At 41.2% G+C, this 60,948-nt stretch overlaps 1 long non-coding RNA gene across 4 annotated transcripts; it reads left to right on the top strand.

Moving 5' to 3' along the window:
• Positions 1 to 672: 672 nt before the first annotated feature.
• LOC123330776 lies at positions 673 to 33,467 on the top strand. Of its 4 annotated transcripts, none has more exons than XR_006546904.2 (4): positions 673 to 1,474; positions 3,170 to 3,407; positions 10,884 to 10,956; positions 32,917 to 33,467. It is a non-coding gene; the product is annotated as an uncharacterized LOC123330776 (long non-coding RNA). The 4 variants fall into 4 exon arrangements; XR_006546905.2 differs by lacking the exon at positions 673 to 1,474 and adding an exon at positions 1,498 to 3,034; XR_006546903.2 differs by lacking the exon at positions 673 to 1,474 and adding an exon at positions 1,500 to 2,888.
• Positions 33,468 to 60,948: the final 27,481 nt, after the last annotated feature.

The following is a 60,948-nucleotide window of genomic DNA, read 5'->3' as shown; positions in this document are numbered from 1 at the left end:
AACCTTTGTACATCGTATGGAGAGGGGTGGGGGCGGTGAAGGCTAAGATTCACGACTTATTGACAGATATTTGTTAAACTTGGATTTTATATCACTGAACGTAAACAGAAACAGACTCACAGACATAGGAAACAAATGTGGTTACCAAAGGCAAAGGGGAGAGGAGGAGGAATAAATTAGGAATATGGAACTAACAGATGCAAACTACTGTGTATACATAAGGAACAACGATAGAGCACAAATCGTTATACACTCAGTGTCTCATAATAGGGACTTCCTAGGTGGCTCAGTGGGAAGTAATTCTCACAGGTGGTTTCAATCCCTGAGTTGGGATCTCCTGGAGGAGGAAATGGCCACCCAATCCAGTATTCTTGCCTGGGAAACCCCATGGACAGAGGAGCCTGGAGGGTTACAGTCCATAGGGTTACAAAGAATCAGACATGTCTGAGCTACTGATTTCTTTTTTAATCTTGTAATGATCTGTAAAGAAACAAAATCTACAAAAGTACTGAATCACTATGCTCTACACCTGAAACTAACACAAGATTGTAAACCAACTATACTTTAATAACAACTTATTTATTTTAGTATTTTTTCAGGTTTCATGTTTAGGATGTAAACAGGATTGTACATGAGGGCAAAGATTACAGATAGATTTTCTTCATCTCACTTGACCCGAGGTTGAGCACATGTGCTACCAGCACAGAGCGGGTGCTGAGAGCCGCAGGGGAAGGTAGAGTAGGTAACGGAGTGACTACTGATTACCCCAGATCCATTGTAGGTAGTCAACCTAGAGCAGTGGTTCTAAACTTACAATGCACTGTAGAATTTTCTGGGTGCTTTAAAAATACAGATGCTTGGTGTATCGCTGACCCTGCTCAGAGTGGCAATTGTCTTGCTGTTCATAGTGTTGGTTGAATCCAGGGTAGGCAAGGTGCGAGCTGAGAGGCTGGAAGAAGACTTGAGGAGCCATAGGGACTGCAGACACGTTTTTTCTCTCCTGGCTGGCCTGGCAGCCTTAACACAGCCTCTCTCCTGGCTGATGCAGCAGCCACAGCATAAACATAACATAGCCATAACAGAGCCATAACATAGCCACACATGACATAGTCATGGGGTCACTCCAATGTAGCCCCAGTGCAGCATCAGGCAGGGCTTTCATGATAACGTTCATACAGGGGTACTGCACAGATCCTAGCCCACAACCAAGCGAGCATCTCGTGATGCACGTGTGAGGTGCTAGAAATTATCTCAGCTGTTACATAGTCATTATTTACAAAATGTGGAGCAGGAGAGCCTGAACACACCATCTTGGCTCATTTGCTCTCTCCCTACACTTGGGTTCCACCCAAACAAATTGAATCAAAGCCTCTGGCCTTGTCACTGATGTTTATTGTGAGCCTTCCCAGAAATCCCAGCTTAAATCGCATATCTGGTGCAAGGACCATGGCTCTGAATATTGGTTGTCTGAAAGGTGAGTTTGTTCTCATTGGAAATGGAAAACCACCTGGTAATCCTTATTTGTTTAGAAACAATGGTAGTATCGGAGCTTAAAGTGAGGGATTCAAAGAAGAAGTAAAAATGTACGGGAAGTGCCAGGCTTGAGTTCTTAACCTGAGATCCCTGAAATCATAGGGGTTCTTGTAAACCCGTGAAATTGTGTGCCAAGTTTGGAGTATATGTGGGTCTCTATGTTTAGGGGTTGGGGTGTTAGTCACTCAGTCATGTCTGACTCTTTGCAAACCCATGGACTGTAGCCCACCAGGCTTCTCTGTCCGTGGGATGTTCTGGGCAAGAATACTGGAGTGGGAGGCCATTCCCTTTTCCAGGGGGTCTTCCACATCCAGGGATTGAACCTGTATCTCTTATGTCTCCTGCATTGTCAGGCAGATTCTTTTCCACTAATGCCACTGGTGATGGAGAGAGAGGGGTAAAGATTCATCCCTTAGAGAGGATTCTCAAAAGAAGCCACAGAGGGAAAAGGCACTTTCATGAAATTCATACATACACGAAGATGCACAGTGTTAGAGAAAATGTGGGAGGGTCCTGAGTACTTCCCCAAAATGTCACTTCTGCTTCTTTCACATGCTCTGATTCTTTCAGTCACCAGTTCCTTGTTCTCAGGGGACTGCTGTGGCTCCCATCTGCTGTCCTGCCCTAGAGAAAGTCATCTTTCCTTGGAGCACCTTAGCACAGCTGAGTGGGTTCCATCTCAAACTACAAATGATGAAGTAGAGCAGGCAAGATGAGCCAACAGCGAAGACTGTTGATAAGATACTTCCTAACACACAAGGGTCACAGGAGGCGTCTTCTAATTCTTCCCATGCTCCTGCTCCAGATGTCAGTTCCACTTTCCAGAGATCTTAATATTTGACTTCCTCCTGACCTTCCACCTCCTCTTGGCTGGGACAGTCTTAGCTCTGGCTACCGGCAACCTTGTCATGAGCCAAAAGTCTCTGGCAGACCACTTAGAGATTCCCGTCTCGTTTCTGAAATAAGGGACGTCTTCACGCCTTCAGCAACCCGTGATTTCCGTCTGTTTTCATAGGGAGGATGGCAAATAGGTTTGAATTCACATGCTAAACCCCACCAATTGGTAAAAGCATCCTCACAAAACTTCTTAAACTGAAACACGTGTGGGTATTCTGTGAGCATCTTGCTAAAATGCTGATGCTGATTCCCTCTGAGACCCCCTGTGAGTAGCAGGCTGTGGGAGAGTTCTGTTGCGAATGATTCATCGGCTGGGATCCTTTGGCCACGTCTGTCCAAGGGTCAAGGACAGGGTGGCAGAGCCCTGAGGTGCCCTGAATTTGCCAGATGAGATAACAGCTCTTGCACAGCCCTGCTCCTGCCTGGATGCTTTGTGGCTGCCACAGACGTCCTGCTCAGTGAGCTCCAGTTTTCCTTTTCCTTGTTTACTTGTTATTCCTTCCCTTAGCACAGAGAGGAGGATCTTTATTGTCCCTACAACCCAGGAGCAGCTCACATTACAGCCCTGCCATCAGTGTGCTTCAGATCTGGCCTTGGCAGCCCTGTAAGAACTGGCTCTCTTTTGCCGATTGGATGGGTCTGGAGAGTTTCTGCTGCCCCAGCCAGCACCGTGTGACCAGAACCCCAGGTGTTCCCGAGTTTCAGTCAGACCCTTGCAGCTGTCTTGTTTCTTGCCGAGGTTGAGGCATCCACTCCGATTCTCTGCTGAGTCTGGAGCCCAGCCCTTCTGAGGGTTGGCTCTGCTTCAGATACAGCTAATCCAACCCAGATGGAGTGTGAAGGTGAGATCCTGACAGCATCTAGGGATGGAACTTGGACTCTGAGCTGCAGCATTTCGCCCTGGCTCCCTGGATGTTGCCCTTAGGGGCTGGTGCCAATCCAGCCTGGGCCAGCATTAGCTCTGCTACTGCGACTTGGTGAGTCAGATGTTGTTGGGACTTGCTGTTCCAGTCCTGGAAGCTGCTGGCATGCTAAATGATTATTATTAATAGTAGTGGTATTAGTATTAATAATAATGATATAAGCACTAACAATTAGCATTTATTGATTGCTTCCTATGTTGCAAGCTGTAGACTAAGTGTATTGCACGTATTTTTTCATATAATTCTCCGAAGAACTCCATGAGATAGTTTCTCTTTTTGGCACAATCTTTGTAATAGAGAAACTGAGGCCCAGGGGGTCAAGGAACTTACCCCAAATCACTCAGATAATGAGAGGTGGAGCGAAGACTGGAACTCACAGTTTTCCTTCAGTTTTAAAGCCTGTGCTCCTAATCACTAGGGCACACTGTCTCCACTGCCCAGTGCCCAAGCCATCCCTGATTGACAGCTGCTGTGAAACTTCAGCAGTGAAAAACCACTAATGAGTTTCCTTTAGAAGCTGCTGAATGTCAGAGGGAGAGATGTTTGGGGGAGGCATCTGATTCTGCAACATTTGTGCTCTGGAACTCTGCATAAGCAAAGTTCTTAAAGGTTCGTGGGCACACTATTTGCATATAAATGACTACTCATAGTTTAAATATCCGGGAAGGGAGTTGATACCTTCTGTCATTCCCGATTATTTAACAAATTAATAAGGAAGCATGACCAGCTGAAAGTGGAAATCATTTCAGGCTGGGAGTGACTATAAAGCTATACTGCAGTAGATGGGCGGAGACAGCGGCCGGAAGCAGCCATATGTCAACGGGAAGCAGGAGGTGCAATGCCATCGCCTTCACAGCCTGAATATGAGTATTCGGTCCAAGTGCCAGAAAGTTTGACCTCTCCTGCTCTGTGATTTCCCTGGCAGACAGTCACACTGCCGCATGGAAATGCTGCCAGACAGTGCAGTCAGCCCTTGCCAGATACACCATTTCTTTACTGATACACAATCCATCAGGCTTTCTTCTTTTTTTTTGGCTGTGCCATGCAGCATGTGGGATCTTAGTTCCTTGACCAAGGATCGAACCCACACCTCCTGCACTGGACTGCCGGGGAAGTCCCCAGAAAACACCATTTTAGGGTAGTTTCTATACCATTAATTATGATTGCTTTGCATTTTTATTACAATTGTCCTTAAGGATGTTTAAAGAGTTTTCAAAGACATTTTTTAAATGCCAGTGATCATCTGAAGGATCTCCTGGTGCTTTGTTTGTGGCATCTCTTGGCCCCTAACTTTGGAAGAAATACCGGAGCTCATATAGTCCTGAGCTGAGTGCTGCCAAGGTTACTGGGTTCCTTGGCTGGGTTTCTTGATGGTAAACAGAAACTGACTCCAATTAACTTGGGCAGGGAAGAATGGGCATTTATAAGAAAGCATCTACTAGTTTACAGAAGGGATGACTAAGAACCGGACGGGAAAGGAAGTAGGAGAGCTCTGGAAATCTAGGCGTCAAGAACGAGTGCTCTGCCTTTAGAAACTGCTCAGTGTCAAGAGGAAACCATTCATCTTTCCTCTTGAGTCATACAGTCCTGGGGTGGAGAGCACTCGACAAACGTGCTGCAGTCAAGAGCTCACTCCTGGGACCAAGGCAGGGAAACACCTTGGCTGACAGACAATGCTGTTTGGGTAGCTTGACTGGCAGTACAGCCCCAATTATTACCCTCCCTCTATCCATGCCCTTGTAATGACTTCACAGCTTTTCCCTCAATGGGGAGGTATTGTTTCTTCACCTTAAACCTTGGCTGGCCTGCTTTAGCTGTGTTGATGATGTTTTGGGCTTCCCTGGTGGCTCAGCAGAAAAGAATCTGCCTGCCACTGCAGGAGAGGCAGGTTTGATCCCTGGGTTCGGAAGATGCCCTGGAGAAGGAAGTGGCAACCCACTCCAGTGTTCTCGCCTGGAGAATCCCATGGACAGAGGAGACTGGCGGGCTACAGTCCACGGGGTTGAAAAGAGCCGGATACGACTGAGCTACTAACACAACAGCCATAGGTGACATCTCTGGGGGTGGGCCACAGTGGGCTCATAAGCTTCTGCTCTCTCTCTTTCAGGAAGCTTCAAGTCTTGAGAACAAGTGCCCGCCAACGTGGTGGGGCATGAGAGGCTGTGTGCCGTGCAGAGGGGCCGTCCCAGCTGAGTCATCCTAGCCAGTGTGTTCCTTAATTCCGCTGTGCCTCAGACAGCTCCCCAGCCTCAGCAGTTCAAGGCGGCAGTCCACGTTTATTACCTCACACGGCCTCTGAAGGTCAGGAGCCCACGTGCCACTTAAATGGGGGGGTTCAGGCTGGGGGTCTCTCACAAGGTTTGGACAAGATTTTGGCCGGCCCTGTAGTCATCTGAGGCCAGAACTTTCTCTTCTGATAAGTTGCTCTTACAGGCCAAGTGGCCCTCTCACTTGGCTGGTCAGTCGGCATTACTTGTTTACTAGACAACTTCCTTGCTCCTCACGGGGGCCTCTCTCCCCCTCTAGGCTGCTTGTGTGTCCTAATAACAAGCCCATGCCCCTCCCCAGAGCAGACCATCCAGGAGAACAAGCTGGAAGCAGCAATGTCTTTTGTGACCTCAGAAATCCCACACCATCACTCTGCCGCACTCAATTAGAAATGAGTCTCTATGTTTGGCCAGTATTCAAGGGTAGGAGAATTACGCTCCATGGTTCAGAAGAAAGAATGTGAAAGAATTTTCAGACGCATCTTGAAACCAGCACAAAAAGCCAGCCTCTAGTCACCTGTCCAGCTGACCGAAGAGGCATGGGCCCCTGGGATCAGCCAGACCAGCCCACATCAGCAGAAGGTCCCAGAAGACCACATAAACTTAAAAAAAAAAATGTGTGTTTTAAGCCACAAACATTTATAGTATACAGTTTGCGATATGTGTGTGTGTGTGTTAGTCTCTCAGTTGTGTCCGACTATGCAACCCCATGGACTAGAGAACTGGTCCAGCTCTTCTGTCCATGGAATTCTCCAGGCAAGAATACTGAATGGGCTGGCATTCCCTTCAGGGGATCTTCTTGACCCAGGCATTGAACCCGGGTCTCCAGCATCGCAGGCAGATACTTTACTGTTTGAGCTGCCAGGGAAGCCTCACAGTTTGTTATGTAGCAATCATTAATATACTTATTAATACCGCATGCAGTGAATGGCTTCCCCAATGGCTCAGCAGGTAAAGAAATCCCCTGCAGTGCAGGAGACACACAGAGAAAGAAATGCCAACCCACTCCAGTATTCTTGCCTGAAAAATTGCAGAGACAGAGGAGCCTGGAGGGCTGCAGTCCATGGGGTCGCACAGAGTCAGGCATGACTGAGTGACTGAGCACACGCAATGACAGAGGGCTAGCTCTCCAAAGAAATGTCAGACTTAGATCTACTGACATACCTGTCTTCAAGGAATGTGCAGTTCTGTGAAGGAATGACACAGGCAGGCTTCATAAAGCGAAAGGACCACAGTAGAAGCATTGCAGGGCCCAGAGTTCTGTCAGACTAAACTCCTACTGCAGATGCTAAGTGATACTGCTTTTAAACTTATTTTATGAAAGTAGAGTTGATTTACAATGTTATGTTAATTTCCGCTGTGCTGTAAAGTGAGTCATATATGTATGTATGTGTGTGTGTATATATATATATATATATATATATATATATATATATATATATGAAAAGTGAAGCTGGAAGTGAAAGTCAGTCAATCAAGTCTGACTCTTTGCAACCCCATGGACTATACAGTCCATGGACTTCTCCAGGCCAGAATACTGGAGTGGGTAGCCATTCCCTTCTCCAGGGGATCTTCCCAACCCAGGGATCGAACCCAGGTCTCCTGCATTGCAAACAGATTCTTTACCAGTTGAGCCACTAGGGAAGCCCTATATATATGTGTGTACACACACACACACACACACACACACACACACGTATCTCACTCTCACTCACTCAGTCAATTATCTCCAACTCTTTGCAACCCCATGGACTATAGTCCACAAGGCTTCTCTTTTCATGGTATTATCCAGGCAAGCATACTGGTATGGGTTGCCATTTCCTCTTCCAGGGGATCTTCCGGATTCAGGGATTAAACCCGAATTTCCTATGTCTCCTGTTTTGGCAGGTGGATTCTTTACCACTGCACCACCTTGGAAGCCATATTCTTTTAAAAAATGGTTTATCACAGGATATTGTGTATAGTTGCCTGTGCTATACAGTAAGTCCTTGTTTATCCACTCCATATATAATAGTTTGCATCTGCTAATCCCGAACTCCTAATCCAGCCCTCCCCCGCATCCCCCTTGGCAACCACAAATCTGTTCCCTGTACCTGTGCGTCTGTCTCTGTTTCATAGATAAATTCATTTGTGTCATATTTTGGATTCCACATATAAGTGGTATCATATGGTGGTTGCCTGTCTCTTTCTGACTTACTTCACTTAGTATGGTCATCTCTAAGTCCATCCATGTGGTTGCAAATGACATTATTTCATTTTTAATGATTGAAAACTATACAAAAAAGATCTTCATGACCCAGATAACCATAGTGGTGTGATCATTCACTTAAAGCCAGACATCCTGGAATATGAAGTCAAGTGGGCCTTAGGAAGCATCACTACAAACAAAGCTAGTGGAGGTTATGGAATTCCAGTTGAGCTATTTCAAATCCTGGAAGATGATGCTGTGAAAGTGCTGCACTCAATATGCCAGTAAATTTGGAAAACTCAGCAGTGGCCACAGGACTAGAAAAGGTCAGTTTTTGTTGCAATCCCAAAGAAAGGCAATGCCAAAGAATGTTCAAACTACCTCACAATTGCACTTACCTCACATGCGAGCAAAGTAATGCTCAAAATTCTCTAAGCTGGGCTTCAACAGTACATGAACTGAGAACTTCCAGATGTTCAAGCTGGATTTAGACAAGGCAGAGAGATCAAATCATCAACATCCACTGGATCATAGAAAAAGCAAGAAAATTCCAGAAAAACATCTACTTCTTTATTGATTACACCAAAGCCTTTGACTGTGTGGATCACAAAAAACTGTAGAAAATTCTTCAAGGGATGGGAATACCAAACCACCTTATCTGCCTCATAAGAAATCTAAATGCAAGTCAAGAAGCAATAGTTAGAACTGGACATGGAAAAACAGACTGGTTCAAATTGGGAAAGGAGTACGTCAAGGCTGTATATTGTCACCCTGCTTATTTGACGTATATGCAGAGTACATCATGCAAAATGCTGGACTGGATGAAATACAAGCTGGAATCAAGATTCAGGGAGAAATATCAATAACCTCAGATATGCAGATGACACCATCCTTATGACAGAAAGAGAAGAGGAACTGAAGAGCCTCTTGACAAAAGTGAAAGAGAAGAGTGAAAAAGCTGGGTTAAAACTCAACATTCAGAAAACTAAGATCATGGCATCTGGTCCCATAACTTCATGGCAAATAGATGGAGAAACAATGGAAACAGTGAGAGACTTCATTTTCTTGGGCTCCCAAATCACTGCAGATGGTGACTGCAGCCATGAAATTAAAAGATGCTTGCTCCTTGGAAGAAAAGCTATGACCAACCTAGAAAGCGTATTAAAAAGCAGAGATATTACTTTGCTGGCAAAGGTCCATATTGTCAAAGCTATGGATTTTCCAGTAGTCACGTATGGATGTAAGAGTTGGACTATAAAGAAATCTGTGCACCAAAGAATTGATGCTTTTGGACTGTGATGTTGGAGAAGACTCTTGAGAGTCCCTTGGACTGCAAAGAGATCACACCAGCCAATCCTGAAGGAAATCAGACCTGAATATTCACTGGAAGGACTGATGCTGAAGCTGAAACTCCAGTACTTTGGCCACCTGATGCACAGAACTGACTCATTGGAAAAGACCCTGATGCTGGGAAAGATTAAAGGCAGAAGGAGAAGGGGACAACAGAGGATGAGATGGTTTGATGACATCATCAACTCGATGGACATGAGTTTAAGCAAACTCCAGGTGTTGGTGATGCATAGGGAGTCTGTGGGGTCACAGAGAGTCAGACATGACTCAGTGACTGAACTGAACTGAGTATTCAATTGTGTGTGTGTGTATGTGGATAACATCTTTATCCATTTATCTATTGATGGACATTTAGGTTGTTTCCATGTTTTGGCTTAACTGTGAATAGTGCTACTATGAACATTGGGGTTCATGTATCTTTTTGAATTGTAGTTCTGTCTTGGTGTATGCTCAGGAGTCGGGTTATTGGGTCATACAGCAACTCTATATTTAGTTTTTTGAGGATCCTCTATACTATTCTCCCGAATATTCATTGGAAGGACTGATGCTGAAGCTGAAATTCCAAAACTTTGGCCACCTGATATGCAGAGCAAACTAATTGGAAAAGACCCTCATGCTGGGAAAGATTGAAGGCAAAAGGAGAAGGGGGCACAGAGGATGAGATGATTATACAGCATCACTGATTCAATAGACATGAATGTGAACAAATTCCAGGAGATAGTGAAGCACAGGGGAGCCTGGCATGCTGCAGTCCAGGGGATCACAAAAAGCTGGACATGACTTAGAGACTGAACAACAACAGAATTCTCCACAGTGACTGGACCAATTTACATTCCCACCAACAATGCAGGAGGATTCCCTAGTCTCACATCCTCTCCCGCATTCTTTATTTATAGATTTTTTAAATGATGATCATTTTGATTTGTGCAAGGTGGTACCTCACTGAGGTTTGATTTGCATTTGTCTAATAAGCAGTCATGTTGAGCATCTTTTCATGTGCCTGTTGCTCATCTGTATGTCTTGTGATTGACTCTTAATTAAAAGACTGGTCAACCCTGGAGGGACATTAGCCTCAGCCTTTCCTAAGAGATGCCATCTAAGCAGGGTTAAAAGCTTCATAGGAATTGTTGAAGTACTGAATATTAAATACTGAACTATTCAGAGGGCTTGAATATGCAAAGCCTTAATGGTGTGAAGCAAGACGGCATAGTTTAGAAACCAGAAGTAGTTCAGAATTCCTAGAACCTGAGGTATAAGGGGACACTGGTGGAAATGCAATATAACAGGTAGAAAAGGGGCTGCCCATCAAAACCTTCACATGGACATGAGATCATCCATCTTACTGTTCCCGGAACAGTCCTGGAGGAGGACAGTCCTACTGATTCTGTTAGTATGGTGCCCTTTCAATATCAAGTCAATCCTGGTTTGGATGATAAATTATATGGTCAACACACCCCTATGTTGGTATAAGAAGAACCAGTTTTCACAGTTCAATCAGTAATGGCACTTTTCGCTCTATGATGAAATAATGGGGGAAAAAAACGTAATAAATTGGAGAGAAAACTAAGAATCAAGAAAGTTATTTTTGATGAGTGATTAGAAAGGCAAGACTTTCCAAAAAGTCTTCTTAATCCTGTTTTTCAAAAGATGATATTTATTCCTACAGCTTCCTATTAGAAGTGCAAACTTACTGTTTAATATGAACTGAAAGTTTTCTTTTCCTAGATTTCTACCACATTTTCTTGTTGGCTGTCTCTACTTTTAAAGAAAACTGCTGATAATTTTAGTGTAATTTAAGGTAAGTATGCCATGTTGTTAATGTTCCCCATTAATTACTAAAGTCACATTATTCTGAAAATAGAATTTTTAATAGTTATCTTTTTCTTTTTATGTCTTATCACTAGTCTTTCATCACATTCAACACAGATAGTCATATGTACTAAAACCAAAATACTTTTACACTGACTGAAAAAAACTTGCAAACCTCTCTCTCCAAGGAAAGATTTTTAACTCAGAAAATAGCAATTTTGTGATGAGCTACCAGATAATTTACATTATCTGTCAATGGTGGTATTGCTTATGCATTTCCTTTCAGATCCATAGTTATGAAAAATAGAATTCAATTAGTGACTGGTTCTTAGGAAGTTCTGGCATTTATGATTCAACTCAAAAAGATAGCATTACATGGACAGCAAGTGATTATACAGCAATACTTTTTAGTACATCAGAGGAATTTCAACAGTTACTGAAAAGAAAATAAATTTTCTCATTTCTGCAAGTTATACATTTAGATGTTTTCTGTCTTTAAATAAAAGATTTTAATGTCTCTTCAATGTCTCCAAGATTTTAATTCTTTACCTTGGTCAGACGTTTTTATGGTTGTTAACTCATTGTTGTGAAGCCGCTCACTCGTGTCCAACTCTTTGTGACCCAATGGACTGGGGCCCACCAGGCTCCTCCATCTATCGAATTTTCTAGGCAAATATCCTTCTCCAGGGGATATTCCCAACCCAGGGATTGAAACTGGGTCTCCCGCATTGCGGGCAGACGTTTTACCATCTGAGCCACCAGGGAATCATTTGTAATTTCCTTATATAATTTTTTCAGTCATAGTTATTTAATATTTATCTTAAAAATTTAGATTGATACATCCCCCCCCTTAGTTTCAGTGTAAAATTAAAGCAGAAAATAAAGGGATAAATACAAATTAATGGAATCCAGTATGATTTTATTTTTAATCCACTTTGTTGGTTTAATGATTTTATAGAGTTTTACCAGCTGAGCTAGCAGGGAAGCCCAGTGGCTTTATAGAGTATATCTTTACTTACCACAGTCTACTTCAAAGTGCTGTTTCACCAATTCATAAACAACCTCATGTTAGTATACTTTCATGTCTTTCCCTGTAGCCTTTGTTCTATTATCGTGATGCATTTTGCTTTTTTACCTATTATAAACAGTAAGCTAGTAAGCTACACTGTTATCAGTTTTGTTTTAAATAATCAACTACCTATTAACAGTGGAAATCACTTGTCTATGTATCCAAGCCGTCCGTTTCTAGTGCTCTTCATTCCTTTGTGTAGACCCTCATTCTATCAGGTATCACTTTCTCTCTGCTTTGAGGGAACTTCATTTGGTCACTGGTCATAAACTTTTTTAGCCTTTGTAAGCCAGAGAAAGTTTCTATTTCAACTTCAGTTATTTAAACATCTGATTGGAGTACAGTTGATTTTCAGTGTTGTGGTAGTTTCAAGTGTATGGCAAAGTGATTCAGCTGTATGAGTACACACAGTCATTCGTGTTTAGATTCCTTTCTCATGTGGCTTGCCACAGAGTACTGAGTTGGTTTCTGTGCTATACAGTAAGCGGTTGCTGTCTACTACTACTTATATATAGTGGTGTGTGTGTGTTCCTCTCAAACTCCTGATTGATCCCCCATCCCCCACAACACTTCCCCTCTGGTTATCTTCAGCGTTTGAAAGCCATTTTCATAGGTTATAGAACTCTAGGTTGGCAGTTTTTTCTTTCACTACTTTAAAGATATTACTCCACTGCCTTGTTTTTCACATTGTTTCCTTGGAGAAATATGCAGACGTTTCCTTCTGCTTGCTTTACAAATTTTCTCTCTATCACTGTTTTTGAGGAGTTGATTATGATGTGAGATGTATTGAGTTCTTAGATGGGTGAATTTAGAGTATACATCACATTTGGGAAATTTTTAGCCATTATTCTTTTAAAATGTTTTTCTGTTTATCCCCCTATCCCTCAGGCACTACGATTGCTTGTATACTAGGCTGATTGAAGTTTTCCTGCAGCTCCCTGAAGCTCTATTTGTTTTTGAGTCTTTCTGTGTCTCATTTTAGTTTCTTTTGTTATGTCTCTAAGTTCACTAAATTTTCTTCAATGTCTAACCTGCCATTAATCCAATCTAGTAAAAATTTTTTTAATTTAAAAAAAATTAAAATTATTTTTTAATTTTTAGCTCACACATTGTAGTTTTTATCTCTTAACCTTTTATTTGGGTCTTTTTCTTTATATTTTCTGTCTCTGTAATTTTCTGAACATATGGAGTACAGCTATAATAAATGTTTTAGTGTACTTTTTTCTGACTGTAACATCCATGTTAGTTCTGGGTTGGTTTCTGTTGAATTTTTCTTTATTATAAGTTATATTTTTCTGCTTCTCTGCATGCCTGGCAGTTTTAATTAGATGCCAGGCAGTGTGAATTTTATCTTTTATGGATGTTGTATATTTTTGTATCCCTATGGATCTTCTTGAATTCTGTTTTGGAATGAAGTTAAGATAATTGGAAAGAATTTGACTACTTCACATCTCACAGTTTTAGCCTTTGTGAGAAGGGTAATGGTCAGTCTATGGCTAATCATTCCCACATGCAAAGCCCTCTGAGTACTCTACCCCGTGCCTTAAGGACCGTGAGCTTTTCCAGTCTGGCCACTGGGAACAGGCATTATTTCCAGTCTTGCATGGATACAGACGCCTGTTACCTCTCATTCTGCCAGGTGACTCTTCCTGCCACTTTAAGCAGTTTCTTCACAAACGTGCACCGATGCGTACACAGCTGACCCTTCAGGGAGGGCCTCTTCACACCCCAGCTCTGCCCCTGCCCTCTCGTCTTCTCTCTGCCCCTCTGTTCTACAGACTCTGGCCACCTGGTTGCCCCCTAGATGGCTGATTGTGTCTCATTGAATTAGGAAGCTTGCTTGCTTTCTTGTGGGTTCCTTGTCCCTGCTTGTTGAATTAGAAACTCTCTTCAGGCAGTAAGTATCAAAAATGTAAGGAGATTCCAGAAAAGCATCTACTTTTGCTTCATGGACTAGGCAAAAGCCTTTGACTGTGTGGATCACAACAAACTGTGGACAATTCTTAAAGAGATGGGAATACCAGACCACCTGACCTGCCTCCTGAGAGACCCATACATGGGTCAAAAAGCAACAGTTAGAACCTTACTTGGAAAAATTGACTGTTCAAAATTGGGAAAGGAGTTACGTCAAGGCTGTATATTGTCATCCTGCTTATTTAACTTCTGTACAGAGTACATCAGGCAAAATGCAGGGCTGGATGAAGCACAAGCTGGGATCAAGATTGCCAGGAGAAATATCAACAACCTCAGATATGCAGATAATACAATATGCAGATATGCAGATAATGGCAGAAAGCAAAGAGGAACTAAAGAGTCTCTTGATGAGGGTGAATGAGGAGAGTGAGAAAGCTGGTTTAAAACTCAACATTCAAGCAACTAAGATCTTGACATCTGGTCCTAACACTTCATGGAAAATAAAAGGGGAAAAATGGAAGCAGTGACAGATTTTATTTTCTTGGGCTCCAATGTCACTCTGGACAGTCATTTCATGACTGCAGCCATGAAATTAAAAGACTCTTGCTCTTTGGAAGAAAAGCTGTGACAAAACTAGACAGTATATTTAAAAGCAGAGACATCACTTTGCTGACAAAGGTCCATATAGTCAAATCTATATGTATAGAAAAGGATCTCTTAAATAAAACCAAGGAAATAAGGGAATTAAAGAGAGTAATTAAAGTGTATTAAATTTTGAAAAGCAAGCAAGTTCCAGAAAAACATCTATTTCTGCTTTATTGACTATGCCAAAGCCTTTGACTATGTGGATCAAACTGTGGAAAATTCTGAAAGAGATGGGAATACCAGACCACTTGACCTGCCTCTTGAGAAACCTATATGCAGGTCAGGAAGCAACAGTTAGAACTGGACATGGGACAAAAGACTGGTTCCAAATAGGAAAATGAGTACGTCAAGGCTGTATATTGTCACCCTGCCTATTTAACTAATATACAGAGTACATTATCAGAAACGCTGGGCTGGAAGAAGCACAAGCTGGAATCAAGATTGCCGGGAGAAATATCAATAACCTCAGATATGCAGATGACACCACCCTTATGGCAGAAAGTGAAGAGGAACTAAAAAGCCTCGATGAAAGTGAAAGAGGAGAGTGAAAAAGTTGTCTTAAAGCTCAACATTCAGAAAACGAAGATCGTGGCATCTGGTCCCATCATTTCATGGGAAATAGATGGGGAAACAGTGGAAACAGTGTCAGACTTTATCTTTTTGGGTTCCAAAATCACTGCAGATGGTGATTGCAGCCATGAAATTAAAAGATGCTTACTCCTTGGAAGGAAAGTTATGACCAACCTAAATAGTATATTGAAAAGCAGAGATATTACTTTGCCAACAAAGGTCTGTCTAGTCAAGGCTATGGTTTTTCCAGTGGTCATGTATGGCTGTGATAGTTGGACTGTGAAGAAAGCTAAGCACTGAAGAATTGATGCTTTTGAGTCATGGTGTTGGAAAAGACTCTTGAGAGTTCCTTGGACTGCAAGGAGATCCAACCAGTCCATCCTAAAGGAGCTCAGTCCTGGGTGTTCATTGGAAGGATTATGCTGAAGCCGAAACTCCAATACTTTGGCCACATCATGCGAAGAGCTCACTCATTTGAAAAGACCCTGATACTGGGAAAGATTAAAGGTGGGAGAAGAAGGGGATGACAGAAGATGAGATGGCTGGATGGCATCACCGACTCGATGGACATGAGTTTGAGTGAACTCTGGGAGTTGGTGATGGACAGGGAGGCCTGGCTGCTGCAGTTCATGGGGTCACAAAGAGTCGGACACAACTGAGCAACTGAACTGAACTGAAATTTTGAAAAAGTCTATTCATTACACTATAAGATGTATACTAGAAGAAGAAGCTAATTACAAAGAACATAACTTTCAAAGGGTCAATATCAAAAATATGTTTAGAAAAGCCTTCTAAAATCATTGAGACAAAGTTTATCAGTACAAATAAGGGCAAAGTCAGTAATTCTGATAAAATGTTTCTTTAAAAAAAAAATCAAATAACCATAATATACCTTACTGGTTAGAATGTAAATTCATGAAAGCATTTTGTAAAATAATTTTTCATTTTTTAAAAAATTGAAAATGCATATACTAGTCTACAACCCATTCCTAGGGATATACCCAATGCACTGAGATGTGTTCAGGAGTGTTCATAGCAGCAATATTTCTAATAGCAAAGTTTTAACAACAATAAAAGTCCGTTGATAGGAAGATGACTGGATTGTGGTATATTCACATAATAGAATCCTATGCAGTAATGAAACTGAGTTGAGTACAGCTCTATATATCTCAAAAGGGATAAGTCTCATGATGGTATTAAATGAAAAAAGCAAGTTACAATAAAAACCAAATAACATAATACTTCTTATATGAAGCTCAAAGGCATATGAAGTATAAATAATATATCATTAAGGGATTCATGGATTATGACAGAAAACAAGAAATAATGTATATAAATTTTAGAAGATTAGTTACTCCTAGGAGGTGATGAAAAAGAGAGAGGGGAGTTGGTACAGAGAGGAAAGTTCAAAATTATTGCTAATGCTCTATTAACCTTTGTGGAAGATTTGAGTACTTTACAATTATTTTTACACCTTATACCTTTATATTATTTATTTTTAGGATACATGAAGTATTTTATAATAATAAAAATTAGTGAAATAATTTTTTATTCATACTAGGTATGTAGGGAGCAGAATTTTAATTGTTTAACTTAATCTTATTTAGCCTCTCAAAAGAGCTGTCCTTAAAATTATAATTTATTCAAATACATTATAAACTAATTGAATTTTAAGATAGTATTTGGAGGTCTCAAGTTCTTGAAAATAATTGCGCCTGTTGAAAGATTAACATATGAGCAACCAATTAAAACATTTAATTGAAAATATTAACCTTACATTGACATAAAGTGTAAACACAATCAACTTACTTTAAAATTCCCGTTTGAAATAATTAACAGGTCTTTTAAAAATGAAAGTTATAATTTTTATTCATTTAAAGATGAATTCCTAACAATAATATTAAAATACAATTACATTTCAAACTGTTTTAGTCATTACTTTTGTTTTTAACTGTAACATTACATTAAAAAAATTATAACCTCTTTATTGTTAGAACTGACAAAAATACCAAAAAATGTACTTATATAATAAGACACAAAATGAAACAAATTTGGTGTGAGTGTGTGTTCAGTGTGAATTTTACACGTAACATTCTCTACAAATTAACAACTTAAGGGAAAAAGCTATCATTGTGAGTCCAGGAAGTCATGGTTTAGAGTTGAGAGGAAGAACTCAAATCTCTCACATCAGAAATGCTGACCCCAGGGCCTTTTCAGATGTTGTTGCCTTTGCCTGGAATGTTCTCTTTCCTTAGGTATCCTCATGGATACCATCTTCACTATATTCAGATCTCCACTCACCTTTTCAGAGAGATTTTTCCTTGTCATTTTATCTAAAATATTAACTTCAGTTCAGTTCAGTTGCTGAGTTGTGTCTGACTCTTTGCGACCCCATGGACTATACAGCACATCAGGCCTCCCTGTGCATCACCAACTCCCAGAGTCCACCCAAGCTCATGTCCATTGAGTCAGTGATGCCATCCAACCATCTCATCTTCTGTCATCCCCTTCTCCTCCCACCTTTAATCTTTCCCAGCATCAGGGTCTTTTCAAATGAGTCAGCTCTTCGCATCAGGTGGCCAAAGTATTGGAGTTTAACTTTCAGCATCAGTCCTTCCAGTGAACACCCAGGACTGATTTCTTTTAGGATGGACTAGTTGGATCTCCTTGCAGTCCAAGGGACTCTCAAGCGTCTTCTCCAACACCACAGTTCAAAAGCATCAATTTTTCGGCGCTCAGCTTTCTTTATAGTCCAACTCTCACATCCATATTTGACCACTGGAAAAACCATAGCCTTGACTAGACGGACCTTTGTTGGCAAAGTAATGTCTCTGCTTTTTAATATGCTTTCTAGGTGGCTTATCCCATCCTTAATAGTTCATACCTCCTTATTTCTCTTCATTTTCCCTCTATTGCATTTACTGTATTCTTTTTTAAAAAAACTTTTAATTGTATATTGGAGTATAGTTGATTAACAATGCTGTGTTAGTCTCAAGTGTACAGTGAAGTGATCCACTTCTACATATATTTATTTTTTCAAATTCTTTTCCTATTTGGTTGTTACATAATATTGAGCTGAGTTCCCTGTGTGGTACAGTAGGTCCTTGTGCAGTTGTTTTCTAACATGCTATTTATTTTACTGTTTTTTCCTATCTGTCTCCAAAACAGAATTTAATTTAAATTCTCAAGGATAAGGATTTATGTATTTTCTTTCCTATCTGTTTATCTATCTATCCAACCATACATCACTATATCACCAATATATTAATAAATATATTAAATATTTGTCAAATGAACACAAGATGAATGAATGTCATTATAAAATAAGAGCTATCCATCTTTAGTAGATCAACAGTTTGGGTTAAAATAAGCTTAAGTAACTGGGTTAAAGTATACAATAGACCTGTATCTTTTACAAGTTCATTGGAATCCAAATTGTTACAAACAATGCAAAATGAACTAATTTCATCATTAAGTGTTAAGAGATACATGTAAAAATTGTCACAAAAGAGTTTAGTGGCAAGTCTTACATATCACAATTCTACATTGATAAGTTTTAGAGATACTTTATTGTTGGAGAAATGAATAAATGTTTATATTTGTTTTAATTAATATTTTATTTAAAGGTATATTACATGGCTTATCAATTTAGAATAGTTTAGGTAGAGAATTAAAAATTCAATTAAGCACATAATACAAAAGTGTTAACAGTAAATTTAAAATACTAGTTTAAGCTCTAAATTTTCTATCTCTGTCACCATATGGGAAAACATCATCTGTGCTCACAATAAATGATGTGATTTACACCCCTAACCCCAGGTTTGGGCTCTAGTGCTCTTCTCACTATACCTTATCTGGGCTGCTTAGAGAAAGTTGAATCCATGTTTTGGAGTAGGGAGTTTTCAAGGTGGGCTGGGGTTTTTGTTCAAAAAAAAAAGCAAAGAATGCTTTTAAAGGTTTGCTGCTGCTGCTAAGTCACTTCAGGCATGTCTGACTCTGTGTGACCTCATGGACGGCAGCCCACCAGGCTCCCGCGTCCCTGGGATTCTCCAGGCAAGAACACTGGAGTGGGCTGCCACTTCCTTCTCCAATGCATGAGAGTGAAAAATGAAAGTGAAGTCGCTCAGTCGTGTCCGACTCTTCTCGACCCCGTGGACTGTAGCCCACCAGGCTCCTCCATCCATGGGATTTTCCAGGCAAGAGTACTGGAGTGGGGTGCCAGGTTTAGAGGTGGCATAAACAATTTTCAGAAACGACATGAAAAGTGGTTTTCACTGGAAAGATTGTAATGAAACGAGAACAAAAGTGAAAGTGTGAGTCTCTCAGTCACAACCAACTCTTTGCAACCCTATGGACTGTAACACTCCAGGCTCCTCTGTCCATGGAATTCTCCAGGCAAGAATACTGGAGTACGTAGCCATTCCCTTCTCCAAGGGATCTTCCCAACCCAGGGATTAAACCCAGGTCTACTGCATTGCAGGTGGATTCTTTACCATCTGAGCCACCAGGGAAGCCCAGAAAGATTGTGCTAATTTGGCTAATTCGAATAAGAGTAAATTGTAGATAAGACAGCTTACATCTGTGAAAAGCAGGGGTCAATAATGATATTGGAAATAAATTTCTTTACAGATAACTAGTACTATAGTTCATGTGATTATATTCAAATATAAAACTCTTCTTTGGTTTAATTGTATGTTACCACCTGCCTATACTCCTGCTCTGTGACCCTGGGATATGCCCAGGATTCTACAGAACACATTCCTTTTCTGTCAGCTGCCTTCACGTCAGGTTTTTATCACTCAGGGTCCTGAATAGAGCCTGCAGGCCTGATGAAGGGAGACTTAGCAGACTCCTTCACCTTTGCTCCGGTGGGTTTTGCATCTGGTTCCTTCTCCTGCCCCTGTAGAAGCAGTTGATGAAGTTTGTGTTTTTTCTCAGATATGAAGAACAGACGCCATGGCACCCCTTAGATTCATCAGCTGGCTAGCATCTAGTCCTGAGACATGGGTCCCAGGTCCACAAGGCCCCTCTTCTGAGCGGTTTCCTGTGATTGCTCCCCTGTGATACCTCAGAGTTCTCTTTCTGCCTTTTCAATTAACAACCTTATTCCTAGTTAAAATTTTTTCATCTTTCATTCTTTAAAATAACTTATGATTCTGTCTTCTAACTAGTCCCTGACTGATATCTCTCATTCATTCCGACTCTCATCTACAAGGTAATATCCATCAAAAGTTGCTGTAAATCCTTCTGTACATTTCACCCTGCTTTTAGAATTACACGTGCATGAAAACACACACACACACACACACACACACACACACACACACACAGATGCACACAGTGTGTAATCTGCAGAACCTTGAATATTTTATCACATAATGCTTCAGATCAGATCAGTCACTCAGTCGTGTCCGACTCTGCGACCCCATGAATCGCAGCACGCCAGGCCTGCCTGTCCATCACCAACTCCTGGAGTTCACTGAGACTCATGATCATCGAGTCAGTGATGCCATCCAGCCATCTCGTCCTCTGTCGTCCCCTTCTCCTCTTGCCCCGAATCCCTCCCAGCATCAGAGTCTTTTCCAATGAGTCAACTCTTCGCATGAGGTGGCCAAAGTACTAGAGTTTCAGCTTTAGCATCATTCCTTCCAAAGAAATCCCAGGGCTGATCTCCTTTAGAATGGACTGGTTGGATATAAGGCTTAGGGAAGCCCAAACTTCTCCTGGATTCTTTTAAACTTCTTGGACCATCTCTTTCATGTATCTCTCTCCTCTGTGTCCCATGGCTTTACTGGTTGACTCTGGACCATGTTAACCCAATGAGAAGTCCAAAATCTCCCTGAGTTCCCCTGAGAGAGAGTGCAGTCCCACAGAAGCACTAGTGGGCATCAGACTTCGCTCATAATTCCATATGGGGGTGAAAGAAAGGTTTACAGTAGTTTATACTAAAGATTTCTACCCCCGAAAGTTTTCTCTAATTTGTTTTAGAAATGAAGGTTTCACTTTATGTGTAAAAGCTGTACTGTTCAGGGCACAGAGATTCATGATTTTTATATGATTTTGACTGTGTGGATCACAATAAACTATGGAAAATTCTGAAAGAGATGGGAATAACAGACCACCTGACCTGCCTCTTGAGAAACCTATATGTAGGTTAGGAAGCAACAGTTAGAACTGGACATGGAACAAAAGACTGGTTCCAAATAGGAAAAGGAGTATGTCAAGGCTGTATATTGTCACCCTGCTTATTTAACTTATATGCAGAGTACATCATGAGAAACGCTGGGCTGGAAGAAGCACAAGCTGGAATCAAGATTGCTGGGAGAAATATCAATAACCTCAGATATGCAGATGGCACCACCCTTATGGCAGAAAGTGAAGAGGAACTAAAAAGCCTCGATGAAAGTGAAAGAGGAGAGTGAAAAAGTTGGCTTAAAGCTCAACATTCAGAAAACGAAGATCATGGCATCTGGTCCCATCACTTCATGGCAAATAGATGGGGAAACAGTGGAAACAGTGTCAGACTTTATTTTTTTGGGCTCCAAAATCACTGCAGATGGTGATTGCAGCCATGAAATTAAAAGATGCTTACTACTCCTTGGAAGGAAAGTTATGACCAACCTAGATAGCATACTCAAAAGCAGAGACATTACTTTGCCAACAAAGGTCTGTCTAGTCAAAGCTATGGTTTTTCCAGTGGTCATGTATAGCTCTGAGAGTTGGACTGTGAAGAAAGCTGAGCGCTGAAGAATTGATGCTTTTGAACTGTGGTGTTGGAGAAGACGCTTGAGAGTCCCTTGGACTGCAAGGAGATCCAACCAGTCCATTCTGAAGGAGATCAGCCCTGGGATTTCTTTGGAAGGACTGATGCTAAAGCTGAAACTCCAGTACTTTGGCCACCTCATGCTGAAGAGTTGACTCATTGGAAAAGACTCTGATGCTGGGAGGGATTGGGGGCAGGAGGAGAAGGGGACGACAGAGGATAAGATGGCTGGATGGCATCACTGACTCGATGGACATGAGTCTGGGTGAACTCTGGGAGTTGGTGATGGACAGGGAGGCCTGGCGTGCTGTAATTCATAGGGTCGCAAAGAGTCGGACACGACTGAGCAACTGAACTGAACTGACCTTTTATCTATTTTAAAACATTCGTTTCAACATTCTTTGTTCATCCTAGACATTTTTGTCTGCATACCATTCCTTGCCCACCTCTGCTCTTTATTACGGTAGCTGCTGTATGAGTCTGTGTTTCCCAGGTTCCCAGGTTTTCAGATGGGTTTGTCAGTGGGAGAAAGATAAGAGTGTGAAGCAAAAGAAGAGTTAAGGTGCTTATGCCCCTTCCTCCTGCCTCCTGTCTAGGCTGCTTCTCCAGGTGACTCCAGCTTCCACCAGCCAACCCACAGTGGTTTTAGCAACAGGGCATTGCAAACACTGCTTCCTTCCTTTGCCCCTCAGCCTGGTGTCACCACACCCTCTTCCCTTTTGATATCTCAGCAACTCCACACCTATGAGCAGTTCTCTGCATTAAATTCTCTATACTGAAAATATTTGCCGTGGTTTCCATTTTCCTAGTTAGACATGACCAAAACACCATTTCAAGGCTTCTGACTTGTCTGACTTGGACATTGCTGGCTTTTGTTGTCGTTTTTACTGTTTGCCTGACTTATCTTCATCAGTTTCTGTGTTATGTCTATCTTCCCTTAGTGCTTCTCTTTTAAACAGCACAGAACTGGGTTTTACTTTTTAGCTTATTCTAAAAGGATTTTTACTGTTAAAAGGTAAAGTTAACTCTTCTGCATTTATTGTGATCACTTTTTTGTTATCCTATTTTATAATCTTCTTAGTACTCTTTCTGTTGTTCTTTCAGTCCCTTTCACGATTTTTGACTGATTAATCAAAATTTTTTTTGTTCCCTTTAACAGGTTGAATTTTCTAATCTTGTATTTAGGCATTGAGGTTTTTTTCCAGACTTTATTTTTTAGAGCAGTTCTACATTCACAGCAAAATTGAGAGGAAGGTGCAGATTTCCCATATTCTCATGCCCTTATATATGCATATATTTCCCCCATTTACAGCATCCGCCAATAGTACATTTGTTATAAAAGATGAACCAACATTGACGCGTCATAGGTGTCCAAAGTCCACAGTTCACATTAAGGGCCACTCTCGGTCTTACACATTCTATGGGCTTAGACAAATGCATAAGGACATGTATAAGGATACTTACCATTATAGTATCATATAGGATATTTTCACTACCCTAAAATTTTTCATCCCTTTTCCTTCTACTGCTGATCTTCTTACTGTCTTCATAGTTTTGCCTTTTTCAGAATATCATATGTTTGAAATCAGTAGCTCATATCTTTTCAGTGCTGAATAATATTTCATTGTCTGAAATTACCAGTTTATTTATTCATCCCACCAGGCTCCCCCGTCCCTGGGATTCTCCAGGCAAGAACACTGGAGTGGGTTGCCATTTCCTTCTCCAGTGCATGAAAGTGAAAAGTGAAAGTGAAGTCGCTCAGTCGTGTCTGACTCCTAGCGACCCCATGGGACCCCTACCAGGCTCCTCCGTCCATGGGATCCTCCAGGCAAGAGTACTGGGGTGGGGTTCCATTGCCTTCTCTGATTTACTCATCTACTGAAGAATATTTTGGTTGCTTGCAAGTTTGGGCAACTATGAGTAAAGTTAAAAATATCTAAGTGCAGGTTTTTTGGACAAAGTTTTCAAATCCTTTGGGTAAACACCAGTGGGCACATTGCTGAATGGTATATTGTTTAGTTTTGTAAGAAGCCACCAAACCATCTTCGAAAGTGGCTGTGCCATTTTGCATCATACCAGAAGTGAATGAAAGTTCCTGTCACTCCCACATCCTTGCCAGCATTTGGTGGAGTCAGTCTTCTGGATGCTAGCCATTCTGCTAGGTGTGTGGAGGTGTTTTAAACAATTATTTGTTTATATAACTTCGGCTGTGCTGGGTCTTCATTGCTGCATGCGGGCCTTCTCTAGTTGAGTGTGTGAGCTTCTCCTTGCGGTGGCTCCTCTGTGGCAGAGCACGGGCTTTAGGGCATGTGGGCTTCAGTAGCTGTGGCCCACGGGCTTAGTAGCCCCATCACATGTGGAATCTTCCCAGAGCAGGGATCAAACCAGTGTCCCTGCACTGGGGGGCAGTCTCTTAACTGCTGAGCCACCAGGGAAGTCCTCTGTTGTTGTTTTGATTTACATTTTCCTGATGACGTATGAACAGGCTTCCTAGTGGCTCAGAGGGTAAAGCGTCTGCCTGCAGTGCAGGAGACCTGGGTTCCATCCCTGGGTCAGGAAGATCTCCTGCAGAAGGAAATGGCAACCCCCTCCAGTACTCTTGCCTGGAAAATCCCATGGATGGAGAAGCCTGGTAGGCTACAGTATCATGTAGAGTATCTTTTCATATACTTATTTGACATCTCTATATCTTCTTTGGTTTAGTATCTGTTAACATGTTTGGCCCATTTGTTTCACCAGGTTGTTTATTTTCTTACTGTTGCGTTTAAGATTTTTGGTCTATTTTGGAAAGTCATCTTTACCAGATATGTCTTTTGCAAATATCTTTTCCATCATGTGACTAGTCTTGTCATTCACTTGGCACCACCTTTGATAGAAGAGAAATTTTAGATTTTAGTGCACTCTAACTTACTTCTTTCATGGATTGTGCCTTTCGTGCTGTAACTAGAAAGTTATCACCATGTCCAAGGCTATTTAGGGTTTCTCCTATGTTATTTTCTAGAGGTTTTATTGTTTTGTGTTTTATATTTAGGTCTGTGATCTATTTTGAGTTAATTTTTGTGACAATATTGAGTCCTCCTAACCATTAATATAGAATATCTCTTCATTTATGTGTCTTTGACTTTCATCATAGGTTTGGAATTTTATTTATATAGATCTTGTACATATTTTGCTAGATTTATACCTAAGTATTTCACTTTTTAGATACTAATAAAATGTTATTGTATTTTTAATTTCAAATTCCACTTTCTGGTATATAGAAAAACAATTGATTTTTATATACTAACTGTGTATCTATCCTTCAAGTTTTATTTAAAGTGTAGTAATTATATAAAATTATAGTACTATAATAATTATATGTTATTAATTATGATAGTATATATAATCACTCAAATCAAAAGTGTAATAATATAATTAAAATAATATGATTATTATTAATTATAATGTATATATAATTGCTCAAATCAAGAGTGTAGAGCATGATGACTTTTTTAAATGTGAGCACACTGTGTAATCAGCACTCCAGATATATCCTTGTTCTTTTTCAGTCACTTTTCCCCCCAAAAGTTACCCCTAATTTTTGGCAACCTTTTTTGAGTTTATGTTTTTCTGTTACATCAGTGTCTATAATCTCTGAAACAAATAAAACATTGAGCATTTCTATAAGCTTGTTGCCTGCTCCAAGACTCAGTTTTTTTATATTATCTGTAATTTTAAAAAATGACTATTTTAGCTCCAGAGTTTTTAAGTTGTTTTAAATTTTTTGTTATACCTCTCGTTTTTATAAGTATCTGTTCTAAACACTAAGCTTTAGAAGTACATTATCACTCTTGTTTTGATGTTACTCTAGGATTTACTGATTGCTTTTCTCTCCAATGTGTTTTATATCCAAGGTTTTCCTCTTTTTTGGATATATACATGTAATTCTTTATTTCGCCTGAATATATAATTGGGTAATTTTCCTTTTCAGAAAAAAACAAACTGGCTGGTATATTTTTGAGTCCAAGAAGTGTTTAGCTTGTCTTCATATGCTAATGATAAAATGCGCTGTTAAAGGATTCAAGGATCATAGTATTTTCTTCAAAGCAATATAGACATTTCTTCACTGTGTTTTAGTACTTAGCATTTTATGATACATTCAGTATATGTTTATTTCTCTTTCCATTGTAATAAAACTGTTTTCTCATAGTATTTTTTTTTTTACTGCTCTGAACCTCTGAATTGAGAAACAATAGCAGGATATATTTGGGAATGTGTGTCTACTTCCAATATTTCTTTTTAGTGTTTAGATGACACTTTAGTTATGAAAACTCAAGTCTTTCCCATATAATCTATACATATCACTTGTCTTTTGCTTTACATTCTTAAAATGACTTTTAAATAAACTGCTTTGGATTTGAGTGTATGCATTTTGTTATTCTGTCTCCCACTGTGTTTCATTTTATGCTAATCATATTTTTATTTGTTTAAGATTTTTTTAAAACTTTCTAAGTGTACTTCTTTATCAGCCTGCTCTTAATATGTGGATGCAACATTGCTTTCTCTGTCACAAGGAATATTTCAATTTTTGGCAACATTTCCTTCTCTTCTCTACATTAATGCTGTTTTCTTGGGAAAACATTTGTTTTACTTTTATAGGGCAATATCTCACTTTCATGCCATTATTTTTCTTTAAGTTCATGTTGACTCTTGTCTAGAATAGTCAATGTTAGTAGCTGATGTAGAGCTCTACCTTAACATATGTTGAATTTACCTGAAAATACTAAATACTAAAACATAAGCAAGAAATTCCTATATAGCAACCTTAGGTCCTTCTTCCTCCAGTCATAAATGGGAATGTTATCTATCATTTGATGGGGTTAGGAGATGTGGGCCAGTTTCTTTTAGGCTGTATAGGCTTACACTGTGATGGCCTGAAGTTGCCTAAAACTGCTGCATTTCTCTTTTTGGCTCTAATATCCACTTCAACTAAAGAGCCTCTTGATGAAAGTGAAAGAGGAGAGTGAAAAAGCTGGCTTAAAACTCAACATTCAAAAAATGAAGATCATAGCATCCGGTCCCATCACTTCATGATAAATAGATGGTAAAACAATGGAAACAGTGAGAGACTTTATTTTCTTGGGCTCCAAAATCACTGCAGATGGTGACTGCAGCCATGAAATTAAAAGATGCTTGCTCCTTGGAAGGAAAGCTATGAACCAACCTAGACAGCATATTAAAAAGCAGAGACATTACTTTACCAACAAAGGTCTGTCTAGTCAAAGCTATGGTTTTTCCAGTAGTCATGTATGGATGTGAGAGTTGGACCATAAAGAAAGCTGAGCACTGAAGAATTGATGCTTTTGAACTGTGGTGTTGGAGAAGATTCTTGAGAGTCCCTGGGACTGCAAGGAGATCCAACCAGTCCATCCTAAAGGAGATCAGTCCTGAATATTGGAAAGACTGATGCTGAAGCTGAAACTCCAATACTTTGGCCACCTCATGTGAAGAACTGACTTGCTGGAAAAGACAATGATTCTGGGAAAGATTGAAGGCAGGAGGAGAAGAGGATGACAGAGAATCAGATGGTTGAATGACATCACCGACTTGATGGACATGAGTTTGAGTAAGCTCCAGGAGTTGGTGATGGACAGGGAAGTCTGGCGTGTTGCAGTCCATGGGGTCACAAAGAGTCAGACACAACTGAGCAACTGGACTGAACCCACTCCAAGAACACTCCAGCAGCCCACAGCTTACTCCTGCTCCCTTATCCTGCTGACTCTGTATTTGAAAAATTTGGGGGCGTTCTTGAAAAAATTATTATTCATTCCTTCAGTCACATCCTTGTTTGTCTTGATTAGGTTACAACTCATTTTGATTTCAACCTCAGTTCTGTCCCAATATTTTGTGTCCTGTAGATAATTTCCAGTGTTTCTTGTCTGATAGTGAAAAAGTTCTTGGCCTTTTATTCTTCTGTCAAATAATTACTGTTTTTTAATTTTGTGTTTGTCATGCAGTGGGATTTTTTGGGAGGATAGATTGGTAATTTTTAAAGTGTGTTGTTCAGGGTACTGAATAAGATGCTCTTTGGTCAGTTTCAATGAATTCCTACTACCTGAAATGACCTTAATCCAGTATGGTTAGTCTGATGAAGCTTCAGTACCTGACTGATAAAAACATCCTTTGAGAATTTGGAAATACAGCAAAACTGACCCATTCCCAATGCTTATCAAGTGGCAACAGGATCTTTACTAGTATTTTAGTATCATTCAACTCTGGATATTGAGGGTATTCAACCTGTAGTCTCTGAGTCTAGAGAACCAAGGTTGGCTACATGAGGGATCTGAACCAGACCAACCATTAGACATACCCAAAAATTATCTCTTGCCAACTTTTTGAGTGGTTCTCTGAAATCCAGGTTCCTTACTCATCTCAGTGATAACACACATTTAGCTAGGTTCATGCATGGTTCATCCTTGCCTATGACACAGGCTTTGACATTCAGCCTGTTTGAATGGGACCCTAAACCCATGACTGACCCTTGATAGGTATTTTTCTCTAGAGACGCTAAAGCTATCCCAGTACTTACAACTGGTGCCTGGGATCATGTCTGAATCCAGAGACCTGCTTGAGCAGAAAGTTCCATCTATTTGTCATTGACCCAGAAACTTCAGAGACGGTCACCTAGCTGTTCAGGCTGGCTCATTGGGCATCTAATACAAGTTTTATACACAATAGATTGATAACTACTTTCTTTGGAGGTCAAACTCTATTTCTACATCACAAACTTAGTCTTTGCCCAACAAAATCCCATATACTTCGACAGCCTATAGCTGAGGTCCAAGCAAATCTCATGACTAAGGCAATTTTATGGCAATTCTCAGGGACTGCTTCAATTTTAAAAATGTACTTGATGGTTAAAAATTGTTATCTATGGCTATTAATATTGTAAAAGATTCTCTTTCTTTCCTTCAGTTCAGTTCATTCACTCAGTCATGTCCGACTCTTTGTGACTCCATGAATTGCAGCACGCCAGGCCTCCAGAGTTTACCCAAACTCATGTCCATTAAGTCGGTGATGCCATCTAGCCATCTCATCCTCTGTTGTCCCCTTCTCCTCCTGTGCCCAATCCCTCCAAGCATCAGGGTCTTTTCCAATGAGTCAACTCTTTGCATGAGGTGGCCAAAGCATTGGAGTTTCAGCTTCAGCATCAGTCCTTCCAATGAACACCCAGGACTGGTCTCCTTTGGGATGGACTGGTTGGATCTCCTTGCAGTCCAAGGGACTCTCAAGAGTCTTCTCCAACACCACAGTTCAAAAGCATCAATTCTTTGATGCTCAGCTTTCTTCACAGTCTAACTCTCACATCCCTACATGACCACTGGAAAAACCATAGCCTTGACTAGATGGACCTTTGTTGGCAAAGTAATGTCTCTGCTTTTGAATATGCTACCTAGGTTGGTCATAACTTTCCTTCCAAGGAGTAAGCGTCTTTTAATTTCATGGCTGCAATCATCATCTGCAGGGATTTTGGAGCCCCCAAAAAATAAAGTCAGCCACTGTTTCCACTGTTTCCCTATTTCCCATGAAGTGATGGGACCAGATGCCATGATCTTTGTTTTCTGAATGTTGAGCTTTAAGCCAACTTTTCCACTCTCCTCTTTCACTTTTATCAAGAGGCTTTTTAGTTCCTCTTCACTTTCTGCCATAAGGGTGGTATCATCTGCATATCTGAGGTTATTGATATTTCTTTCCTTAAATCTACAGTAAGTATATATCACATTTTCAAGAAATTAAGCCCCAAACTTATTTTGAACTACTGTTGATAATATTTACATTTCTACCTAAGAATGGAATGTAGGGATGCTAAAAGATGATATACCCATTGAAGGAAGTAGCTTTGCAGATTGTGAATCAGTAACTTGGGGGTACTTTCCCACCTTCCACTGCTCCTCTCCTGATACTCCCAGCCTATTTTTCTACAGAAAATTACTAGAATCCAATGATTTGAAGTATATTTCATTAGTGAGGATGTAGAGATTTAATGTGTTACAAATCATTTTACTGACTGTGCTATTTGCTACCTATGTTTCAGTTGTAGAAATGCTTAAATATTTAGATTCTTGACTTTGATAAATTGATTAATAATGTATAGTCTATTGACATTTCTGAAGCTCTGTTCCACCCCAAATCACAGTGTCTGCTGAATAATTAATATCCAAGGCTTTATATTCTTCTTGCTCCTCCACTGGTATCATTTGAGTTTTGGACCATAGTTGGCACAGTATCAATAACATGCACTTTAATAACATTCTCATTTGAATTTCAGTATTACCAGTTTCTAGGCTGGTGAATCTGGTCAAGTCATTTAATAGCTCCAAGCTTCTTTTTCTCCATTTTATAATTATGAGATGAGTAATATGACATATATTTATGAAGGGAGTAATACCTACTTCATAGAGTGAAGATTAAGAGAACAAGGTCTGGAATTAAATTGCTTAAGTTTGAATCCTCATTGAATGACTGCCTATCTAACGTGTCAAAGCCATTATTCTCTCCAAGGCTGTTTCCTCATACATAAATTGAAAATACTAGTGATATCTTCCTCACAGGATTGTAGTAAAACATACAGGTATATTTTATTTCAGAGTTAAGCATGTTATAAATATATAATACATTTAAATATTTTATGATTATCACAATACATTAAAAATATGGTTATTGCTTTCCTTTCTCTCTTACTCCTCTTGTCGTTACACCTTTTATTTTACTGTGGTATGGAATACAATCACATTCCGCTTATCTATTATTTATCTACATCATACATTGTGGGGAAATCTAGAAATAGTCAAAACAGTTGTGAAGCAGGTGCACGATGGAAAAGGGCTTCCCTGATAGCTCAGTTGGTAAAGAATCTGCCTGCAATGCAGGAGACCCTGGTTCTATTCCTGGGTCGGGAAGATTCCCTGAAGAATGGATAGGCTACCCACTCTGGTATCCTTGGGCTTCCTTTGTGGCCCAGCTGGTAAAGAATCCTCCAGCAATGCAGGAGACCTGGGTTCTATCCCTGGGTTGGAAAGATCCCCTGGAGAAGGGAAAGGTTACCCACTCCAGTTTCTGGCCTAAAGAATTCCATGCAGACTTGACAGTTATTGTATATATTGTGATTGAACAGTTTGCTGAAGAAACAGGCAGTTATTCAGTTTTTATTCAGTTATTATTGCACATCCTTCAAAGACTGCTTTTTTGTAAAGTTGTGGCATATTTTTCTATATGCCTCATAGTTTGCTTATTTGTTCATAATTATTGTTATTTTAAATATTTGTTCTTTTTGTGAGATAGCTCTCAATTAGATCATGCTGGTTTATAAAGATGCTATTGATTTTCTGTACACTTCTTGAGCCCAGAAACTATGTTATATTTTTTTTTTATTCTACTGGTTTGTTTGTATATCAGAGGTGTGTAAACTTTTTCTGGAAAAGGCCAATAGTGAGTATTTTTTTAATCAAAACTACTTAACTCTGTAGTTGCAGGATAAGAACAGCCATAAACCATGTATAAAGAAATAGATTTGGACCATGGAAGTTACTGAATTTGGATCATGATAGGTTTGATTTGGCCCATGGACCTTATTTACAGACCCCTAATGTATGTAGTCTTTTAGGGCATTTTTGTTCTTAAAGATATACTCTAAGCCCCTTATTCAGGTGGTGCTAGTGGTAAAGAATCCACCTGCCAATGCAGGAGACACAAGAGATGCAGGTTCAGTCCCCAGGTCAGGAAGATCCCCTGGAGTAGGAAATGGCACCCCACTCCAGTATTCTTGACTGGAAAGATTCCATGGGCAGAGGAGCCATGGAATTTGGGCAGAGGAGTCCAAAAATTCCATGGGGAGGCTACAGTCCACTGGGCCACAAAGAGTTGGACATACCTGAAAAAGCAATGCATATTGCTTGACTATTTAGGGTATTTTTGTTCTTAAAGCCATATCTTAAGCCCCTTGCTTCTTTTTCTTATCATATTTCATGGGCTAGGATTTCTGTATTATAGTATTGTTCAGTGACACCAATTACCAATATCAGTAATTCTTGCCCTTTTCTTGAATTTATTGGGATTCATTACAAAATTTGAGGTTAAGAATGATGTCATCTTTAACTTAAGAGAGTTTCTTTCTATTCCTACCTTGTCAAAAGATTTTATTCTAGATAAGTGTTTCTATTTGAAAATTTTCTACATCTGTTGAAATAATTGTATTAGTTTGTCCTTTACTCTTAGTGTTGACTGATTTTATAATTTTGAAATATTTTTGCCTTTCTAAAATAAATCCAGCTCATTCATGATGTATTATTTTTATACACTATTGATTTAATTTGATACTATTTTGTTATTTTTACATTTATACTTGTAAGTGATTTGGACTTAATTTTCTTTTGCACTGCCCTTGATTGGTCTCAGCCTAGGGATATAATAACATCAAGAATGAGTTGGAGAAGTTTCACTATTTCAGTGTTTTTGGAAAATTTTGTAAAGCAGAGAGAGAGGGAGAGAGAGATTTTTGGGGTCAAGTTAACAAAATTATCACATGAAATTTGTTGGGGAGAGATGGTTTTTAGATTGTTAGTTCAAATTATTTAATGTTTGCTGGCTTATTAAAAATTTGTTTTTGAGTAATTTTGGTGATTAAAGTATTTTTTTAGGAAATTTTACATTTCATCTATGTTTTGAAAGCTACTGGCACACATACACACACACACACACACACACACACACACTTGTAGTATAAGCAGCTTTTGGCAGGGAAGAGCTCTCTGCAGGAGGCACACTTTTGTCTTAATCTTAAACCAGACACCCCCATGTTCCACTCATCTCTGGCTCAAGTACAGCTTTCAAGTCTTTAAATCACATACTTGTTTGCCTAGCTTGTCAATTCTTTCCATAGATCAAAGAAGTAGAAATGATGAATACATAGTTAAGAGATGACCAGGTCTCTTTCCTGGCTTCCCCCACAGTAATCTCCTGAACAAACTATGTGACGATAACATCTGGAAGAAGATCACCAGGAGTGGACAAGTCTGCACACGACGGGGATGACGACAACCCCGAGCCCCATCTCAGTGATTAACTGAGGTTCTTTCCTTGTTTCCCTTTAAAAATTTCAAGGCCAGGCAGAATCTTTGCAGGCAGTTTCTTAGGGATGCTGAGTCCACCATCTCCCCAGATTGCTGGCATTCTGATTAAAGATACCTTTCCTTTCTACCATTTGTATTGATTTTGTAAGTGACTAGCACTGGGACCCCCTATTCAATAATAATAATTTTAACTTATAACATCTATAATTATGTATAAGTTATCTATAATGTTTCTTTTGAATTCCTAATTTTGCTAATTCATGACCTCTCTGTTTTTCTTTGATTAGTCTTGCTAGAGATTTATAAATAGTACTCATCTTTTTAAGAAACTTGATTTTGGTTTTGTTATTCATCTCTGTCTCTTTCTCTTTATTTGTATATATACACACATTATGTACATATAAAGTTTGAATAAATATATAAAGTATGAATTTTTATTTTTATGCTTATTTCCTTTCTACAACTTTATTTGAATTTTTTTCTTGGCCTTTTTTATGTCTACTTTAGTTGAATATTTTGTTCATTTATTTTCAATTTTTAAAAGTACTTATTAAGGGTTCAGAATTTCCTAAGTACTCATTTAGCTGTAACCTAAAATTTTGACATTTGCTATCAGCAAATTATGGATATTTTATAATGTCCTTTAATTTAGTAGTGCATGTTTTAGTCTCCAGTGTGTAGTGGTATTTTGGGAAATTTACTGTAAGTTAAAATTTTATTGCATATGATTAAAGAATATTTTCATTATATCAGATTTGTGTTGAGACCACGTAGCCCTGTGTAGGATAAAAACCTCTGTCTTATGTTTCATACACTCCTTGGCTTGCTGGGGTGGTGCAGCATTAAGGACCAGGGAATTCACATATGGGTAGGTTCAGGAATGCCGGCAGGTAGATGTCAACTTAACCAAGGAAGCAAGCCTGTAGTGTTCCTCAGTAATCTTAAGCTTTCTCATTTGTCAACCTATCAAACTTTATGATGCAGATTTTTGTAGTATAACGTCTTGCATTTTTACATTCTATTCCTTGGCATCAGGTATGTGTTTTACTTAAGGACAATTTACAAATCAAAACAGAAACTTGCAATAAACTCCCTTTACAGTTGTGGATATAAGAAGACTCAAATCCCCTTAGGCTTGATTGATAAAACATGGCATTTATCCTATTTCCACGATGATGTTCAGCAAACTTTATGACAGAGGGAAACAGCTGGTAAAGTGGGTTCATTGAAAGGTGAAGGTAATACAGCCATAAAAAACAAGAGGATAATGATTTTAAAAGGGATAATAGTTGTAACAACACCATTAACCTTTTGCTTCAAATTATTGAATGTGTGGTCCTTTTCAGAGGTCTAATCAAAGGTTTTCAGTAACTGCAATGTGGGAGAGAAAAGAAGTGATATAGAAATTGCTGTAATTTTTTTCCCTTCAAATTATTCTTTTCCCTAATCCATTAAGAGATCAAGACCATTGCTGGATTTGGATTTTTTTTTTTTGAGAGTTTATAAATTTGCTTTGTAGTGGAGAGAATGTTAAAGAATGTAGACATATATCCATACAGTAGACCAGGATTTAAATACCTGATTGTAAAAACACACAGCAATGCTGAGAGGATAAGGCATTTTTATGAAGCTTAAGCATAGCACGGTGTTTTCTATTCTAGGTTTATGAATCCATTTGGGAGCTTGTATGACATTTAGGCAACAGTTCAACTTAGTGGAAACTGGAATCAGTCTCCTTTTTGACTTTGTGATTTTAGAACTGATAGAGGTTGCATATTTGCAGGAGAGGTGAAATTAATTGCAAAGTGAATGAGATCAATGAAAACCAGATAATGTAAACATTAACGGGACTAATTTAGATGATAAACTGTGATAAAGGAATTTTTGTTGAGAGAAAGGAGAGCCGTTGAGACTGTGGGCTCTTAAATTTGCATCCAGGGTCAGGTCAGTATCCTTGGATTTTTGTGAATCTCTTATATTCTGCACAATTCTGTAAGGAAGTATCTGCATGGATCCCTTCTGGAGGAGGTTTGCAGCATTCATCAATTTTTCAAAATTATTGAGGCAATGGGTCTGTGACCCCCATAAAGGTTAAGAACAACTGATATAGATTTTTCTTTCCATATTTACCTGATAACTGCTCCATTTTCTGTTTATAGTTCTATAGCTAGAGATTTGAGATTTGATGCTTCTCAATACCCTCCTCTCCCCAAACTCTCTATTAAAAACCCTCTTTGGCCACCTTCTCAGAGACTTGAATTTATGTGGAATTTACTTTTCAAACTAACTTTGGGGTATTTGGTCTGTCAAGTAAGAGAGCACTTGTAAGTTCAAGAAGATGAGATATTGAAGAAGATTGGCCTGTCTTGGAAAATCTGTGGCAAGGTTCCTATACACACATAAATTTCTCTGCTTTATGTACAAAATATGAGCCACATACACTTGCCCTATTGTCAAGGCCTTTGCTCATTTTTTTAAATGCAAATACCGTATTTAAAATCCTATTTGTTTTATATATGACTCTTGTACAACTCTTACATTTATCTCTATTTTTAAAAATTTTCCACTTTTGTGAATTGAGCTTAGGCCAGATTCTTTTCAGCTGTAGAATGTTATTACTTCAACTCTCAAATGTGTTTTGGACTTCCCTGAGAACCAGAGGAAAAGTACTGAGCCTTTCCTCAGAGACCCACTCATTCCCACGTTTGGAACATGTGGCTTGAGGGTGTTCATAAATCCTTCAAAGAGTGTCGATCCCAGAGGAAGAACTCTCAGTCTAGACTCTGCTCAGTTTTTACCTGATTGCATGGCCTCTGCCTTAGGAGACCATAGTCCCACTTCCACAGTGGTCTTTCTCAAAGGCCAATGTGGTTATTCTGTGTACCTGCTATAAAAGCTTCCAGTGGCTGCCACAGCTTACAGGCTAAAATCCATAAAACCTAGCCTCACTCAGGGGCTGCGAGCTTCTGAAATAGCTTCTTGGGACCATCTTGTCTACCTCACTTGTGGTGCTCCAACTCACTGCATACTCCAGGCATGCCACGCCCTGCCTCAGTTATCCCTATTACACATACAGGCTGCCTGGCTTTTTCTGAACTCACCACACTGTTCTGGAACCCCCACCCTGGTTCTGGCATTTGCTGCTCCCTGCTTGGCTAGCTACTGCTTGAGTGTGCTTGGCGATGGCTCACCCACCCTCTGGGACCCAACCATCTCCTCTTTTGTAAAGTCACTCTGACACGCTCTCCACCCACCCCCTCTTAATATGGTGGCTGGTGGTCCCTTTGGATCACCATAGGTCCTTGTACTGGCCTCTCTGAGCACAATGGAGTTTTTCTGTTTACATTTTTATAATTTTTCTATAGTTGGAAACTAATTTTTTATTCATCTGTGTAACCTATTTCCTGGTAGGGTTCCTTTCAGTCAACTTTTTGGTTCAATTTTAGGTTTGTTGAATGAATGTTTCATTTGGGCTAGAGTACCATGGGAAATTTATTAGGGAAGACTCAAAAACTTGAAGAGAGAATCATTAGTAGATAATATACAATCACTCTGTTTTCTTCCTATTTTATCTTTGTTTTAGCACATGGCACCATAATAGTTTAAAGATTCAAGAAAGTCTATCAAGAGAAATTTTCTTTTCTTTGAATGCTGGAAAATGAAATTCAAATTCTGTATCTGCCATTTATTATTAGGTGACTTTGGTGGAAGCCCATTGTTCTGCTTAAAACAACCTCTTCATCTCTAAATTAAGGATCATAAAAATACTTACCTTGCAAGAAGCCTGTTAGGATGGAAATAGTAAGTGTAGGCATAACGTTGTTTGGGGTAGTGTCAGTTTTGTTAGTTATTATCATGCTGCTAGACTTACTTGTAGAACCATTAACTTTATTTGAAAGTGAATGCCAAATGAGAGTGCTAGAACAGGAATATAAGAGAAGGCATCCTCAACCCCACTCTCTCTTGCTGTGGGTACCCATTTCAGGCATCACCAATGGATAGCAGAACTCTTTGTCGCTGAGGCCACACTTTGTTTCAGACTCTCTCAAGCTGTCATTAATCAAGGTTAATGATTAATCAAGCATTCATCAATTGGGTTAAACTATTAATCAGGGTTGCCTCCAGATAAAATGTATGCACTATATTTAATGCTAGAGCCTGTAACTGATGAAAGAAACATTGAATAAGGAAGACTCTTGTTAATGATTAAAAGTCCACAGGCAAATGCACATTTCACCATCCACAGCAACTGTGCTGTTCCATTGTCTTCTTTCATAATGGTAGGATTTTGCCTGGGCACATGGTTCTTCAGAATAAAAACGAAATGTTCTGGTCTGTTCTTTGCACCTGAATGATAAGTTTTGGTCAATGGGATGCAAGGCGCAGTGTTACGTGGAAGTTTCTGGGAGACACTCTTTGGAGGTAGTCGATGCCAGCTTTTCACCTGTCTTTCTCTTGATCTCTTCCTGCATCCTGCTGCCTGGACCATGAGGAGGGACGACAAAGCAGTGATCTGGAAGAGCTTATGTCCTTGAGGACATTACCGAGCAGGGCCTCTGTGCCAGTCCCAGGCTAAACTTCTGTTTTGTTTAAGACCTTGTTAAATAGTCATTGTGATGTGCTCCAAGTTTGTGGTTTACTGTAGTGTTTGTTTATTTAACCCCTTCTTAAAAGTTCTTAGCACATTAAAAGGATGTTAAGGCAAAGACACAGCAGGGATAGAAAAGCATACAAAAGCTGTTCCATTGAGAAACTTCTCCATATTCGAAAAACATGTAATATTGACGTCCACGAAGATAGTTGACCTAAGTAGCAGCAGGGATGAGATGATTTGGTAGACAAAGCTATGGATTGGGAAATGGGGGTGATGGATTTGGAGTTTGGCCTTAGATCAGCTATCTTAAGTTGTTCTAACTACACAGAACCTCATTTTTCTGTTGAAAATGATGTGTACTTCTGAGGCGACGTAGTAAGAGGTTCCTGATGATCGGGGGAGATGAAGGGGTGTGAGTGTGAGGAGGGAGCAAGGTCTTGCCGAGTCCAAGGTAACCTGCCTGCAGGTTGGGGGCTGACCTGCTGGCTGGCAGAGGCCCAGTCAGGGGATCTGCTGACGAGGGCCAGGAGGTAAGTGGTGCCTTGTAACTGTGGCATCCCCATATTCATACTCACAGTGAATGCACCTCATAAATTTTAACAGTGAATAGCTTTCTACATTTTGGTGTGTGCCTCTCACTTTACATTTCTATTCCAAAGCTCCGCGTTCACTCTTGTCTTTGCATATATTCTGTTTATGTTTGAAAGCTATATTTATACTGACTACAGTAAGAAAGAAAAAAAAGCATATAATAAAGTCATCCAACATCAAGAACAGCTTTGTATCAGCTTTGTCAGAACACAGTTTAGAGAGCTACATTCTCTTAATGCACAGTAGTTAAATAAACTCCAAGATTCTTATGCTGCAATAACCCATTAAATCATCTTAAATACTATGTCATAATGACAACTTGATGCAACCAGATGTGATATTTGGGAATTTAAAAGAAATATGTTTCTAAAGACACAGCTTCCTCATTTTACGTTCTTAAACCCGTTTGCACAGCTGTTCCACAGTACCGCACCGCTCTCCGTGGGTGTGTATCGCTCATGTGTTGTCTCACACACAGTATGACCGAAGGACAGACGGATGTTCCCCAGGACGATGGGATATGCGCTTCTGTGAGATCTGCACCCACTGTGATCCTGTTCTCAAGGCATGATTTTCTCACCCTGGAAATGCACAAATATGTGAGATACACATTGACATCAGACCTTGCAAGCAACCCCTGCTCTAGGAGTCATGGTTAAGTCAGCCAAGCCCAGAAGGACAGTATTCATCACACCCAGGGCTAGGGAGAAGGCAGGTGGCTTGCATAATATGCAACTGAATTGTACTAATCCCCCTTTGGGTGGATTTGTGTTTTTAATAGCACTGAAATAGTCCCCTAACATTTCCGGTTTCTACCCTACTTTGCAATTTCTTACTTATCAAAGGTGTAAGCTCTACAGTATTTGAAGTTTCAATGTCACGTGGGACTGGGAGTGAACTTTTGAACTTTTGATTTGATCAGTTGGTATACAAGTTGGCACAATTCACAGTTGTGTATGTGATGAACCATCAAAGGGAGAGAAGCCATTTGACAGCCATGTGATACACTGTGTGCAGAGGAAGATAATGCCACCATCGAGCAGGAATCCTAGAAATTAGGTCATAACAGGCAGTGCAAGTGGGCCCTAATGAACCTGGATTCATGTCTGTGGTGAAATTAGATGCGGGATAATGTCCTCAGAAAAGCTGCCACGTCTCAGTCTGGAGAGAAGCCCACTGCTGATACAACAAATCAATTGATAAGAAGTGTCTTTATTGCACTCAATAAAAAAACAGCACAACCCCAAATAAGCATGCACGGCTCATAAAACAAATTGCACACCTAAAATGAATTACACTCCAAGTTTTTTTTTAAAAGTAAATGACACCACAGAATATTCAGTGATGTTTCTATCCACTAAAGACTAAGATTATAAACAGCACTAAAAGTAAATGTTTTCACGTTTCTTTTTAGTTTTTAGGTTTTTTTTTTCTTCAATCTATAGGATTACCAAGAGCAAAATGTAAAAGAAAAACATGGTAGAAATTGGCTGTTTTGTGAAATATAGGAAAAAATATACCATCTGTGATTTAGCACAGTTTTCAATATTCCATCTGTGGTCTAACTGCCGTTCTTCACAAAGGCTGAATCCATTGTAGTTCAGTATGATTTTTTAAAAAGTTTTTCTAAGAAGACTACTTTTGTAAAACATTGTTATTCTTAACATGGAGTTTCTTTTGAATGAAATAGTAAATATGGCCTTTGGACTGCAGCCCAACAGGCTCCTCTGTCCACGGGATTTTTCAGACAAGAATACTGGAGTGGGTTGTGATTTTCTCCTTCAGGGGATCTTCCAAACCCAGGGATCAAACCCGCATCTCCTGTGTCTCCGGCATAGCTGCTGCTGCTGCTAAGTCGCTTCAGTTGTGTCCGACTGGCATAGCAGGTACATTCTTTTACCTTCTGAGTCTGGAGCATCCCATATTGGAGAAGCCCAATATGGCCTTAACAATTGTTTTAAGTATTTGTTGTTGCTGTACACAAGGGCTTAAAATTCTGAAAATCACCATATCCTTCTGTCACCCCATCTCCAGCGAACTTCATTATATAAAATGTACTTTGAAGCCTGTGTGATGGAATTTCTGTTTCTTTATTCACTGATTAAGCAAATATTTATTGCCGAGAATTCTGTTGTAGGGGCTTCCGTGTATAAAGGACCCCAAAGTAGTAAAGGCACTGGTAGGTCGCTTCGGTCAGCACACTTTGGCTCAGTATTAATTAGAAAACACGGCCATGTGTCTCACATGACCACTGGCCTCAGGATGCTGCTGCCATCCACTCATCTCACGTGGTGACGTGAGGCCACTTGCGGCAGCTCCACCAGCCACGAGCAAACACTACAGAAATTTCAGCATTATTGACACTTCAGACTAGACAATTCTTTGCTGTGGGGGGGCCTGCCCTGTGTATCATAGGATGTTAGCAGCATCCCTGGCTTCTGCCCATTAGATGTTGGCAGAAGCCAACTCTCCTAATTGTGACAACCACACACGTCTCCAGAAATTGCCTAATGTCCTCCGAGGGAAAAAAAATCACTTTTGAGTGAGAGTGATTCATGCTGCTGCTGCTGCTGCTAAATCTCTTCAGTCGTGTCTGACTCTGTGCGATCCCATAGATGGCAGCCCACCAGGCTCCCCTGCCCCTGGGATTCTCCAGGCAAGAACACTGGAGTGGGTCACCATTTCCTTCTCCAATTCATGAAAGTGAAAAGTGAAAGTGAAGTCGCTCAGTCGTGTCCGACTCTTAGCAACCCCATGGACTCCAGCCCACCAGGCTCCTCTGTCCATGGGATTTTCCAGGCAAGAGTACTGGAATGTGTTGTCATGGCCTTCCCCAGAGAGCGACTCATATGAGACTAAATGTTCATATCAATTGTCAAACATTATTTTCTTTTTCTTTGCAGGGTAATAGCCAGTGAGTTGTACCTAGCTTCTCACAGTAGATGAATTTTTGATGGAAATTGCTACTGAACATAAAAGGAAATAGAAAGTGGGAAATGGTTTAGGAGAACTAGGCCTGTGAGATCCATTTTGTAATGTAGGAAGATCAACCAGGACTGTTGTCATGAAACACAGTTCAGTTCTCCAGCCACCCAGGACTATTTGGAAGCTAACTGTGCTGTACCAGGCCACTATTCCTTTCTTTGTGCTAGCTCTTTGGTATGGGCAGTCCAGCACTCCTTGACTTCTTTGCAAAATGAAGTGCTTGTGGCTCCAATGTCTTTCCCATGTTTTCTGTGAGAATTTCCTGGGTCCTATTGGTAACACAAAATTTCTCTTCCTGCTTATATGTTTGGACTTTTGCTTATTTCAATTTAGTACTGTTCATATTCTGTTCAATAGTTTAATTAATGGGTTAAATACCTGCATCTCTCAGACGTGGTATATACTCTTTACCACTAGGCTGCCATAATTGTGGCCTGTTATCTGGTCTAGGAATTGCGTTTGGCTATAATAGAAATCTGGCTTCAAGTAACTTAAATAGGGAAATTTCCTGCCTTATATTATGAGTAGGCACCTAAAGTCATTGGCTCAACAGCTCAACAACAGCTAAATTAAATCTCCAAAGTTCTCTTGTTATTCCCTTCTTGGTTGCAAAATCGCTGCTGTGTAGCCAGCCTTTACTTGTGCATTCCAGAGGTGTGAGTAAGGTTCTGAAGAGACCAGCAGACTTCCCTTATGTCTTGTAGATCAGAACTGAGTCACATAGCAATTCCTGATTGTAGCAGAGGTGGAGGGATGGAGGTTTATAGTATAAAGTATCTATATAGCATATAATTTTAGTCTGTAATAGAAAAGTGCAAAGAAAAGAAAGTTGGAATAGATTTTGAATTACTCATTCTCCATTGATAAACAACATGCTAAGGGCTGGTGGAAGGAATGTAAGGTAGGACTCCACTCAGACCAGAATTCTTCATCCCATGGCCTTTGATACAGAAAGAACAAACACAAACACTGTATCGAAGAAGCTTCCTCAAGTGTGACATGAAGCTATAAATTAGACCCTAATTTGGCCATAGCTTACAAAAAAGAGTTTATTAAACATTCATGCATCCTTATCATTGTTTGCTGTGATTCTTCATAGCGCAGGGAAGGGATGAGATAAAAGGAATTCGTATGAGATAAAAGGAATCTGATTCTGTAGAAGGCATAGGAGTCAGAGGAGAAAAGTGCAGGGCTGATAAAAAGGCACTCGTGAGCCAGGAGGACTTTGAAGCAGAAAGAAAGTTGAAACTGAAGATGTGAGCAGTGATGTCACAGTGGGATTTCGATAAACAGGTCAAATGTTGAAGTGTGATTTTAAAATTAATCTGCCAGATCAAAGTTACACTATTTTTACTTTCTTAGACCACCTGCAAACTCACAAAAAGACATAACACCTCATAACATTTAATCTACTCTTTGCTTTCAGTCTTCAATGCTTCCCCAAGTAGGCTTTTTTATTTCCTATTCTATTTATTAATATTTAATTGGAAGATAATTGTTTTACAATGTTGTGTTAGTTTCCACAGTACAACAATGTACATATACATATACTTTCCTCCTTCTTGAGCCCTGCTCCCACCCATCTAGGTCATTAGAGAGCGCTGAGCTGAGCTACCTGTGTTACAGAGCAGTTTCCGCCAGCTTTGTATTCTACACATGGTAGTGTGACTTTATTTTTCTGGGCTCCAAAATCACTGCAGATGGTGACTGCAGCCATGAAATTAAAAGATGCTTACTCCTTGGAAGGAAAGTTATGACCAACCTAGACAGCATATTAAAAAGTAGAGACATCACTTTGCCAACAAAGTTCCATCTAGTTAAGGCTATGGTTTTTCCAGTGGTCATGTATGGATGTGAGAGTTGAACTATAAAGAAAGCTGCTAGCCAAAGAATTGATGCTTTTGAACTGTGGTGTTGGAGAAGACTCTTGGGAGTCCCTTGGACTGCAAGGAGATCCAACCAGTCCATCCCAAAGGAGATCAGTCAGTCCTGGGTGTTCATTGGAAGGACTGATGCTGAAGCTGAAGCTCCAATAGTTGGCCGCCTCATGCAAAGAGCTGACTCATTTGAAAATACCCTGATGCTAGGAAAGATTGAAGGCAGGAGGAGAAGGGGATGACAGAGGATGAGATGGCTGGATGGCATCACTGATTCAATGGACATGAATTTGAGTGAACTCCGGGAGTTGGCGATGGACAGGGAGGCCTGGCGTGCTGCGATTCATGGGGTCGTGAAGAGTCGGACACGACTGAGCGACTGAACTGAACTGAGTGTGTATCTGTCAATGCTGTCCTCTCAATTGATCCCACCCTCTCCTTCTCCACTGTGTCCCAAATAATCATATTGATATGAATGAAGCCTACACACTTGTGTTTTAGGCTGTGTGCTTATATCTTTTTCTCTCCCAAATATGCACATTGAGGTATTTTATCCCGCCACTGCAGGATTAAGTAGAATGCATTATTTTATTTTCTTCTTCAGTGAGTGTGACAATGTGCACAGTACTGGCATTCACTTCTTGGTTGCAAAATGGCTGCTGTGTAGCCAGCCTTTACTTGTGCATTCCAGAGGTCAGAGGTAGGAGTAGGGTTCTAAAGAGACCCTCATCTTTTCATTTTTATAATCCTAAATCAAACTCTTTTTCAGAAGAGGATCATTGTGCTGTTTCATTAAACAATGTAACATGTTCTCTCTGATATTGAAGGAGCACCTCAGTCTCCTGTTTATGACTTCGGTGACATGAGACATCATGAGGGAATGTTTTCCTCCACTGAAAGCTCTGGAGACCCACAGTTTTTCCTCTCCCCCGAGATTTCTGCTGCTTCTTCTGGTCTTGGGTTTGATGAATGCCTTGAGACTTGTTGTGGCCTTTATGAAAACTCAGAAAGAAAAATGGAAGTAGAAAGAGAGTGTTTTCTTTTTCATATCCAAATTAATAAACTTGTACTTAATTGATTTGTGGAATCTTTTCTCATGAAATAGTAAATTTTAGAAAAGAGATGGGCTTCCCTGCTGACTCAGATGGTAAAAAATCTGCCTGCAATGCGGGAGACCTGGATTTGATCCCAGGGTTGGGAAGATCCCTTGGAGAAGGGCATAGAAAAGAGACAAGATAGTAAGTAATAGGGGATCTTTGTGAAGGTTGGTCATTTGTGGTAACAGTGGTAGGAAGGGCATATATTGCTCACGTTGGCCGCCTCTGGCTTCTTCTCATCCAGTCACCTGCCACTGGCACCTTTCCCAGGAAACGTGATAGTTCATGGTGTTTCCATTAAATGCAGTTTATCCCTAATCATTCCAGTGGACAATTAATGCCAGGTCATCCATGCATTTGGCCAAGCTACAGATTTATGTTTGTACTTTCCTGAGGACTACCTCCTGAGGAAAATGAGTATTGTTGTGTGTGTGTGTGTGTGTGTGTTTTGGCTGTATTACTCACTTTGAGGTGTCCTGATATTTGTTTGCATGTTGGGCTTTAAGGGATGAACTTATACAGAATTTTATACAGAACTTATACAGAACTTAAACTTATACAGAACTTATACAGAATTTTTGAGTTTGGAAAGCAAGTTCATGTTCCCCTTATCTTACTCTTGTTATTTAAAAAATTAATTCATATTATTGAAGCAGTTACAACACCCTCAGGAGTACGCACAATAGGAAAAAATCATAAAGAACTCTTTAGGAGCATGAACGAATGTTCAGAAGGCTGTGTGTGGCAATGCTGTTGGCAAAAGTGAGCATGGGAGGAGAAACTACACGTCCATCAACAAGGGACATCTTGCAATGCAGGAGGCCTGGGTTTGATACCTGGGTCAGGAAGATCCCCTGGAGAAGGAAGTGGCAACCCACTCCAGTATTCTTGCCTAGAGAATCCCATGGACAGGGGCTCACAGAGTCAAACACAACTGAGTGACTAACAGTTTCACTTTTCCATAAATGTTGCCATTAGGGAACATATTGATGACTTAGGTATTAACATCTTAAGTTGAACATATTAATGTGTTAAAATTATCATATTAATTAGCTCTTAACAAATCAGGTAGATATTGGTGTCTGATATAGATAATGATAAGGAAACTTTCTAGAACCTATTCTTAATTGCAAGAAGGCACTTGCAGAACAATGCAAGAAGTGTGATAACACTTCTATTGTTAAAAATACCAAACAATTATACATTTCTGTACATATTGGTGTATCTATGTCAATGCACAGGGAAGGCCTGGGAAGATGCCCACTGCCCCTGGAGAGAAGGAGAAGGATTATAAGAATGTATTCATTTTAAACTATATCATTTTGGATTTGAAAAGAAATATAAAAGAGTTATTTAAAATGAAGGAGGAAAGAGACTGCTAATGCTTCTTTCTCTAACAGAAGTACTATCAGAACTGTTGTGATTCTCTTTGTAGTCTGTTTTATTTGTATATATCTTACATAGTGGTGCTAAGAGGGAGCATAACATTTGAAAAATATAATATTGGTTAAATACTGAAAAGGGTGAAAAATAAAACCAAAGTGTTCTGTAATTCCACTGTCTGCACAGTCCTATGGAATGAGGTAGAAGTTTAAAACACGCAAGCAGTTCAGAAAATGAGAGCCATCCTCCCTCTGCCCAAGAGCACACTCCATCCATTGCCATCTTTCCTCCCAATTTCAAAGGACAATTGCTGATAATCTTTGCTTTCAGGAAAAAAATTAAAAAGGAAACACCCACATGTATAAGACAATTACAACATTGCCAACAATCAGTAAGCATCTATCATGTGACTATTAGAAAATGTTCCAAGGGTCTTTGGATGGATTAGCCCATTTAATTTCCATAGTTCTGTGAGTTAGGCTCTATTGCTGTTACCATTTTACTGATGAAGAAATAGAGGCACAGAAAAGTTAAGGAAACTACTGACAATCACATAAAAGGAAGTGATGAAACAGGCATCCAAATGCAGCAAATCTGACCCCTGAATCTCAGTATGAACTATCGACGGTACACACACTGCCCCAGTACTATACGGTGATGGTTTTAGACCCTTAAAGCCATAAACATATATCACTGTGTATCCATCGAAAGTCAAAGTGTCAAAGTGAATGTCGCTCAGTTGTGTCCTGCTCTTTGCCACCCCATGGACTGCAGCCCACCAAGCTCCTCTGTCCATGGGGATTCTCCAGGCCAGAATACTGGAGCGTAGCCTTTCCCTCCTCCAGGGGTGTATTCTTTACCAACTGAGCCACCAAGGAAGCCCAAGAATACTGGAGTGGGTAGCCTGTCCCTTCTCCAGCGGAGCTTCCTGACCCAGGAATCGAACTGGGGTCTCCTGCATTGCAGGCAGATTCTTTACCATCTGAGCTACCAGGGAAGCCTATAATGAGTTTGTAAATTTTACACCAAGGTCACATTACATCATGTCTGCTATTCAGCACCTTGCTTTTCCCCTTTAAAAAGTTACTTTCATATCAGCTCATCCAAAGCAGTTTTATTCTTTTGATATATTGCAGTTTTCAGTGAAAGGGATGCAGCTTTTCACCAATGCTGTAGTCATTTTCTGTTTCTTTCTTTGTTGCTTTTTCACTTGTACTGTTTTCCTGACATCTTCTCCCTTTTTTGAGGTCAATTTTGTACCTGCATTTTCCTAGAAAACGCTCCATTTCCTTCTCTTCCGTTTTGTATTTGTTTCATTTGCACTCTTACCTTCATCATCATCTTCTGGGTATCTTGTTTTTCTTAAGTTCTCCAATTTGAGTGTTCAGGTAATTCATTTTTCTTATTTACTTATGCAGGGTTTTGATACCCTAGATCTAGAAAAACACATTTCCCCTCAGATTATCTGCTTAAAATATCCATGAGTAATTTAAAAGATAGTTTAAAACTTTCTAGATGGTCCGCCCATTCTCTTCTAATTTACATTTACACTTCTTGCCTTGTACATGACTCTTCTTGTTCCTGCCTTGCATTTCCTGTTTCATGATTGTTACATCTTCATATTTTACATTATCAAGGTGTATGGTGTTTATCTATTCTACCCATGTTTCCCATAGTATGCTAAGTCACCTAGTCGTGCCTGACTCTTTGCGACCCCATGGACTGCAGCCCTCCAGGCTCCTCTGTCCATGAGGATTCTCCAGGCAAGAATACCAGAGTAGGTTGCCATTCCCTTCTCCATTCCCATAGTAATTTGGTTTTAATTGCATATTAAAGTGAATTTAATATTCATACATCGGATTTTTATCCAGCATTTAAAAACTAAACACGATAGTTTTGTTATCATTTCCAATGAAAGCAAGCATAGTAGTCTACATACATCATAATTTCCTTGGCCATGTCTTCATGGCACATTCAGATTGTTTCCAGTTTTCCTGTCTTGCAAGTTTTACTGCAGTTACTGGTTTTGAGGATATATCCCCAGCTCCATATTTTTCATTATTTTCCCAACAAGGGAGCCCACGGAGTGGGACTGTGAGTGTTGGTCTTTTTGAAGCTGGATTTGCGCCTTGATTTACACCTTAGTCTTGAGCATCCTCTTATGGGAAACGGGTTAGACTGCCCTCCTCTGGCAGCTTCTGTAACTGCACTGCATGTTGGTAGTCCTGGCTTACTTCTTTCTGTCTGATTTTAACACTGGCCGCCGGAGCTGTGCCAGGTACCCAGTGAGAGACAATGCTCCTTGTAGTGAAGTGGGTTTCTCTTTATTTCCAGGACCTTCTTTCGATGTTCAGCATATTTCACGTACTGCATCTAGGAACCTTTGCCTAAATCGTCCCTGAGAATTGAGACTGACATCACTGCTTGAAGAAAACCATAGAATTTGGACTCTAAAAATAGTTGGGATCATTTTCCTAACAGATAGCTGCTGTGGACTTATCTATGTAAATATCTACTCACCACTTTTTTTCTTTCACACAAAACCCTGGAAACATTTCTTTTTATTCCCCAGCAGGTGTTAGCCTCATAAATCACATGCTGCCTCAGTGCCTAAGAAAAGGATTTTCTTACTTCTTTTCAGTAGTCATGGGTTACTGGGCTGGAGCTAACCCATTGATACAGCCATGAACAAGGCAAGAGAACAGCCTGTTGCTAAGAAATAAGATTTTTCTGTAGCGGTGATGGACACAGTGTAGTCCATGAGCTGATTCTCACGTCCCCAGATTTGTTCAAGCTGTGGTCAAAATCTGGCCTCTGTTCATCAGCGTTAGATTAAGTCTTGGAGACAGAGTTTGGGGTGAAGTAGAAAGAAACAGCCTTGCCAGGCAAAGGGGGCCACAGCAAGCTAATGCCCTTAAGACTGTGTCCCGCTCTTGAGAAGGTTGTGAGGAGTGTTCTACTGTTCAGGGAGAGGGGTGTGATTGGCACGTGGCCATTCTTCTGACTGGTTGGTGGTGAGGTCATCTAGAGTCAACATCATAGTCCTTCTGGTGCAGCCCGTCTGGGGTTTATGTGCTTGTGGGCAGCACGCAGTTAGCTTCTTCTACTTGGTGGGGGTTTCAGTGTCTGCAAAACAGCTTAAAAGACATGGTCCAGAATATTATCTATAGTCCTTGAGGAAGAACTAAAGTCCTTGACTTTAATGGTTAAAGTATTATTATTTTGTCTTGCTTGGCTGTTTTCTTTTCTTTCTGCATTTTCTCATTTCTCTGATTAAATGTATTCTTTGGAACTTGGGGAAGGCCTAGGAGGCTAAAGTTTTTCTACAGACCAAAGGCAGGCAGAGGACATGGATGGGGGTCTCTACTGAGACACCCTCAAAAGTTCTTGCTTGGTAAACAAAACCAGGACACTGAGCCCCTCTTGACTCTTCCCCTTCCTGTCCACATCCTGCTGAGTCTATCTGCTGAGCATAACTCAGATGCTCTCCTCTTACTGCCAGCCCCCGGCTGCCTGGGTGTCTCACCCAGGCTCCTGCACTAGCTTCCCAACTGGCCTCCTGTTTTCACACTTGCCTTTTTAGTTTCTCAGCATAGCAACCAGAGGGATTTGTCTAAGATGAACATTCTTACTTAAAGGCCTTCAACAACCTCTATCAATGTTGTGATAAATTTCACAACAGTGTATCCTTACACATGCTTCTTCTTCTCCTGGAACATTCTCCTCTCCCCTCTCTGTGTGGCTAAGTCCAGCCCATGGTTAGTTAGATTTTACTTCTCTGGAGAAATATTCCTGTATCTCGCTGGTTCCCTGGACTTATGGCTTCTATAATCTCCTATCTCATGTTTGTTATGTTGCTTTAGATCCAGCTGTTGAGCCTCTAACCTCTGTATAATCAGAGTATGTTGGTCTTGTTTGCTGTATCAGTTAGAAATTGTATTTGAGTGCTACAGCAGAGACTCAGACTAATAAGGTAAGATGATATTTTTTCTTACATATCTCAGTACAGAGAGCAATAACCAGAGCTGGTATGAGGGTTCCAGACACCCACAGGAGAACCAGCAGCAAGAACTGCTCTCATCCCTAGTCCTTGGCTCTAATCCATGAGGTTACTCTGTGACAGAACAGCTGCTAGAGCTCCAGCCATTGCATCCACAAACCAGATGGGAACAGGAAGCAGTAAAGAAAGGCAAAAAGATCTTGCACAGCCATTTGTCTCTCCTTTAAAGAACTTTATTGTAATCCTCACTAGTAATGTGTGCTTCTCTCTCATTATACTTGATTACATGGTTATGTCTAGCTACAAGGTAGGTTTGGAGGTAGTCTTTACCCAGGTACAATACCACCTCAATTAAAGCTGGGGTTTTGTTACTGAGAAAGAAGATGGAATGGGTATTTTGGAACAAGCTGCAGCCTCTGTTATTCTCATTAAAGTGTTTCAGAGTCCACCTATTTGGGTTCTCAATAGATGTTTGTGAGAGAGTGAACTTGCCTCACTCCACCCAAAGGCATGGATAGCCTGGACATAGAGTGTAAATGAGATAAAGATGGTTAGGATAGGAAAAGTCATGCTGCCGTCAATGGAAGCCGTCTACAAAGACAAGCATGGGCCATCTGTAACTGACATGACCTGATTCCCTGAGCTGGAGTCCAGCACAAAGAAGCAGGCATGTGTAGTGGAGAGACGCCTGAATGTGGAGTCAAAGACTGGTGCCCCAGGGCTGCTCCCTAACCAACAAGCTAGAGGGCTTTGCTCTAGTCACTTATCCTCCTGAATCATTCTCTTCCTTTGTAAAACAGGGCCTGTAGCATCAATCCTATTCCTCGGCTGTAGGCTTGGGGGAGGGTGTGAGAAGCCAATATGACAATGCATGGATATGCAGGCCTGATCATCAGTGGGTGAGCACCCCCATGGGCTAGCTGCTTATGGCGGCGCTTCTCATATGCTAATGTGCCTGTGCATCACCAGGATCTGCTAACTCGTAGATCTGATCAGTAGTTCTGCTGTGAGGTCTTGTGTTCCGCTCTTGGAAGTTCCAGGTCCAGCTGCCCCTGATGGACCTGGCGGGTGTGGGCTGAGCAGGATGAGGTCTCTGCCCAGCAGTCCGTGAGTTCTAATTTTACTTGGAAAGCTGCACACTATCAAACTCACTCCTCAAGCTCATTCTTACCCTTGTGGAGCGTGTTCACACAGTCCTCACGGATCTGCAGGTGTCCCCTGTGTGTGTGCATGCAAAGTCACTTCAGTCGTGTCCAACTCTTTGAGACCCCATGGACTCCTCTGTCCATGGGATTCTGCAGGCAAGAGCACTGGAGTAGGTTGCCATGCCCTCCTCCAGGGGATCTTCCTGACCCAGGGATGGAAATTGCATCTCTTATGTCTAACCTGCATTGGCAGGCGGGTTCTTTACCACTAATGCCACCTGGGAAGCCCACAGGCAGCCTCTACGGAAGCTTTGTTTCTGTGCTTTGGCATTGTGCCCTTGACCTTCTTCATGTCTTCACTTGGACTAATCCAGGTCATCACTGATGGCCAGGTCATTTCTTTAGGTTATGTGGCAAAACTGTCCACTTCAAATAAATGGAAAATTTTAAAAAGTGGGTAAAGCAAATAAAATATATAAAGCCAGGTTTGCCAATAAGCAATAAAAACCTTGGTGAGACTTTGTGTGGAAGGTCCAGCTTTCCGCCACTGCCACTTAATTTTTGCAAGAAGATCAGATGCACTAGAGCCCCGGCCTCAGCCTTAGACTCCTATATTCTGAGAGTATTTCTTGGCCAAGGCAGGAAGGGCAGAAGCAGTGATTTTTGTTTCAATGGTGTCACAAAACTTGCTTGAATTTTAAACTACGCTACATTTTTTTATTACAAAAACAATATGTACTTATTTAAAAATGAAGCTGGAGGAAAAGAAAAAAAAAACAGAAGAAAACAGATCCTTCATGATTTCATTTTTGAAAAGCAATCACTTCAAGCATTTTGAGGTCTTGAAATATTTTTTCCTCTTTAAAATTGTAGACACATAACAATAGACCATATCATGTGGCTTGGGAAATCTCATTTCTCCCAGCCAGGGACTGAACCCTGGCTATGGCAGTGAAAATGCTAAGTCCTAACCACTGGACCACCAAAGAATTCCATAAAATCACATGCCAATATCGTTGATGAACACAGATGCAAAAATCCTCAACAAAATACTAGGAATCCTAATCCAACAGTATATTAAAAGGCTCATACACCATGATCGAGTAGGATTTATCCCAAGGATGCAAGGATTTTTCAATATCTGCAAAGCAATATGATGCACCACATCAACAAATCGAAGAATAAAACCGTATGATCATCTCAATAGATGCAAAAAAATTTTTTCGGCAAAACTCAGCACCCATTTAAGATAATAACTCTCCAGAAGTGGGATACCTCAGCATAGTATAGACCATATATGACAACCCCACCGCAAACATCTTACTCAATAAGGAAAAGCTGAAAGTATTACCTCTGAGATCAGAAATAAGACAAGGATGTTCATTACTGACACTTTTACTCACCATAAACTTCTATGAAAAACCTAGACAGCATATTAAAAAGCTGAGACATTACTTTACTGACAAAGGTCCATATAGTCAAAGATATGGGTTTTCCAGTAGTCATATATGGATGTGAGAGTTGGACCATAAAGAAAGCTCATCACTGAAGAAATGATGCTTTTGAACTGTGGTGTTGGAGAAAACTTTTGAGAATCCCTTGGACTGCAAGGAGGTCAAAGTTGTCCATCCTAAAGGAGATCAGTCCTGAATATTCATTGGAAGGACTGATGCTGAAGCGGAAGCTCCAATACTTTGACCACCTGATGCGAAGAACTGACTCATTTCAAAAGTCCCTGATGCCGGGAGGGATTGGGGGTAGGAGGAGAAGGGGACGACAGAGGATGAGATGGCTGGATGGCATCACCAATGCTATGGACATGAGTTTGAGTAAGCTCCAAGAGTTGGTGATGGACAGGGAAGCCTGGTGTGCCGCAGTCCATGGGGTTGCAAAGAGTTGGACATGACTGAGCAACTGAACTGAAAGTTCTATATATTTATTTTTACTTTTTAAATTTATTTTTAATTGGAAGAAAACTCTTTTAAAATGTTACACTGATTTCTGCCACACAACAATGTGAGCCAGTCATAATTATATGTATATACCCTCTCCCTTGTTAGCCTCCCTCCCTTAAAATTCTGTATATTTAGACTCTCTTTTTACATAATAGTGTCTCCCATAAGAGGTATGTGGAGAGGTGACTGGGAGATGATCCAGAAGCAGAGGCATGTAAGTCCTGTGTAGATTTCTGTGGGAGGAGCCTAAACAAGCTTCCAGGGGCCTGGTGGGAGGCTGGTGACCATCCTGAGATCTGGGTGCTGACTGAACTCTTCTCGTCTGTCTTTACCTCTGTAATCAACATGCACGGGTGAAGTGGTACCCTCAATTCTTAGCAAAATAGAATATCTCAGGGGCATTAAATAAATGAGTATTCTTTATTTCATCTTCATGGCAACCCCTGAAGGTGGATGCCTTTGTTATTCTTATCTTATAGATGAGGAAACAGAGGCTGCAACCTTACTGAGTTGTTGAGATAGTTTTTTCTAAAGTCTGCAGTATACATATGTGTGCATACAAACCCTACATGTGTGATAATTATGATGAAACTTGATCCAAGGACTGTGTTTTGGAGGGCATTGGAGGGAGAGGGTCTCCCAACTCAAAGGATGAGAGTCAAAAACAGCCTTTCGGAGGAACGGCCAAACAGGAGGGGGCTTCCCTAAGGGGGTCTGTTGGAGAGGGCTTAGCTTCTGGGCATCATCGTACCCTCCTTGGTTAGGATGTAACTTCGGTGTGGGGATGAGTGGACCATCCACATCCTCTCGTTCATCACAGCTGGACACTCAAAGTGGGGGTGCTGACGGGAAGAGCAAGGCAATCTTCCAGAAGCCATATCTGGGGCATTGCTAGCCTCAGCAGTGACTTGTGCAGATTACAAATAGTTTCTCTGGGTATAGCTGGATGGTATGGGGAAAAAACTCCCTCCCTCTGGGGGGAGGAAAAGGGTCCCACTTTAGCCCCTGCTCTGGGGTCTTTAGTTTGGGCTTGGCCCCCACGTACCCCTTGTTAGGTGTCTTGTTCCAAGCACCCACATTACACCACTGCCCTTAAAGTTCTTGGTTACAAACCCCGGGTTCTTGGTGCCTGGTCCCTGAACACAGTCACCGTGTCTCTCCAACGCTTGAATCTCTGACCCTGGGGAGGATTGGCAAGTGGGGATCCAACTGGCATCTCATCGGGGGAGTAATGACCAACACCAGATTCTCCGTAGAGGGCATTAGGATGGCGGCAATAAGTAAAGTGCTCTCCGAAGGCCCCAGGTGCCTGAGGGGAGTGGCAAAGAGGGACTGAAGACAAGAATGGCAAGTCGAGGTACCCAGAGAAGGCTGCTTCTGTTCCTTTCAGAGATGCCCAGGGCAGCATTGCTTAACCATGCCCCTTCCTGTATCTGAGGAACAACTTCAGGGAAAACGACTTAATTTGTCCCTCATTATTGATGTGTGTCTAGTAAACCACATATAATTCCAGTGCTCTTCCTAACAGCAATTAGAAGAAACAATAAGGATCATTTCAACGGCTTGACAGTTAAGTTTCTAATGAGTGAAATGCAAATCATGTGATGAGGACTTGGACAATTCATTAGCTGGGAGCATAAGCACTTAAAAGAAAACTATGAAGTCTTTAGCTAAATTATTAAAAAAAAAAAATGGAACAGGAGGGACAGAAGCCAGAAATAGGCCATATTCTTCACATTAGAGGAAAACATATACTGAAATTGTAAAATGGATATAGGAACACACAGGAAAGGCAGGAGTGGAAATAATCTTCCTTTTTCTCTCCTCCGTCTTTTTTTTTTTTTTTTAATTGAGGCATAATTTCCTGTAGTGAAACGCACGCATTTTACCGAAGTGCATACCATGAATATGTACACACTTACGCGGACCTGTGTAGCCAACACTGGAATCAAGAACTGGAACGTTTCCGTTATTCCAGAAAGTTCTGTCGTGCCCCTTTCCAGGCAGCCATCACCCACAGAGGCCCCGTTGGACTGCTTCCTATCACTGTAGATTCCAGCACCTCTTCCAGAACTTCATCAAAATGGGACCACGGAACATTCAGTGTTAGTGTTCGGTACCCGGCTCCTTTCGCTTTCCATGAAGCCATGCTGTCGCCGGTATCAACAGATCATCCCTTTTTATTTCTGAGAGCGACTCTGTGATATGAATATACCACAATTTGTCCATCCATTCTGTTGACAGACACCAGCTTTGGGCTGTTATGAATGAATCTTATATTTGAGCACTCTTGCTGCACACACGTTTTTTTTTTTTTTTTTTTGGACACCAACACTTTCCCCACCAAGAGTGGAATTCCTGGGTCACAGCGTGGGTTATGATTCATTTCATTGCCATATGATTTTTTTTTTTTTTTTAGCTAGTTCTTTTTTGTTGTTGTTTTGTTTTGGTTTTTACATTCCACCTTATAAATGTTAATTGTTCAACTCAGACTTTACCCACAGGCCAAAGTAACAATTTAGAATAATTTCATATCGTTTTGAGTTCCTCCTACGCAGTTCAAATCCCTTTTTAACTAAGGAAAAACTGACAAAAGCATCAGTCTTGCGAACATCACATTTTGCTTGTACATCTCTGTTGGGGGTCGAGTGTTAAAAAATAAAAGATGTTGATTTGCTCAGCAAATGCTAACGGGAAGGCAGAGACGCCCTGTGGATGGGGCAAAATCTGCGTCTCGGAGGAGAGGGCCGGTCTTGCCCGACCGCGCCCCTCCCGGCCGCGCCTCCGGCTACCTGGCTGCGCGGCGCCACCTGGCGTCGGCCGGGCGCCGGGCCGGCTTCGCCCCGCGCCTGTTTTCCCCTGGTTGTGAAAACGGCCCACGTTCCGGGGACGTCGTTTGCCACAGACGGGAGAGCTTTGCTCAGCACCCTTGGCTCTCATTGCGCACGGTTCTGGAAAGCCCACTGCGCACTTGGGCGCCTTTATTCAGCCCCTTCTCCACGCCGTGGAAGGAGGACCATGGACAGCACCACCTGCCCGCGAAGCACAGTACTTCTCCTCCTCCCCCGCCCAGGCCTTCCGCTCTTCCTCCTCCGTCCTTCCGAAGCCTCTGTTAGGAAGGAGTCTGCTCTGAAAAGCCCTTCAGAGAAGTCAGAAAGGGAGCGGACCCTGGGAATCTCTTGGATTAGGCCTGCCAAACTGTGAGGCGTTTTATAATGATGTTCCAGAAACCTGCGGGGCTGCTGTCATTGTCTCACTTTATAAACAGAGAACGTGGGATGCAGAGAGGTTAAGCGGGCTTCCCTGGTGGCTCAGCTGGTAAAGAATCCGCCTGCAATGCAAGAGACCCGGGTTCAATCCCTGGGTTGGGAAGATCCACTGGAGAAGGAAAAGGCTACCCACTCCAGGATTCTTGGGCTTCCCTGGTGGCTCAGACGGTAAAGAATCCACCTGCAATGCGGGAGACCTGGGTTCCCTCCCTGGGTTTGGCAGATCCCCTGGAGGGGGGCGTGGCAACCCACTCCAGTATTCTTGACTGGAGAATCCCCATGGACAGAGGGGCCAGGCGGGCTAAGCACAGCACAGAGAGGTGAAGTGCTTTTTCCGAGGTCACACAGCAGTGCTGGGAAAGAATCTTATCTCAAACTCATACTTTCCAGTTCAGTGCTCTCCCTCCTTTATTTCTTTTCCCTTCCCCCTTGACCTCTCTTTCCGCTCTCCTGGGATGCTCGTAAACTGCAGCCCTCCTGCTTCACATGCTCCATGTTACGTGGTTGAAAGGAACTGTAGCTGACCCTTCAGACGTTGGCCTGGTCCCCTAGCCCCCTCTCCTAAGTATTCTCGAGAGACCTGGCCCAAACGCGGGCATGCGCCGACTTCCACCAATCATCCTTGCGACCAGGGGCTCATCGCTTGTGGGAAAAAAAAAAAAAAAAAGTTCTGAGATTTGAGACTTTGGTACTTTAATTCCATTTTCCCAGGAAGTGATGACTGAGATGAAACAAATAAGGAAAAGGAAAAAAAAAAAAAGCTTAAGAGAAGGAAGGTTTCCTGAAGTTCACTAAGTTCCGGTGCCGCAGTAGTGAGGGAGGAGGAGCAAGTCTCGGGAACGTCCGCATGCTGAGTGAGGTCGCTCACAGAGCCAGGGTGGGTTACCATGTCTTCTCTGCTGCTCCGGGGCCATCTTCCTGCAGAGAGGGGCACACAGGTGTGCATAGAGGGCTACAATACATATCATGATTGGTGCACGCCAAGTCACTTCAGTTGTGTCTGACTCTTTGCGACCCCATGGAGTGTACTCTGCCAGACTCCTCTGTCCGTGGGATTCTCCTGGAAAGAATACTGGAGTGGGTTTCCCTTCCCTTCTCTAGGGGATCTTTGGAGAAAGGTGTTAGTTTGGGGTTGGAGGGAAGATAGCATGATACACACAAACAAAAAAGAAATCTGAGGGAAACAGTCGCCTGTCCGAGGACCCTGAGTGTCAACCAGTGTCCTTGACCAATCTGTGTATAGACACCCTATTCTGGGTTCATTGATGTCCACTCAGAGTCGTGTGTTGGTGTTCCAACCTCCAGGACCTCAGAATGTGACCTTATTTGGGGTAGGGTCCTTAGAGAGGAAACTCAGAGGTGGTGCTTGTGGCAAAGAATCTGCCTGCCAGTGCAAGAGACACTGGAGACATAGGTTTGATCCCTGGGTCAGGAAGATCCCCTGAAGGAGGAAATGGCAATCTACTCCAGTATTCTTGACTTGGAAATCAGTCTACAGGGTCCCAAAGAGTCAGACACGACTGAAAGACTGAACACACACATACAGGTTAAAATGAGATCATGAGGGTGGATCTTAACCCAATATAACTGGTGTCATGAAAACAGGGGAGTTGCAGATAGACATGCACACAGGGAGAGGGTCACGCAATGATGAAGGCAGAGGTTGGATGATGTTTCAACAAGGCACAGTGTTAAAGGTGGTCAGCGAGCCACCAGAAGCCAGGACAGAGGCCGGCAAAGATTGCCCCTCACAACCCTCAGGAGAAGCCAACCTGCAGACATCTTGTTCTCAGACTTCCAGCGTCAGAAGTTGTGTGACAGATAACTATTGCTTAAGCCCCCGAATCTGCACTGCTTTGTTCCCACAACCCCAGGCCATGAACCCATATGCTACTGTGTTCCAAGAGGTGATGAAGACAGGGACTTCGTGTGGAGGACTTCATGCTGGTTACTACATTTCTCTGTCCTTGAAGAGCTATTTAATGTGTTTGCTAAAGATTGCAAACCCCTTCTTCACATATTGGAATTGTTCCCACCTAATAAACTGTGGAAATTCTGAAAGAGATGGGAATACCAGACCACCTGACCTGCCTCTTGAGAAACCTATATACAGGTCAGGAAGCAACAGTTAGAACTGGACAGGGAACAACAGACGGGTTCCAAATAGGAAAAGGAGTTCGTCAAGGCTGTATATTGTCACCCTGTTTATTTAACTTATATGCAGAGTACATCATGGCTAACGCTGGGCTGGAAGAAGCACAAGCTGGAATCAAGATTGCTGGGAGAAATATCAATAACCTCAGGTATGCAGATGACACCACCCTTATGGCAGAAAGTGAAGAGGAACTAAAAAGCCTCTTGATGAAAGTGAAAGAGGAGAGTGAAAAAGTTGGCTTAAAGCTCAACATTCAGAAAACGAAGATCATGGCACCTGGTCCTATCACTTCATGGGAAATAGATGGGGAAACAGTGGAAACAGTGTCAGACTTTATTTTTTTGGGCTCCAAAATCACTGCAGATGGTGATTGTGGTGATGAAATTAAAAGACGCTTACTCCTTGGAAGGAAAGTTATAACCAACCTAGATAGCATATTGAAAAGCAGAGACATTACTTTGCCAACAAAGGTCCATCTAGTCAAGGCTATGGTTTTTTCCAGTGGTCATGTATGAGTTGGACTGTGAAGAAAGCTGAGTGCTGAAGAATTGATGCTTCTGAACTGTGGTGTTGGAGAAGACTCTTGAGAGTCCCTTGGACTGCAAGGAGATCCAACCAGTCCATGCTAAAGGAGATCAGTCCTGGGTGTTCATTGGAAGGACTGATGCTGAAGCTGAAACTCCAATACTTTGGTCACCTCATGTGAAGAGTTGACTCAGGAAAAGACTCAGATGCTTGGAGGGATTGGGGGCAGGAGGAGAAGGGGACGACAGAGGATGAGATGGCTGGATGGCATCACTGACTTGAAGGACGTGAGTCTGAGTGAACTCCGGGAGTTGGTGATGGACAGGGAGGCCTGGTGTGCTGTGATTCATGGGGTCGCAAAGAGTCGGACACGACTGAGCAACTAAACTGAACTGAACTGAGAGATAGCCCTGATGCTGGTAGTAGAAATTATTTTTTTCTTTTGTCTCCAAATTCATTCAGATTGAAGAGCAATAACGTGTATTCGCAGGGTCAGGATTAAGGAGAGGAAAGTGAGGCTCCCAGGGCATGAAATTAGAGGCTTCCCTCTCCAGTGCTGGCTCCGCGGCTGCCCTGAGACTCCGTGCCCTCCGTAACTGTGCACCCTGCACGCCTTCCTCGCCTTCTCCTAGTCCAGACCCTGCACATTTGTACTGGGAGCCAGAGAAGATAATAGGCATAAAGAGTGTCTAGGAACTGCCGTGTGATTGCAGGAACTGTGGTCACAAAACCTAAAATGATTATAAAGAAAGATTCTGCATATTTCCCTGAAGTTTTTCTATTTGCATGGCTATGCACAGGACTGTTGTTGGGATTTTCATTTTTAGTGATTCTCAGATGATAGTTTGGGGAGAATTTAGGGTGACTTACATCAGCAAATGCATTCCAATTTCATGAGCTCAAGCTGGCTTTGGAACGATGCTAGGAGGGCAGAGAGGGTTGCAGCCTCCCTCAGGGATGGTCAGTGTGGACAGAGCACTAAGGACAATTACTTTCCACATGGCAAGACCAAGTCAGATGCCAGAACTTTTCTTTTAACTCTCGGTGATAAAGAAATTTCAGATGAGACACCTGATGCTGCAGCTTTGAGCTAGGACCACAGATTTAGTGCACAAAAATGCAGGGCATCCAGTGACATTTGAGTTTTAGATAAGCAATGAATAATTTTTTTTTAGTGTGAGTGCATCTCAAATGTTGAATGGGTCATACTTACAAAAACTATTTATTATTTATCTGAGACTAATGTATCTGAGGATCCTGTATTTTATCTGCAACTCTATTTGGATCATGTGTAAGGCACCCACCGGAACTGACTGCTGGCATTTTAAGTGTATGGTGAGGGATGAAGGGTTTCTGCTGGTGAATGTTTTGGCCTCCTTCTTTTGGGATTTAAATTATTCCAGGTCCCCAAAGAGGCCATTAATCTCAGTAGATCAAGTGCCTCTAATTGCTTAGGCAGGCACATTTCACCTGTAAGAATTCAAACCAGGCTTTTGAGACGACAGTAGAGCTACATTTGTTGGCGACATAAAGAAATGGGGGCAGAAGAGCAGGCTGTTTGATTTGGAATTTAAATGTGGTCCAGCTTCAGAGACAAGTCTTTCATGATTTAGAGCTGTTTCCTAGAGACTTCCTTCAAGGGTTAGTGTTCAGAGACTGTCTTTGAATGTAAATTAAATTTGCTTAAAAAAAAAAAAATTTGTTCTTAAGAATCGTCCAAGCAATGTGGCTGAAAAGAACGTCCTCAAGACAGCTGCGATGTGGATGGATGTCCTTGGCAAGTCTGCAGGACAGGGGAAACCAGGGCCGACTTGCTGGGATGCTCCTAACGGTCCCTCTACCCACACAGCCATCCCTCCATCCATCTGCCAAACACCTGGTTTTGGCACATGGAGGAGAGAAAGAAAAACGATACAGTTATGTTCTTCAAGGAGCTCACAATTTCTTACAGAAGACAGGCATGTAACTAGACCATTATCATAAATTGTGACTTTGCTGTGATAGAGATGAGCACTGTGGATTATGGAAATCCTCAGAAGCAGGATTTGATTTAGGTGCAGGAAGGGAGGGCCAATTTGGGGGAGGAACTGACGACTTAGTAAATCTAGAAGGATGAATAGGAGTTACTTCCTCAAGTACTATATTTAGAGAGTTGGGGCAGGGATCATGGGTCGTTTTGTGGATAGACATACTGGGGAGGTGGAGGGAAGATTTAAAAGGGCCTCATTTCTGGCTTGGTGCATGCATGGAATGTGAACATGGCTGGAGAAATTGACTCTAAGGACAATTACTTTCCACTTGGCAAGACCAAGTCAGATGAATGTTGGGAAAACTTT

Source organism: Bubalus bubalis, chromosome 20 (genome assembly GCF_019923935.1).
Source record: "Bubalus bubalis isolate 160015118507 breed Murrah chromosome 20, NDDB_SH_1, whole genome shotgun sequence".
In the NCBI taxonomy this organism is placed as follows: Eukaryota; Metazoa; Chordata; class Mammalia; order Artiodactyla; family Bovidae; genus Bubalus; species Bubalus bubalis.
This window is presented reverse-complemented; position numbering and strand designations above follow the sequence as displayed.